This window comes from Astatotilapia calliptera, chromosome 14 (assembly GCF_900246225.1).
Source record: "Astatotilapia calliptera chromosome 14, fAstCal1.2, whole genome shotgun sequence".
Lineage (NCBI taxonomy): Eukaryota > Metazoa > Chordata > Actinopteri > Cichliformes > Cichlidae > Astatotilapia > Astatotilapia calliptera.
In genome coordinates, this window is record NC_039315.1 from 38002183 (window position 1) to 38074271 (window position 72089).

The 72089-nt window shown below is 41.0% G+C and overlaps 1 protein-coding gene and 3 long non-coding RNA genes across 6 annotated transcripts; 2 read left to right on the forward strand and 2 right to left on the reverse strand.

Moving 5' to 3' along the window:
- Positions 1-7539: 7539 nt before the first annotated feature.
- On the forward strand, positions 7540-9334 carry LOC113037040 (uncharacterized). The gene is made up of 2 exons (XM_026193764.1): positions 7540-8648; positions 8891-9334. The coding sequence occupies exons 1-2, from the start codon at positions 7632-7634 to the stop codon at positions 9017-9019; spliced, it is 1146 nt and encodes a 381-aa protein (XP_026049549.1). The 5' UTR covers positions 7540-7631; the 3' UTR covers positions 9020-9334.
- Positions 9335-39659: 30325 nt separating this feature from the next.
- On the reverse strand, positions 39660-40193 carry LOC113036825 (uncharacterized). The gene is made up of 2 exons (XR_003274506.1): positions 39887-40193; positions 39660-39797 (listed from the first exon to the last, which is right to left on the reverse strand). It is a non-coding gene; the product is annotated as an uncharacterized LOC113036825 (long non-coding RNA).
- Positions 40194-44754: 4561 nt separating this feature from the next.
- LOC113036826 (uncharacterized) lies at positions 44755-45134 on the reverse strand. The gene is made up of 2 exons (XR_003274507.1): positions 44982-45134; positions 44755-44892 (listed from the first exon to the last, which is right to left on the reverse strand). It is a non-coding gene; the product is annotated as an uncharacterized LOC113036826 (long non-coding RNA).
- A 4329-nt stretch (positions 45135-49463) lies between these two features.
- Positions 49464-51991, forward strand: LOC113036824 (uncharacterized). 3 transcript variants are annotated; one of them, XR_003274504.1, is made up of 4 exons: positions 49464-49737; positions 50200-50278; positions 50657-50752; positions 51515-51991. It is a non-coding gene; the product is annotated as an uncharacterized LOC113036824 (long non-coding RNA). The 3 variants fall into 3 exon arrangements; XR_003274503.1 differs by lacking the exon at positions 49464-49737 and having other exon boundaries at positions 50132-50278; XR_003274505.1 differs by lacking the exon at positions 49464-49737 and having other exon boundaries at positions 50132-50278; positions 50657-50747.
- Positions 51992-72089: the final 20098 nt, after the last annotated feature.

Genomic DNA, 72089 nt, shown 5'->3' on the forward strand with positions numbered 1-72089 from the left:
TTTCTTAAATCAGTTGAAGTCTTGATCAGTACCAACTGTGTCTTAGAAGCTACATCAAGACAACGGTCAACTATCTCAGATTTTCCAAATACTTTGACCTGACTCAAAGCCGATAGCAGAACTGCATCTGTGACATCGGGGTCCACATCACTCAAAACAACTGCATGTCCATAAGCTAACTGCTTCCTTTTGCACCAAGCTTCAATTTCAACGGCTTCCATTTTTCTTTTTTTCTTTTTTTCTTTTTTTTTAGCTCAAACAGTAAGAGATCTCACAATAAATGTAACCACACTTGACAATGAAAATAATTTCCTTAGCAATCTCAAAAAAAATTAGTTCCCTCTCTTTGGTGAATAACGGAAAACCAGGTCAGTCATAACAAAATTACATACAATCCCGGCTCGAGCCCCCAAAAATGTAACACTTTTACCACCGGCTCGTGTGACAAGACTCCCCCCTTATGCCCTCGGGTGCAGTCTTGACTCTACTTAAACATTCTGTGATAAAAGATACATCTCAAAAAATAAATATCAGTCTAGGGTTCATATGATTCTCGTGTCCACACAGACAAGCGGAGGCTAAGGAAATACACTTAACCGATTAAGGCTAATACATGTGAATACTCAAATGATAAGACACCATGCAATAAACCCAACACGGGATCTCAGGGTTAGAAAATGTATTAAACAATTGCAGGAAATTCACATCCAACCCTTTTTTCTTCATGAAAAAAAAACACATATACAAAACATACAATAAACCCCCGGGGGATAGATTTCAGTATTTTTTCCCTTAATCTGTCCAATGTTATTCTTTTCCCAGAGTGCACTCTTAGTTTATTTTTGTTGTTGGCGCGCTTTAGTTGGAGCTCTTAATAATAACAACAATACCTCCAAGTATCCGTGATGTCTCCACCTCCTCCGATGAATAACTCGCTCGTTGTGGTAGCAACCGTCTCCACTCGCGGCAGCGAGCAACGAATCTCCGGTTCCTTAGATAGCAGCGAATTATCCACGGTTAGCGACTCTCTCCCGAGACAACTCTCCAACTCCGTCTCTCCGCTCCGGCGGAATCTCCGTTAGCCAGGACCGTGGCGTTAGCCTAGCTCCAGCTAGCCAACGTAGCCAAATGTGCCTCGTGCTTAGTCAAGCACAAAAGATACGGGAAGCCCGGCTCAAACGCTCCGAATGATTACCGGGAAGCCCGCAGACGGGTGATATGTTGTTGCCGAACAACTTTGGTGACATAAGCAGTCCCGAAGTCCATGCTTCGTCTATGCCATTTTAGTAATCCTTCTTTTTCTCCTCTCTTCCTCCCGAGTCTCTTTCCCCCGGAAGTCATCTGCAAGTCATGACCTCTCGTGACGTAGCATACAAAACAAGTTACACTTCTTCTCTTTTAACAGACATTCACATTCCATAAAATTATGGTTTTTTAACGTAACTGATTTTTTCACACACTATTTATGCATTTTAATACAAACATTTATATCACATATTTATACCACTCTTAACCTCATCATGAACAATTATTTTCTCTTTAACTTATTCTCATGAAAACAAAATAAATACCACTGATATTTATCAGAGTATTACATTTTATTTTTGGGTCATAAGCAGAAAGCGCCTGCTAGCGCTGTCCTTAGACGTTAAACGTGACGAAACTATTGAGGAAAAAACGCCGCGTATATATTGTTTATCATGACTCTGGTCTTAGGTGGCCTATTAACACAATTTAAAAACTGGTATACACTCTAAAAAGTGTATTTCAGCAGTAGTTGAAGTTACGTAAAGTTCAGAGTCAGTTTCATTAAGATTTCTGCTTTAGTGGAGCCAGTCTAAATTTGTGGAGTATATCAACTTGTTATTACGTGTTGTTCCCTCAGTACACATGTAACCTGCTATTCTCATTAGAGTCAACCTGCATCAATTAGGTTTCTCGTGACGCAGTGCGTCTGATGTCATGACGTCTCCGCCTTCTCCAGAATTTTCTACCTGCGGTTGAGAACAACAATTTGAGAGGCACTTGGCTGCAGGCAGGACCTCGTGAACAATTTGGTCAATAAGGTAACGAAGATATTACTTTTTCCATAGTCCTTGAAGGTAAGTCAAATGTAGAACACATATATTAATATATTAGATATAAAAATATTCCAACTGTATTGTTAAGTTTGTTAAGTGTTTAGTAAACTGACCTGACCAAACCGCTATCATTCAGCCCTGCTAACATGCGAAATGTCAGACCTGTTGGTAGTTTGTGTTTGGACATGTAGGTTAAGTTAGTAGTTTGCCGGCGGTACTCTCTTGTTTTAATATCGTAACGCTAGCTTAAAGTTGTGTATTCATGCAGTGTGTCGGTGTTGGCTTACTGTTAGTTATTCACTAGCATTAGCACATTATAGCGGCAAGCTGGGCCGCGGTTCTCTTCAGACTACGTTACTTCGGGCGCGCGCATTTATACACGAGTGGTTGTTCGCAGTATGCCTGTCGGCGCGAATAGTTCATGCGGTCACGGCCACGGGTGATATAGGAGGTAAAGTTTACCTGTGGTGGCTCCAGGAAGCATGCATTTACTGCCGCTTGCATTGCTTTCAATGTACATGACGTTAAGAAGGCGAGGAGAAAGGGTGCGTGCAGCGCTCGTACACGCACGGATCAGCCGTGTGAGAGGGAGATGGTGTGCGGCAGAAAATCAAAATTAGAAATCATAGAAGAAAGTATTCCGCTATTGAACATTGAAAATACAGCCATCAGATTTCTTGTAGACCTAGCACACTTCTGGTCTGTGTCTGAATACATATACAAGTACATAGATGCAGATTGTAGGAGCCATAATTGAATGTATTGAATTTTGATGATCACTGGGTTTTTATTTGTTTGGTTGTTATGGGAGTCACGTGGGTGCTAGCGGTGACATAAATGGGCGTTGTCAGTCTGTCATTCGCTGGGTTTGATTTTGACAGAGAGGAGGGCTGGGTAGCCGTAGTTTTTGTTGACTAAAGATGTAGCGACTTCCGCAGTCGCTAGAGGCCGGGGATGAAGCCTGCCTATTTGCCTGACGCGCTGCACAACATGTTTCGCCTTGTTACATTAGGCTACGTTCACACTGCAGGTCTTAATGCTCAATTCCGATTTTTTGATCAAATCCGATTTTTTTGTCTGCTCGTTCACACTACAAATAAAATGCGACAGCAAACGCGCTCTAGTGTGAACGCTCAAAGCGGCCCGCATGCGCAAAAGAAGATGTCACACACAACGCGCTCTGTTTAGACCCAGAGCAACAGTATTGTTTGACTGATGGCCCTTAATATAAAGACTTCGGTCTTCACGTTTCCCAATTTTTGCTTTAAGTTATTTTGTTATTTACATAATAATGTAGATAACCTAATAATGATCCTTATTGCCGTTTAAGAGAGGAGCGGTGCTTCAAAGGATAGCTGTAGATTTCTGTCAGAATCTGCAGATTATACAGTACAAATAAAATGTTTACGTTGTCTTCCCAACAGTTTCACTGACATCCACACTGGATGGCCAGGAAGCGTTCGCGATGTCTTCTCGGGCGCTTCTCTGGCGCTGATAATTGGCTTCAGTCTTGTGTCGGTGACGTAAAAGGCGGATTTAATGCGACTTGACCGTTCAAACAGCAGTCGCTTTCTAAAACATCGGATATGTATCGGATTCAGTACCACATACGAAAGTGACCCAGATCGGATTTGAAAATATTGGATTTGCGCCGTTCACACTGTCATAGCATGATCAGATATGGGTCGCATAGGGTCAAAAAAATCGGATTTGATGCGCTTTCGCCTGCAGTGTGAACGTAGCCTTAGAGCCTGTGATGTTGTAAGAGTCTGAATCGGGATCCGATGACATTACTCTGTAAACTCTCAAAGCACTTTAATAAACAAGCAAACAATTCCACCTCTCGCATTATTGCGTAAAGTTGACAGCGCGTCAGGCAAATAGGCAGGCTTCATCCCCGGCCTCTAGCGACTGTGGAAGTCGCTACACAGATGAACACTGTAAACATGATGAAAGATCGACAGACTAACTCGAACATATCTTTAATCTTTAGGACTTTGGGTAGTGCTTCCTTTCCTTCCTGTCAACCTCTCCAGAGGGGTGTCTGCTGATGGCAGAAAGATTACATCACCTCTGGTTGGAACCCTGGACAGTGCCACAACCTTTGGCTTGGTGTCCAATGTGATGCCCCATCGCCACCTTCTGACCTAACTTCTTCTCAGCTCTTTGACTACTTCAAGAGGGGCATTCCTGTGTGGAGGCGTGCCAGGCAGCTCGTTTTACCTGTGAACTTGCGTACTTTCACTTCATCAACAACAAAGGTATGCAAGTTCAAAATAGTAATGTCTCATTTAAACTTAATTCAGTTTTACACTGAACAGGAATCGGCTTTACATATAAAACAATTGCAAAAAAAAAAAAGTACCTATGGGCATTTGGGTTTTGTTTTTAAACTTTTGTTTTGAACTTATCCCTTTAAAATCTATTTAGAGAGGGCTGGCTACATTTGATGAATACATTTTGTGTTTAAATGATTCGCTTTGTGTTGGGCAATGTGGCAAAAAGCTGAGATGAGATCTAGTCTCATATCACCATATTGATATATTGTAATATTGCCCAACTCTCCCTCTGTGTTTTCTCAAATTATTTATATACACCCAGTAAAGCGTGTCTCTTTGTTTCTCCAGTGCTATGCTTCATGTGGAGATGCAAGGACTGTGGGACAACATTAACAAAAAGATCTGAATTGCTCAAACACTACAAACTGATTCATAGGCATTACGGACGAGGCCACTCATATCCATGCACTTATTTAAATTGTGCATGTAGGTTCAAGACTTGGAACGCCCTACTGAGCCATCTATCAAGAAATCACCCTGCCCAACAAGCAGTCTCCAAAGCTGCATCCACATTCACTTGCCATATTTGTGGCCATAATCAACTCTCCACAGAAAGAGAATATTTTCAACATATCTATCAGCATCTTAAAAATAAGGAGACTGTAACATGTGTGTTCCAAAACTGTGAATATAAAGCCAATGTCTATGAGAACTTCAAAAGTCATAAATACAGAAAACACTCTGGTACAGTGAACACATTTAAGCCTGGAATAAGTTCTGTTGATGAATCTTGTGCCAGTGTTGCCAGTGATATTTCAGATGTGGAAATTATAGAGAGTGATGTAAATTTAAATTCTGCTTTTGACAATGGGTAAAACTTAGAGAAGGATATTGAGCTTAAAATTGCTTCAGTGCTCCTTAAGTTGGAACACATCTTTCTTGTTTCTAATGCAGCTGTAGATGAGCTTTTGCAGGAGTTAAACTATTTGATTGGTTCTGTTTCTGTGGCGATTACCCAAAAGACTATTAGCCAAGTATTACAAGACAACGGATGCCAATTTGACCAGTCAGTTGTTGAAAAGCTAGCCAGTGTACTCTGTGAGACAAACCCTGTAAAAAAAGCAATTGGAGATAAAGGTCCACTTTCCAGTCCTTGGAGACGAAAAGCATACTATAAGAGCCACTTTAAACTAGTGGAACCAGTGGAATATATACTTGACCGAAAAAATAACAAGTTATTCCAATATATTTCAATTTTAAAGTCTTTGCAGCATATTCTTGACTGCCAGACAATCTTGGATCAGGCTGTTAATTTGAATACTGTAGATAATCAGCCTCAAAAAACTTCTGTGCACTACAAAACTATCTTCGATGGTGACGTCTTCCATGAAAATGGACTGTTGTCCAAGCAGGAAAGCATTTCATTGATATTATACATTGATGAATTCGAAATATGTAATCCCCTTGGTACATCACGGAGGAAGCATAAAATTTGTGGATTGTACTGGGTTTTGGGTAATTTGCCACCAGGCTGTAATTCTGCTTTAACCTCAATCTATTTGGCTGCTTTAATCAAAAGTAATGATCTGAAGTGCTATGGGTATGAGAAAGCTAATCCTATGCTCTTCCCCCCTTCTGCTTCTCTTCTCTTTTTCTTCTTTCCTCTCCTTGTTGTCTCCTATATTCTCCTCACCTCCTCTCCTTCTCTCTTCTCTTCAATGTCTCCCATATTCTCGCCATCTCTCTTCTCCTCCCCTTTCCTCCTCTCTTTGCCTTCTCTCTTTTCTAGAGATGGCACGATACCACTTTTTTATGTCCGATACCGATACCGATATCATAAATTTGGATATCTGCCGATACCGATATGAATCCGATATAGTGTTTTTTAATCAACAAAACTGTTTTTTAAATATCTTGCTGCATTTTGTATAAGTTCATACTCAAGTTTAAAACAACAACTACACTAAAGCTATTCTGTTATACCTGTATGCAAAAAAAAATATTTCATAGTTCAGCAATACTGATCAATCTAATAAACTTAAACCTACACCATCCTCCCTATTCTGGTATTTTAAAGAGTACTTAGCGTAAATATTAAGCAACCTAACTAATAGGGTTCCAACTCCCAGCAACAACAAAAATAAATAAATAAAAAATAGGGAACCACCTCTCACGCTCCACCTCATGATGCTTAATCGACGTAATCAACCTTAATTTGATGCAGTGTGAAAAAAAAAGCACAGAAATCAATTATTTTTCAAGAAATATTAAATAGATTCAACATCTTTCTTCAACAAAATTGCAGACTGCACAGATGGTACCTTCCCAAAGTAAAAAGTACTATAGCTTACTAGGGTATATATATATTAGACTTAACAGTTACTATATACAGTAATTGACTTCTATTCATTTTACATCAAATTAAAACTTTGGGTGTCAGATAATTATTTATTAAAAGCTCGACATTTTAAATGAGAATAAGAAAGAAAAGTATGTCTTTGTGCCCCCTTTTCCCTGTTCATGCCCTATCGGCCCCCCTGGCTAAACTTTGCTAGATCCGCCCCTGCACAGTTACCAGCGTCAGCTACGTAGAAAAAGATCCTGTTGTAGAAAGTAATATTAAATAAATTCTAACAACAGCTGATCAAGCTTAAACGTGCTGCTGTTGTTCAGCCGCTGGTTTCCTCTTTCTGGTGCAAAGTGGGCCAAAAACAAACAAGAGAGACGGACTCGCGACAGAAAAGCCGATCAGCTGATCATTAAGCAGTTTCATGATTGAAGTAGCAGCAGGAGAGGCAGTCGCTCCATATATCGTTTGTTAAGCTTAACGCAGGAATGCTTTACAAACATTCAGAGATGGACTTACACACTTGCTTTACTTCTCTCGGGGATAACTTTGTCGGAGATGAAATGCCGGGTTGCTAGCGAAGCTCCACATGCTATCCAGACCACCGACAGGTCCCGCATGCCACAGCTGCTCTATCACGTGATGCATACTGCTCCGCTAACGTTCTGAGGTGAGTTACGGCGCGTTGCAAGTTTTGTGAGGTGCTTTCGTGATATTTAATGGATCGGATTACATTTTTTATTTTTCTCCGATATCCGATCCAGTAATTTAGGTCAGTATCGGACCGATACCGATACGTAATATCGGATCGGTCCATCTCTACTCTTTTCCTCTAGTTTGACATTAAATTCTCCTAATTGGAAATGTCAGTGGTTTACATGTTGATCCTCACTAACTGTGCTTGTGCTTTGTTCTCAGACCACCATGGCTGGTTCAACACCTGCAAGACTGAAGGTGATTTTAGGAGAGAACAACATTGAAAAGCTGACTCTTCCAAATGGCATCCCAGAGTTACTTGAAGACCTTCTCAGCACGATAAAGACTACCTTTGGGTTAAAAGGTAACTTCAGACTGCAATACATGGACCAAGACTTTGGCAATGACTTCTTCAATCTGAATTCTACCACCGAACTTCGGAATTTGGGGACAATCAAAGTGATCCACCAGCAAACAAATCCACCTTTGATCAGTGCCGATCAGTCCACTTCATCTCTGTCTCTTTCATTTGAGTCTGATGACGGTATTTCGGTGGCATCAAATGACACAATTATCCTCTCATCCCCTGAATCTATGTCATCTCGAACACAACAGTGGCCAGAAGATTTTGCAATTCCCCAATTTTCATATGACACAGAGCTACAGCTAGAGAGGGGGAATACTGAGTACCGTGTGAGCCAAAAAATGTTGACTTTAAGCACCCGAATGCTGTATGATATCCTGAAAAGAGTTGCAGAAGAAATTTACCGTTACAAGGCCTATCCAGAGGATGCACATTTCTGCGCAGCTGCAGAGGCCCTTATCAAAAAGCACCCATGTTTGAAAGAACCTGGATCATTCAATGGCTGCTACGGTTGGAAACAACGACTGAAGTACAAAATGGCAAACTACAGGACCCAGCTCAAATTACAGGGGTGTCCAGAGCTGTGTGTAAACTCACTGAAATCTAAAGCTACTACAGATGCTTTCCCTGCTAAAAAAGTGAAGAAGCCAAAACGTTCTGAAGCTAACTTTTATCCATCCTTTCCTACTGGTGAGACTCTGGACAGCATGGAAAAAGTGAGACTAGAACTTCTGACAGAGATCGGGATAAGGGACAATGAAAGGGTCATCGCAGACAAAATGGCTAACACGTTTGCCTACAGACGACATGAGGTGGTAAACCAAGAACCAAGCATTCAGGAACTGAAGGACAGATGGCCTGCACTCTTCACACAGAAAGAGGTAAGAATGGAACTGAAGTGATCGAAGTCTGTATGCTTCGGGATTTATTGCAGTTAACTTTCATGAATCGGTCATAACTTGATGTGGTTGAGATTTTATAACACTGAACTTAATGAAAGAATTTACATTTTGAATTCCCATATATGTTATACTTTTTGGGATATAGACATTTTGGCATACAATCAGTTTCAGCATTTTGTTCCATAATACAATATCTAGTGTCATTTGTGTTTTGTTTTTAGATAAATACAGAGTTCCAGAGGCTCATGGCTGTTCCTCTTGAGTGGAAGTTCATGGCCCAGTTAGACATGCACTCAAGTCAGCTGATCAAAGTCATACGTGCCAAAGGAGGGACTGCAGGAGCCACCTGAAGACATTGGCATTGTCATTGAGGGTGTGGAAGTGTTGCATGAACTAATTTCGGTTGCCTCAGCTTGTGCCCTGCTTCTAGGTTTGATCTATGCACTCAACCTAGCTTATCCAAAACCCTTTCGCTTCACTTTTGAAGTGCTCCAAAAAATCTTCATGCAGCTTGATCAGCAGCTTGATCAGCAAACTTCAAAGCTCCCAGTAATGGCACAGAACAATGACCAACAAATGGCCTTGTGCCATAATGCGAAGGAACAACTGTGTTTGGACATATAGCATGTAAAATATGTAGTCTCTTTTGGATGTTGGGCCTTTTTTATGCTGCAAGAGACCTCAAACCCCAATTTAATGTGCTTTTATACATACTTTGTATGGTATTATTATTATTATTATTATTTTTTCAGACATATTTGCCTTCGTTTCAAGGGAAAGGTTGCATTTCAGGTTTGATGTGCTCAGTTATACAACAAACTGTTGTGACATTCTAAAACTCTAAAGGAGTGTTTATATTTTTTCATCCCCATTGGTCAGCTACACTGTTCAGATATTTATTCATTGGCTATAGCTGAAGAGAAGTTTCTGTATACTCTTGGGGCACTTTTTCATAGTTGACACTATATGTGTTGAGATTGATATTTGTGTAATACTGTGTTGCACTTTACACTTTGATGACAACTTTGTGGTCCTACTAAGCGTTACTTGCATTTTGTGCATATGTGTTTTAAAAAGGACAAATGTGTAATGTGTTTGACCAAAAGCTGTGTTGGTTGCCATAAAGGTAATACTTTATTACATTTATACAATAAAGCATTTAACAAAAAAAACATTGGATTTTGAATTTTTGAAAAATATTTTCAGCCAACTTAAAATTTTGATTTAAGCTTTATTAAACAAACTAAAATTTCATTTTAGAGTCACTACAAAAAGCAATTTACACTAAACCACATTATTAGGTTAGCAAAGAGCAATATTTTACTTTTGGGTTATGCAAATTATTGGGTTGGAAAAACTGAAAATTTTAAGTTGAAATGTCTTAATTTTAAGTTGGATTAATGCAAAATGTTTATTTGACAACAATTAATTTATTAAGTACATCTAACTTAAATCAGTTGTGTTAATCTAATGTATTAACTTCATTTCAAAGAACTTAATTAAATTTGGTGTTACCATTTGAAATAATTCAATTAAGTTGGTTCAACTATTTTCTTTTTTCAGTGTATATCACCTTGTTGCTTTGTCATCTTAAAGTAGTTGTGTGATTGTCTTACCACGACTACTTTATTCTTCCTCAGTCAAACAGCAGCACTCATGCGCTTGTTTTGCCCCCTAGCTCCAGGTGTTGTGCCAAAAAGTGATCGTCGGGCAGAAAGCGATTGCTGCCCGCGGGAGTGCGCGCAGCTGCTTAAAGCTGTAGCGCCCAGATTACTTATGTGCGGTAAGCTGCTTCAACCATCTGTTTGTTGAAAAATACTAACGCGACCGTACCGCATTTTCTTGTTAGTAACGGTAACGGCGTTGTAACGATAGGAATAGTAATTCGTTAGATTACACGTTACTGAAAAAAGTACTTGTGGGCAGGATAAAGAGAATGTAAGAGATAGGCTGGCTGGCTGGCTGAACTGAACTGGAAACACACATGTGGGATTGACAGCAACAATGACAAGACAATGAACTGAGAGAAACTGAGGGTTTAAATAAAGTGGCTAATGCTGATGATTAGATACCAGTGAGTACAAATCAAATCCACCTCCATTGTCTCGATACCCAAAAACTCCAACCCATCTTGCCTCAATGATTACCGCCCAGTAGCACTCACCCCCATCATCACTAAGTGCTTAGAGCGACTGGTCCTAGCACACTTCAAATCCTGTCTCCCCCCCACCCTGGACCCCCACCAATTCGCATACCGCCGGAACAGGAGCACAGAGGATGCAGTCTCCATCGCAATGCACTCTGTCCTCTCACACCTGGACAACAACAACACCTACGCCAGAATGCTGTTTATAGACTTCAGTTCAGCATTCAATAGATCCACCCCTCACAACTCATCAGGAAACTGACAGACCTGGGTATCAGTTCCCTCATCTGCAAATGGTTACTGGACTTCCTGACCAACCGCCCCCAACATGTCCGGCTGGATAACCGCTGCTCATCTACCATCACAATGAACACCGGTGTACCACAAGGCTGTGTGATGAGCCCTTTCCTCTACTCCCTCTTCACCCACGACTGCAGACCTGCTGATGGTTCCAACACCATCATTAAGTTTGCAGATGACACCACGGTGATTGGCCTCATCAGTGACAACGATGAGGCCGCCTACAGGGAGGAGGTGGATCGTCTGGCTGAGTGGTGCGACAGAAACAACCTGCTGCTTAACACCGAGAAGACCAAGGAGCTCATCGTGGACTACAGGAGGAATGCTGACCCACATCCACCCATCCACATTAAGGGGACAGCTGTGGAGCGTGTGAGCAGCTTCAAGTTCCTGGGAGTCCACATCTCCGAGGATCTCACCTGGACGACCAACTGCTCCAAGCTGGTCAAGAAGGCTCACCAGCGTCTCTTCTTCTTGAGGACTCTGAGGAAGAACCACCTGTCCTCAGACACCCTGGTGAACTTCTATCGCTGCACCATCGAGAGCATCCTGACCAACTGTATAACAGTCTGGTACAGGAACTGCTCTGCCTCGGACCGGAAGGCGTTGCAGAGGGTCATGAAAACTGCCCAGCGCATTGCCGGAGCACCACTTCCTGCCATAAAAGACATCTACAGGAAGCGGTGTCTGAAAAGGGCTGGGAAAATCATCAAAGACCCCAGTCACCCATCACATGGACTCTTCACCCTCCTGCCCTCTGGGAGGCGCCACAGGAGCCTCCGGACTAAGACCACCAGGTACCGGAACAGCTTCTTCCCCACAGCTGTCAGACTCCTGAACTCTGCCTCCTGACATCTGACCCACGTTAAACTCATGGACTGAACATACACACACCCACAATGGACAACTGTACCCTCAAACACAATAATAACATGGACTGAACCACCACTCACAACCACTAGCACTTTATATAGCCTCTGTAGAAACTATCTACACCCTCACTTATCTTAACTGCACTACTGTATAACTCTGTGTAAATAATCATTCTGTACATTCGATAATCTTTAATCCTACAACTGTTTACAACTTGCATAGTTCCCATTTCTGTATAGCTGTATATCCCAGATTCTGTAAAGTTATTTATTTCATATTCTGTATAGTTTTTCATATTTATATCCTGTTCATATCCTGTACATAGCTTGTACTCACTACAGCCTGTACATACTTATAGTTATAGAATATTCACAACATACTTCATACCGTGTACATTATGACATACCATAATAGACCCATTTCTGTAATATACTCACATATCTATATTATTGCTAATATATATTGTAATATATCTATATCACTAAAGCACTTCTGGATGGATGCAAACTGCATTTCGTTGCCCTGTACCTGTGCATGTGCAATGACAATAAAGTTGAATTCTATTCTATTCTATTCTACACAGCTGAACTTAATCTAACTAACAATACGTAGGAAGTAGAATAGAACGTACTGCACAGAGACAGATGGGTGACATAATAAAACAGGAAATGTGAACATGTGGAAAATAAACAGAGAACTGGAACAAACTGAAAATACTGGGAATCAATCCAGGAACCCTAACAGTTTCCCACCGTGCAACAGTTTTAAGTATTATGTTGACAGACTTCAGCAAACACACTGAAAGTGACGTGTACTCTCTCAATGTGTTGGTGTTCATCATTTAACAAGATATTAAAATATCACAGATGATAAATGTCATAAAAATGGCACATTTAAGCACTAAACATGAACTGAAAAGATTTTTTTTGTTTTTGTTGTTGCAGGTTGAGCTTAATATTATGTATTACCATGTAATATTATATCAAAATAAGATGTGATGCAATATTTTACAGTGGATTGTAATTACAGCTATAATCTACTGAATAGTTTTCTAAAAGGAGCTATTTTGGTTAATGAGGATTTTAAGGTTAAGCTGTATTCTCATCTGAGAATTTTTATTGTATTGAGGAAATATTTCAGTGTTTCAGCTGCTCTTCATATTACTTGAATAAATGTGAATCAAGTTACTGAATTAGTCAAGTTAAACTAAGTATTTCTTATGATTTTTGCGTCTCAGCCCAATATTTATGTTTATCTCATCTTTTTTGTTTAATACAAAGTTCAGCCTCATTCACTGACTGAACGTTATGTAACGTTGCTGAGTAAGATATAAAGCCTACCTTCACGTTTACTTATTCAAGGCGCCAATAATTTACCCTTGTGGTTTTCCAGATGACAGAGAACAGTCCTGCTCAGCAATAAGCCTCATCTCATCTGCTGCTAGTCATCCTGCAATGAATGAGGTCTGCATCTGAGATCAATACTATCTGTGAGTAATCACTACCAGGCCGGACAGCCCCGCATGAGCTGCTCACCACCCTCGGTTTGTGTGTGTGGATATTCCTTTACGTAGCTCATATATGAAATTTGCCATTACTTGGACGCAGCATCCCTGAACATTTTTGTGTTTATTTGACAGATAAATTGTGTCCTGCTAGAGTTGCTACAGGCATTATTGTTTTTATTTTGCATAGCTAGCCTAATTTTCTCAATAAGTGACATGTGTGGAATGTGAAACATGATTACTAGAATATAAGACATCACTGAATATCTCAAATTGTTAGAACAATTCAAGAAGCAAAAAATACTGCAATATAACTGCAGTTAGAAGCAGTAAAAGACAAAGTAAATTCTCAAGTTTGATCAAATCAAAACAAAGAAAAACATTTGTTTGTTTTTATTACATAACAATTAAAACAACATTGACCAAAGAGTTTATTAATACCTAGATACTAATACTATAATTAATTGTCTAATTATTCCCCAGTGAATAATGCAGAATGTATAGCGTCTTGATGCATTCTCAATCATTCAGGTAAGTACGTAAATCTCCAAAAGTTGATTCTGTTCATCTGGACGTAGCGTTTTCAGTGGGAGAATGGGAATGGTACTTATGGCCAGTGATCAGTGGTCTTTGATCAGTAGGCCTTGCAGGAACTGACCGCCCAGCCCATTGTTCCCTCAGTGGGCTGGTTTCAGTCATTATGCAAATGTACTGTTTATAAAATTGTGTAAGCCTGCAGTCAGCCGAGACTGAAGAAGTCGCTTGGATGAGTGACGAAACGTTTCTCCCACTGAAAACGCTACATCCAGATGAACAGAATCAACTTTTGCAGAAATTATAGCCCTTAGTTGGTGTTCTTGGGTCTTTGACTGTTGAGAGAGAGATTCTGGATGTTGGAATTTCATTTATGCAGACAGAACTAAATGTCAACACCACATAGCCCAATTATGATTATGCTACATGCACGTCGAACACTGCTTGGTTGAAAAGTTGTCTTGAACAGAAAGGTGAACAACAGTGGAGCTCACCATGAAGATTAAAGGTAAATATATTTAAAAACAATTGCAGATTGGGAGGCACAAACAGTGGAAAGATTAGGTTTTTTTTAAACAATCAGTTTGCTCTGAGTATTTGAAATAATGAAACTTTTAACAGTCAAGTGATTTGCATATTGTGATCTGACTTCCTTCTGGGATAATTTTTGACACTGTCTTTTTGATAGTATAACATAGGTATAACATTCAGTATCCATGTAAACTATGCATAGCTAACATTGTCATAGTTGTAGGCTTAGTTCCCACTTGTGCTGCTGTTCCACAGAACATAAACCCATGCTGTACTGTATGAGGTGGAATCAAACAATGTTAGGATTTTCTGTGGCACTTGTTTCTGTTGTGGCCTCTGACTTGCCATTGGCTTCTGTTTCAAAAATGTCAGGGGAAGAAAAAAAAAAGCACAGTAAATGGAAACTGTCTGCGATCCATTTATCAGCCGCCGTGATGAAAGGAAATGGAATACCCTCCCCTATTGCTTCACTCTCTCCTCTCTGTTCTTAATATAATCACTTGGCCTCACAACTGTCTTTTTTCTTATTCTACCCTGTTTTTTATAAGCAAATTACTCTATCAGAACCCGTCGGCGTCTGTCCATCACAGTGAAGGAGTAGGTGGAATGTCACTCAGACAGCTGACTGACAAGGAGGCACGCACAGGGAAACACAAGATGAGGTGGAAGATGGACAGGATGAGGAAAGGGGATATAAGTGAAGGAGGAGGAGTTGAGGATTTAAAAAAATGGAAGGACACAGGACATAGAGGGCAAGAGCAGGAGATATAGAAAACAGGCTGAAATGAAAGGAGGGGGGAAAATGTGGGCCTCCTTTTTTGTGGTATGTCCCCTGGGTGTGGCAGTATCAAGTCAATCTGGGGCGCTAATTTGTGTCAGGGTTTGAATCCTATCTCCTTGAGAGGTGAGCAGAAGGTTGATAAAAACTGAAGTGGAATTGAAGTTGGATGCACAAGAGGATACGGGGCACAACAATGGTTTGGGGGAGGGGAGGAGGAGCAGTTTGCTCTCCCTTCTGATACTTTCCGTATCCACTGCAAATACCTCTGACCTTGGCCAAATGTGCCTGCCACTCATACTGTAACTTTGTCATTGGTTTTAAAGAACAATTTCAATTTGGATCGTTCATAGTTCTGCCAGTTTATTGTAGTCATTTTGATTTAATTTAATCAGAAATAAAAAAAAAAAGAAGAAGAAGAAATGAGCAAACATGTAGTTTGACATTCAGAACAATCATTTGACAGAAAATGAAGAAATATTCTGATCACTTTCATGGTTTTTCCCATCTGGAACCATACTCCTCATGCTTCTCATACTTCTTAAATGATGTATGCCAAGACATAATGCTGCTTTTCATTAAAAGTGGGAAGTCAGTGTACATAAACCTGTAAACTGTAAAACTTCTAATCTGTACTGCCTTTGTTGTGTATGTGTGACTCACTAAGTAAACCATACACAGAGCAGTGACCGGGCTCTATCCCTGAATGTTCTACAGCAGTTAAAAACAAGTATTGTGCTACATTTCTAGCAATTGATGAATGACATCGCACTGTGGGGAGGATTTGTCAAGATCATGTCAAATTACACACCTTTACAAAAGCCTTACTGCAAAAATCGCAATGTTAAAATGGCAAAAACCTGCAAGTTACCAGCTGTGATTAAAGATGTCAAGTTTTGCTTGACATGTTGTGGAATAAGTTGAAATGAGGACCAGAATGCAAACCCACTGACAGGTAGAGTAATTAACCAAAGACGAGCTATGTATTTGACTGGTTAAAAGTGAAAAATCAGCAAACTGTCACAAAAACACAAAGTAACAAAACCAGGTAGCTCATCAAACAGACAGATAAACAGTACAACACAACAAGACTCAACAGAAACACTGGGCTGTAGATACACACAAAGACACACTGGCAGCTAAAGCTGAAACTATTCAAGGACAAGTTGCTTTGAAATTTCAGTGCTTCTAGACTATACCCACATTTTTTTCCAAACGGTGAGTGACAGTGAGGTTTGCAGAGGAAGTAGATGGGTGAGTAATCGGTGGCACCCTTGGGCACTCCTGGTAGGTTGCCTCCTCAAGTGGCCGGTCTCCACTATTTTGTTTAGTTATTTTATCACGCTGTTATTGTTCTAGGGTAGCATCGTGGCAGCGAGCCTGGTCATTTTAATCATTGTTTGTTAATAAAGAGTTTTAATTAACCGTCTTGCAGGCTCAGCCCTGCTACCTTAAGAACTTTTCTGATTTTACAGTTCTATGCTTTTAGCAGTTTTTCTTAATACATTTTGATTTGTAAAACTGATCTGCCTCACCTCTGCTGTTAATAACGAGCCTGTGGGCTTTGGTAGCTTGTGTAATATCTACATTGGCTATAAAAATCTTTCCTGGGGTGTACCTCTCCCCCCAGGTGGCGTTGTCAACATCCCTTAGTCACCTTCCCTGGTTATTCCTCATTCGTGCCACCACAATCTGGTCAGCTATATCCACAGCTGAAACTAATCTGACTGACGATAGACAGACATTGACAGACATACGACAGACATTAAGGACAGCGACCAGTACCTGGAGACCCCACAGGCAAATGGGAACCATGAAGAGGATATTAGGAAAGCTGAGACCACCAAGCAAACCAAATGAGGAGATGGAAGTCACTGACGTCAAGACCAGGAAGCTCTTGACCATGCATGGAGGGCTTCATCCCAAGTCCAGCACTTTGACGCTGTACACCAAGTGGAAGGAAGGAGGCCAAGGACTACTGGCTAGGATGAGACAACAAACATCCACAAGTAAATCAGGAAGATAGCCACAACCGACTACGTGCTCAGTGAATACCTCAGCAAGAAGAAACCCAAGAAAGAGCAGGAACCATCAGGTAAGGACAGGCCCCAACATCGTATGTACCACCGGCAATCCTACTAGTGGCTGGACTGAAAAGACAGCACAGAGGCACTAATTGTGGCAGCACAGGAACAAGCTCTCAGGATAAGCTCTATAGATGCTGGGGTCTATCAATTCAGGAAAACCTCAGGTGCAGGCTGTGTAAAGATGCCCTTGAGACAATCTAGCACATAATAGCAGGGTGCAAGATGCTAGCAGGCATCATGGAACGGAGGTAATCGAAGTACTTGATATAGTGACCCCCAAGCTAGGCAAGTGGCTCCAGCAGATCCCAGGAACAATATCTGAGATCTCTGTCCAGAAGAGCACTGTCCTAGGAACAGCTAAGATACTGCCCAGGACCCTCTAGCTCCCTGGCCTCTGGTAGAGGACCCGAGCTTGAAGGATAGACTGACCACAAGGGCGAGAAGGGAATTTTTAAAAAATATATAACATTTTAAATAGTGTATCACAGTGTGGACTAGTTGAGATTAAGATATTTGTAAATGATTCACACAAATCATTTCCTGAAATGCTGTGAGGTTGTAGCAGAGAACATTAAAGTCCTCTTTAAGAAGAAGAGGGTGCTGTTGTTGAAAAGGGGATCCCGGAGACTCTGGTTTTCACATTTCCGTTTTATATCATTTTGGTTACACTCACTACTATTAACTTAGTATTTGTTTTTTGTACCTTTGTTTTCACTGTACAATAAGCTTCCCCAACCAATAAGTGCTCCCCAACCTTACCAGAAATAAAATCTTACAATACAATAGTACATATTTAGTCTCTCTTCTGTATCTTAGCTCACTGTGTCCTATTTTTTTTGTAGAAGTTGTTTAGTTTCCCTTCTCTTAATAAATTTTCTCAAAAATGTGGTTAGAATTTACATAATTGCTGCGATATGCTACTGAAAACTTAGAAAACTAAATCCCATTCTATTTCTCATACAAGATTTCAGACAGTTTTACTTAATTTTCATTTCTTGGTGCCTTTCACTTTAGGCATGTTGGTAAAGATATTTTTTTCCTGTTTTTTTGTTAGAGAACGTGGTGGTTGACATGGTCTAAATGGATCATATAATCTTAAAGAGCCATTTTTATGCCATAATGAGAAGAACAATTTTTAATCAACTGTGACATTCACAATCCCACTTTATCCAGCAAGGTATTTAGGTCTGTAATCCAGGTTAGGTATAAAACAATGTTTTGCATGACCTATGTAGTTAAAATTTAAAATAAGCAAAATACGATATAAACCAATGCAATTTTGTTTTTTTGCACTTAGCTCAAATGCTCACACGGCTTATACAGTTGATTGCATGTCTTTTGTTTTATTAGTAAAAAGCATTTGCAGTTTCAGTTACGCGCTTCCTGAAGAGTTGCATACCTGGTTCCACCTCCAAATCTACAAAAAAAAAAGCAGAAAATTAAGCACTTGAATTTGGAATCAGACATGCACAAAGGCTGTGAATAGGAATGAAAATGGGGAAGGGAGGTACTGTATGTAGGCTCTGAGGAAAGCAACAGCAATGGTACACAGCTGACCTGAATTATAAATAATAAAAAAAAAGATACCTGAGATGCTTTTTAAAAAATGAAATCAAGAGAGGAAGGTCAGAGGAGCGTGGGATAGCATACGTGTGGGAGAGAAACACATATACCATGCAACCCTTTAACTAAAGGTTAGACAAGCGCCGATCTGGATGTCAGGGGAGTGGTATCTGTGTCTTTTTATACAAATTATGTAATCTTAATACCTCTGTATTATTATAGTATTTCCTATTCCATGCATTTTGGTAGAGATGGGAATGTGTATGAAAATACCAGACAGTGTCATGTTTTTCTTTTTAATAGGGGCAGATTAAGAGATTTGCCATTTGACACCCAAGCTCACAACTGTCAAAACAGCAGGCAGGAGAAAACAACTGTTCCTTTTTTCTATGTGAAATAACCCTATGATGAAAATACGAATACAAATTTGTGAGTGAGAATGCTTATGAGTGACAAATGCTTTTTAGGGTTGTGTGAGTGTTTCTTTGTTTTTTATTATGTTAAAATGGCCATCAGTCAGAGTTGAAATACTGCATTTTTTAATTTGCCCTCTGTTCTTGTCGATTTTCAGATAGAATGGTCAGTGTCGTGACATAAAGTGATCTGCAGCTTTATACTGGGATGACAATCAGTTGTTCACCCTTGGTTGATTTACTCACAAGGATTTATTCACAAGGATCTTCTCTTGCTATAACCTTTGAACTTCTCTCTGGTAGAAATACCTTCGGCTGCCAGTGTCACAGCCAAGACTGCGAGTGCCAGCTTTGTCCGGGACATGATCCTCTCTCCTACCCAATGGCTGCACAACCATCACCCTAACCCCCTGTTTCACACCACCACCCCAACAAAGCCAGACAAGTGATCTCGATTTGTCCTCTGCAGTCCAGGGAAGAAGTTATCGATACAATCAGCCAAATGATGTCAAGGATTTGTCAGCAAAGCTTATGAATGACAAAAACAGTCTACCTCCCTTCACTCTCCTTCCTCCCCTCTCCCAACCTAAAACACCTCCATTGCAGGCCAAGAAGATTAAGAGCCAGGACACTTTATTGATTTCTTCCCCCTGCATCTTCACCCTCACCTTCTTAAATAGAAGCTCGGGCTACAAAGGCCACAGCAGCAGCTTTTGTGTGCTAAAATGTGGCTAAAAGCTTTCTGGAAGGTTGAGGGAAGGGATTGAATTGGATATTGCAACTAATGCTGCTTCCAGCAGATGGGTTTTACAGACAACTAAAGTTGTTTGGTGGGCAAGCTAACTGCTTGGTTGTTTCGGTGGCTGGCTGATGTCTCTGCATTCCCTCCTTCAGCTTGGGTTGTTTGTGCAAAAGATCAGTGGGATGGTGGGTAAATAGAATCAACTTTGTGCTGGTGACAAAAGAGGGTGTTGGAAAGGTTGTGGGCTGAGATGATGCTATTGAGATTCAGGCCTGACAGAAGGGTTTGATGCCAAAGATGGTATGTCTGGCTCTGAGTGGACGTGCTAAATGAAGGCTGATGCTAATCTGACTGGCAGACGGTGAAGAAATCGAGAACAAATAGGTAGAGGGAGGGGGAAGTGTGGCGCATGTGAATGCCAAAAGTGGACATGTAATGAAAGCATTCAACTAGAAGAGCAATGCTGTGCTTCACAAAGAGGAAAACTTTGCACAACACAAATAAATAAGATTATTTTGGGCATGTTTTATAGCATACTTTGATTTTAAATATCTCTGTATGCTACACAAAATAGATCAAATGGAGAACAGATCATTAAAAATCCACATTGCAAACTTTTTGTCAGATGGCTGAAATTGTTACAAGCTGCACTTCGAAATTTTGGCAACTTTACAAAATGAGAGTTACAGTGTGAAAAGAGGTACAGTTGGGCGTATTATCAGTAAAGAGAGTGAAGACTTGTCAATGGCACTGACTAAAAATCCTTCCATCCATACTGCTTCACATTGTGGGGAAAAGGAAAAAGACCCAACACTACTTGGGCTTCTCAATTTAAGGCAAGGGCTCATTCCCATCTCAAAGAGGAATAAGATGAAAGGTCACAAATTTATGACATGTAGAAAACAGGATGCATGCATCTTCACTTCACAGTTCTAGATTAATGAACCGTTGAAAAAAAAAACATTTTTTAAATTATATTTTTTTTATTTAAATGATTTGACTAAATATTATAACACAATTATCATAAAATCACGAAAAAGAAATACTTTATCTTTATTGTCATTTTGTCTCAAAATTCTCAATTCTCCCACATTTGGTTTTGTTATTATTGATCAGTAAACAGAAGATGATAAAAATAATACCAAAAAATAAAATAGTAGTTATTGGTATTGAAAAAACACACTTCACTAAAAACTTAAAATAACAGTGAAAATATATGTTAACGCCATAAAGACATGCTCCTGCCACCCATCTCTTCACCCGCCCCACCCCTAGGCTTGTCTTCTCTGCATTGCAGGAAAGCACACAAGGACTCCCATCTCCTGAGGTAAGCTCTTTGGCAAACATAGTGCTGATTAAAACAAACAGGCCGCTGAGCCCCGCACTGTTGGGGAGGACAGGGCAAACAGGGCTGGTGCATGAGGAGGCCTAGAGATGGCATGAACCAGACTCCTGCGCAAAGAGCAGGGCAAAGACAAAGCTGCCTGTCAGAGGTGTCTGCATTGAGAGAGCAGTGAGGATTCTGCTGGGATCATGACCACTTTTAAAAAAATTTTTAAGACTGTTATTTTCACAGTTCCCAACTTTACTCAGCTTTATTCTTCTGTCTATGCCCCAGTACAATGACAGTAAATGGAATCTTGCTTGTGGTGACTAGAGTATTAAAAAAAATCTATAGCAATGTCCACCTAGTTATAGCTTTCAACAACAACATTCTTTAAGAGAAATTGTCCTTGTAAAGATGGCATGCTGTTAAATCAAACTGGGACACTGGTTGTGAGGAAAACAAGCAAAAATAAGATTTAATTCTACAGCAATAAGTTGAAGTCAGACATTTAAGACACAGATATTTCTAAATCAGCCCCAGCAAAACTAAATTTGTGCAAATTAAACCAAAACTAAAATACTGAGAATATATTTTAAATTATAAGTGAACTGTGGTACTGCAGAAGCCCCATCTCTGTCCAACTAAACAACATGTCAGTTACAGTTATTCTCTCCTGAATTAGATTTGTTCAAATGTGATTTTTTTATGATTTGATTTAAATTTTTGCTTTTTTTTTCTTCAGGTAACCAATTAAGTCTTCATGTCGACTTTCCTGGTAATCCAAATGAGAGGGTATTATTATGGGAAAACATACAATAACTGTAGAATAAGGAAATTGCAAAGTTCTATTTTTTTCATTTGTAATATTTATATAAATGCTGTCTTATTACAAAAAGACATTACAAATACATACATACATAACTAAATATCATAGACCATTCTTATCCTTGAAAATAATTCCAATAATGACTGAACCAGCAAATTACCAAAATACATATTTGATATCCTGGTCTTTTTGGAAATACTAGGTGGTCCTTGAGTCAGAGTCATGCTTCCTTAGCTAAAATTTAGGAGATAAAAGTTAGGAGACAAAACAGTGTGGATAAAAATCAAATATTTTATCTTTTAGATTCAAGTAAAACAAATAAAAATAACCAGTCATACTTGAGTTACATGTGAAGGCCAGAAAGGGGTAAAAAATGAATCGCTTAATGATGGAATCACCAATGAAATGTTAAAACAATGCAGTTGTTGACCTCCTTCCTTCAGACAGCTGGACATATCTGCATGCCTGAGGGATGAACCTGAACTCCCTAGTGGTTACAAGAAGTCCTCTCTTGATGGCTGCCATTCCTCAGTGTACTCATTGGTTTTACTGTCGGCTTAAAAGAGCTTAAGTCCTGCCAAGACTAAGTAATGGATCTTCAGGCATTTATGAAGAATTTGAAATCTTGCCCCATGTTCTCATTCTGTCCTAATTCAATAAGGCTCATCTCCAAACGAGATTGGGACTATGGATTCTTCTCTCTCTTTCTCTCTCTCTGTCAGAGGGGAGGATCAGACAGTTGCTGGGGTTTCAGGACTAAATTGTCACCTCACTGCTCTAGCCTTTCCATATCCTTCCTGCGTGCAAACACCCTGGTAAGCATCAGATGCCGAAGCGGTCACCCAGAATCCCATGACTTCAGCTATGCAAAAGAGCAACTGAGCAGCTCTGGAAGAAAAAGTGCTGCTTCTCTCTCATCGGTGGCTATGATAACATGGGAAACGCACTGGGCCACTGGATTAAGCATGGAGATCGAGTGTATGAAGATCAGTGTAAAATACTAATACAACAAAATATGTGAGTAAATTAAATTCATAGAGCATAATGTTTAAATATGTTTTTCAGAAATGTTTTTCTTCTTTTCTCTGTTTTTAATTTAGTTTGGGTAAAGAGTAAAAGAGTGTATATATATATATATATATTGCCCAAACATGTCAGACAGATATACATTGACAATGATTTATTACAAAAGATAATGACAATATGTAAAATGTAAGAACTTATTTTTGCAGTGCTCATTGTTTTACAAGAATATTTGCAATCCTTTTGCAATATTTGCACGTGAGTTTAAATTATGATTACAGTCTTATTCTCGCTTTTTGAAATATCAGATGATGTGAAGGCTATTAGGCTGAAATGTCTTTGTCAACGACTGTAACCTTTGTGATAGTGACTCTCAGCAATAATCCCCACTATGAGAGACATCCAGAGGAATATCTACAAAATACCAGAAACCTCACTGACCTTTGCTGACACCTTCTATTGACCCTGGTGTGACTGTAGAGTCAAGTTCCCAGGCTTTCCAACTGAAGCCCAGGTTCATAACACACATTCTCTTATCCATTTCTGCCTTTCATCTCGCTCTCCTTTCCCCCATTAAATAGCCTTCGCCATCATATTTACAGAGGCTTACAGAACAGGACCAGGGCACATGGCTGCTGCTCCTTGGATACCCAGTCTGTCTGCCACTTATCTGAGGGATTACTGAGATGAGGGCCAGCTACCGCAGATTAGAGACAAAGGCCAAATTAAAACAGGGTCTATCAACAAACACCAGGACAAGATGACAGGGAGGTGATCCAATTACACTGATAACCCAACAATCCCTCGTGTGCTGCAGAATGCTGGTACAAAAAGAGGTAAACAGATATACTCACACAGTGGCACATGTCGATACAGATGTGTATGCATGCATGTGGACAAATTGGCTAGTGCCAATGAGTGGATAAACCGAGCTGCCACACAGATGTGGAAAATTGCAACAGGTTTTTCCATTATGCACTGAAATGTCCCTTACTGTAGAAAAAAGAGGGCGTAGAATGTGCAACATTCCCTTCAGGTTTTTAATATTGTGTTTAGACAACGGAGAGGAGGTTTTGCTGGAGTTGGATTTGTTAGAGTGTGACATATACTGGTGATAAGTTTGCATCTTTTTCAGTGAGAATGCACACTGAAGACCATAAATTATATGAACAGAAATTAAAAGGGGCACATTTGCAATTTAGTGACAGGTGGGCATGTGCTTATGATTAAAAGTGACAGTTTCCGACAATGACTAGTAACTTCCATTATAACCTTTTCAGTGTTGATAGATTACGTTAATTTTTTCTCATGTTTTCAAGTAAACCTGGCTTCAGAGTTGGACACTTATACGAGAAGCAGGACCCTCACATTTTCAGTAAGGAGGTAGGATTTTCAAGCTCAGGATCTCTACCAGAGGTCCTGCAAAGTAGCTTTGCTATTCCTAGGACTGTGGTCTTTTAGACAGAGACCTTGGATGTTATTCATGGATCTGCTGCAGCTGTTCAGTTTGGGGGTCACTGCCCAAAGTTCTCTGTTTACCATGGGGACCATTGCTGCCTTCACCCGCCTCACCTTCTCGAGCTCTGTACTTAGCATTTGGTATTTCCAAGCTTCTCGAGTTCCTTCTTCCTTCTTCCCAATGTTGCTGTTACTTGGTATAGCTACATCTAGCTACACTCTTCTGCTTGTCCACCAAGTCCCATAGGATCTTGGCTTGGTCTTTCTCAGCCACCCTGCAGGGTGTATCCCGTTTTGACCTCAGGACTTCCACTCCATACTCGGCACACATGTTCCTGTATACTACAGGTGTCGAACTCCAGGCCTCGAGTGCCAGTGTCCTGCAGGTTTTAGATGTGCCTTTGATCCAACACAGCTGATTTAAATGGCTAAACGACCTCCTCAACATGTCTTGAAGTTCTCCAGAGGCCTGGTAATGAACTAATCATTTGATTCAGGTGTGGTGATAGCTGGGCCCTCGAGGCCTGGAGTTCCCCACCCCTACTGTATACTATACCAGCCACTGGCTTTATCCAGCCATTGGTAGAGTTTCTCAACATTAGCCACTTCTTCTATCTGCTGGTGGTACATGCCATGTAGGAAACTATCCTTCCATGATGGTTCCCTTCCTTGCTCCTCCTCATATACCCATGTATCGTTGATGTTTTATCCTGGATAGTGATTATGATACTAACTAGTCCTCAGCCACCTGTCTTCTGCTTAGCATACAAAATCAAGGTGTTGGATATGGGGTGAAACCATCCCTGTATGGTAAGGAGCCTTCTTGTCTTAATGCCAGTGGCTTCTCCGCCTTTTGCCACCTGACTATTCCAGCATGGTATCTTGTTCTTCCCATTCAGCTGACTTCTCATGACTTGCCGTAGTCTCAGCAGGTATTTCATGGTTGCGGGTTTCCTAATGGCATCTTCATAGTTTAGATTTGCTTGTGGGAGTCCCTGGTATTTGTAGCTAGTCTTGTTAATCATCTCACTGAGGGGGTTCAGGCCTTTGCAGAACAGCAATGGGGACAAAGCATCTCCCTGGTATATCCCACACTGAATAGCAACTTGTGCAATTAGGTTGAAGCTGGCCTATAGTGTTTGCCACACCACCATTGAATGCCTGATGTAGTCTACTATGGTCCTTTTGATTTTCTACAGTTCTAGGCATTCCAGGATCCATGCGTGGGGCACTGAATCATCGGCTTTATTGTAATCAGTCCAGGCAGTGCACAGGTGTGTCAGTCTGGTCTGACAGTCTCAAGTGGCATCCCTGTCTACCTGTGGCTGGTGTTTTACCCCTGTTGTGTTCCTACCAATTCTTTGAGCCATGACTCAACACATGGCTCATGTGCCATGTGCCTGTTCATCTTAGCCGCTATAATGCCTGGCAGGAGCTTCCATGTTATGCTGATGAAGGTTATTGGTCGGTAGTTGGACAGGACTGGTTAGTTGCAGCTTGCAGCTTCTCTGCTCAGCTGCTGGACTATGGTTGCATTTGTGGCTCCATGGATCTATCTATACTGGCTGCACTGTGATTATGCTTTAATGCTTCTTTAATGCATTAAAGCATAATCACAGCCACAATTTGCAACACTTTGCAACCTGTTCTTCCAATGTGTGACTTCTCTATTGTGTGCCTTCCTTATGTTTGCAAATTATCCTCCTCTTTTTTAATAGCTTTTATGTTTGTATATATTTTTTAGATACATGTACCATGACAATAAAGGGCTATTCTATTCTATTCTATTCTATTCTATTCTATTCTATCTCGGCTATTAACATTAGCAAAGATAGTATTACTATACCAAAAAGAATGCAATACTTACAATAGACGTTTAGTTAGTGCCTCACCTATTTATATGTCAGAGGCAAAATCATAATTAAAACACAGTCACATTCGCAGAAACAGCTCTGCTATTCCTCACCTTAACATCACTACTCTACTGGGGCTCAATAAAACAGACCTGAACTTTGAAGTCACACTTAAGGGTGAAATGCACTTATACTCTGATTACAGACTATCATGATAACAGAGGTCAGCCTTTATAGGGAGCACAAGTTTCACTACGAGCTGATGTAAAATATTTTTGATGTAAAATTTTAATTCATAATGAATATTTCCTAAATTAAAATACAATATATGTCTTTAATTGTCTACAGTGTCACAAGATCTTGTGAAAACAAGAAAAACATTCCTACCATCTTATTTTTGACCACTTTAGTATCGTCAGTTTGTTTTTTACTTAAGCAGTTATTCAGATTTGATGGAATGGTTCTGGTGCCTCCCTAACAATTAGAACAATTAGTGAGCATAAATTCAAGATTGCAGATTTCAAGCTACCATGTTTAGGTCTAGATTTTGTTTAGATATTTGGCTATGCAAAGTGAAGGATTTGGGGCATGCAACCTATGCAGATATGCTCACGTTCAGTTTTCAAGAAAACAAAAGGAAAAGAAAAACAGGGCATTGAACAACAGTGAGAAAGATATAACCCCTCTGTGTCTCATTTCAACAGGCATTACGTCTTTAGTTTTACAGCATTGGTCTTCTAAAGGTTGGTTGTCATTTATTGGGGTCCAATTTTGACACCAATTGTGCACCGAGGTACCAGTGCCAAAGAGATCATCTGTAAGACAATGGGAACATTGTTTAAAACAATTCTGGGATAAGCATGTGTTGTTCTAAAGAAAAAAGCTAGACAATATCAAGGGTATGCTCTGAACAGGATGGCTTAATTAAGGCCACCACGTTTACTATAACCTGTTCTGTTCTTCATTAAACTTAAAATGGAATTGAAATATTTACTCAAACATCCAGGATTCTCTCACATGCAGTGTACATGGAGTTCTACACAACACTTGAATTTCACACAGACACACGCACACAAGGATACCAGGATCAACTAACTTGTTTGTTTTTCTTTTTGCACTGTTTTTTTTCATAGCTGCCAACAACACACACAACAACATCAAGGACCTTTTATTTGTCTGCAGAAGTTATCGGTTCAGGAATGTTGTTTGTGATACAGCTCTTACTTTAAGACTTTTTTCCCATAATGAGTTGGACCCCTGAGCTCCTGAAATAACCACTGAAATAACATCCTCAAGAAATCAAACAGTGGTTCTGCTTTGATGGAATTTCACCATTTCAGTGTACAATCACATGACTCTAGAGGATTCACTTTCAGTCACTGAAGGTATGTTAACAGCATACTGAAAGACTGACACACAAAGCTATATCTATCAGCACAAAAAAAGGGTTCATGGAGGCTAAAAAACAAATGAGATAAGATGACGCCAAGATCATCAATGATGATAGAATGGAAACTAAAAATAGTGTAAGGTGAGATAGTAGATAATACAGTGTCAAATAAGCAAATGACAGTAATTTATAACAAGGAACTTCTTAAAAATGAAAAAAAAAATTGCTTTTTTGTGCACTGTAATGGCAGTGTCATATATTTGACACAAGCTCTAATGGAAAAGCTACAATCCAGGAACTTGCGAGTGAGTGACAAGAAAGTATGAGCTCACTGTGGCCCTAACACTGCCCTCAGCGCCTGCAGCAGACAGCCGCTAACCTCAGACTCTCCTCTCGTCCAATCGTGCACGAGCTCATTACTGCCGCAGCCTCATTGTGTTAATTGAAGCCACGCTAACTACACCATTCCTCCTGCTCTATAAAAGCAGAAGACTCGTCACCCTCTTTGGCCGCTTCTCCCTCCAGCTACACAGGTAATTGAATTTCGGCAGGTCTCTCAGTAAGCTGGCTTGTTTTAATAACTTCACTAGATTATGTTTAATAAGTGTGCCTTAAACGCTTTTTTCGTCAGGCCAGGGAGGATGAGGAGGGTCAAATGTGATAATAGAAATGAGGAAAAGGGCCATTTTCCTGGCACTGCTCTAGGGATAGATGTAATCACTGCAGCCTATCACCTTGTCTGAGCAGTGTTAGGTTCAACTGTGGGCCATGGTGCCGAAGTTAAGGGAGATATGCTCCAATTCACAGATGATGTTACAGAAGGGGGACAAAAAGAACAAAATCATACTAATTCCACAAGCTTTCCTTTTCTGTACAAAATACATTTGTCATGTCTCCTGCTAGGAATTTTTATAAAAACACAAAAAACTAGGGCATTGTATGAGGAGGCTCTGAAATTAGAGCTAGAAGAAGAAGCAAGAAGCAGAGTAGCCAGAGTGCTCCAACTTTCCAACAAACTTTCATTAAAATCTTCTCTGTTTTTTTTTTTGTTTAGTTTTTTTTTTACATAATCTTCTTGACAGTCAAATAGTATCTCTTTAACACCTACTTCTCAGTTTCTTTACAGAGGAATTGGATAAAACATCACTTTTGTTCTTTTCTTGTGAAATTCAGAAAGATGTCAAAATGCCTTTCCTGGAATAGAGAACCTGTAGATCAAAATATTTTACAGAAATTAGAAGAAGAAGAAACAGGACACTGGAAACATTACTTTTATTCTGAGGGTGTCACAAATCTATCCAAATAATTAAATCAGAACCAACATCTTCATAATGTTCCAATTTTCCAGCTAACCTTCATAAAATCTGCCCTGGTTTTTTTTTGTTTTTACATAATCTTCTTGACAGTCAAAAAGTGTCTTTAACACCCACTAATTCTAACCAATTCTTGTTTCTTTGCTTTGCATTTAATAGTAGATAAAAGTAGTGAACTGACTGGAGCTTTTTTCACTCACTTTTCTGAGTGCAAGTCGTCCCACATGTGTCTTAAATGCATGTGCAGTGGAGCACCCCCAGAGACAGTGAGACAGTGAAATAATGTTAGTTAAGTTGATGTCAAACAGTTTCTGTTTCTGTAACTTGAAAAAATATCAGCTCCAGACAAAACCTTGGTGGATCATTTCAGTGGTATAAACTTAGTCATTCTGAGAGACAGGGCTCTAGAGTGCGACCAAATTGGTCGCAAATGCGACCAAATTTTTCAATGGTGTGACTAAAAAAAAATCTTAGGTCACACCGGTGCGACCAACTGTTCGAGTAACAAAAAAAAGAAAAAAAAATACTCTGAAAGTCTTCGTGTGGTCAACAGCAGACACACATTGTGCTCCTATCGTGGTCCAAACCAATCAGGGATAGTCAGGGGCGGGAGCTCTCTGATTGGTCGTGGTCTAGATATTCATGTAGTCCGCGTGTACGTTTGAAAGTGCAGGGCGGAGGGAGAGAGAGAGGTGAGTAGCTTGAATAAAGCGATATCGATTAGTTAAATCCTGAATTGACTTTTAAATATAAATGTATTTTGCCAGAAACGGCAGAATCTCAGGTCACAAAACCTTTTCAACAACCACCAAACAGTAAATGAGAGCAGGCACACGGACTCCACACAAAGACGTAAACGCAGAGCGGACCCGACGCATCAGAATCAGCTTTCTCTTTCTCGGCTTTAACATCCGACGGCCCGTAGACGGACACGCCGTCGGGGCTGAAAGCCGACAGCTCACCGATTCTGATGCGTCGGGTCCGCGCTGTGTTTACGTCTTTTTTGCGCTCGATTCTGAGCTGCAGGTTTTGTCTCTCTCCAACCAAAATTCACTGAACCATGCAGTAAACTACGCTTCACATTTGATAAACATCGTCATGAATTCCCTCTGACTTTTGCTGTTTTGCCTCCACCACGATAAAAATCACACTTCATGCACAGCTCTCTCTCTCGCTCTCTCTGTACTTCAAGAACAGTTTCCCATCTCAAATCTGTTTTCTGTATTATTCATTCGCTTATTACCCACCAATGTACCGTTGTTTACAGCGCTGTCGGCTGCTGTCTTTTTTTTTTCTTTTTTTTGTTTTACTTAATGACCTCAGAAAAGAAAGTCTAATTTCTGCTGTTCAATACTGAAGAAGACTTTTTAAAACTATGCAAAATTGCAGAATATTGCAGAATATTTTAAGGTTATCTGCTATAAAAAGCCAGACCAGGAGAATCTCCTTCATGTTTTTTCTGAGTTTTATCCTCAGTTACTTTCACACAAAGGCATCTGCTGTGATGTTTACAATTCTGATGAAGTCTCACAAGTGTCAGTACTGATAAATGATCAGAATTATAATATTTCTGACTGTCTGAGGCAAAATTGAATCGAATTGGGACTTTGTGAATCAGAATCGAATGGATTATAGAAATCAGTGATGATGCCCAGCCCTAGTCAGCAGCCTAGGCCTGACAGAAGTGGATGTAGCTGTGGGTAATAAGAAAAAATTAAAAGAAGGATTGATAACTTTTTTGTTAACTTAAGGCCTGATCCGTCTGAAATTCATAGCCAGCTCTGACACAGAGCCATCAATCTCTAAACGCTGAAAAAGCACCGTGTATCCGGAAAACACATTATATGTCATCATAAATGCACTGTCCAAGTGTCCCCTCTCCCCACTGCCTTTTAGCGGCAGGCAGCAGCAAACAGGTCGTCAGAGGAGGCCAGGATGATGATTAGGTTTAACATTGTCTACAATATTACCAAAGAGTGCCAAAGTACTTTAAGCACAAGCACAAGATTGTTAGTTAATCATTCACAAATCAATATTGTCTGTATGGACAGCAATTTTCCGCCCAAAAAAGTACACATGTAAAACTGCGGTGTTAAGCGATGTGGTTGAAAAATTTGGCTGCGCCTAAGAAAAAAAATTTAGGCACACTAGTGCAACCGTAGCAAAAGGTTAGTCTAGAGCCCTGAGAGATCAAAATTCATAACAGGTAATTCACATTCAAGTTAAACAGGAGAATATTTTTCAAGAATTTTTTTATGAAGAATTCAGAATTTGTTGAAATTTTTGAGAAGAGCATATTAATAGAAATTCGCTCAGAAACAAATATTTTTGATTTATCAAAATTCTCTCTCCGCTCACTTTCTTTAGTCTACCAGGAGTTTCTCTGGCTATGATTGTTTTGACTAGCTCTGTTCATTTTAAGATCATCTGAGAGTTCAGGAGTTTAAAGGTCAGACTGGGGTCAAGTCTTATCATTCTTGATGATGGTTTGGATTTACTGCCAGCCACGTGTTAGCTTCAGCAGCTTGGTGAGGCTAAGCTGTAGTGAAAGGCACGACAAAGAGACACACACAAATGTGTCAAAGGTTACACCACTGAGCAAATAAGAGATAAGGGAGCAAAAACATGAAGGTGTCCTGTGTCAAGTTGGTTCTAACTATAATGTGTCAAAAATGAGAGACTGATCAAAAATTGACATTTTTTTCCCCAAGACACAGTAATAAAGAGAAACATGTGAGCAGAGGGGCAAAGATAAAGACAGAAGTTTAGACAGTGAAACAGAACGGGAGAGACAAATTTGTACTTCAGGAACCAGATGTTGGTAAAGAGGCTGAGACAGGCTGCAGACAGAGATGCATGGGGAATGTAAGTAAGCTGATCAGCACTTGGAAAGGCCATTTGAGACACACCAGCAGCAACACCACTGTCACACGGAAGCATATTTACATAATATTGTGTGTTGTCAGTGGAGTGATGGCTAGTGCAGGTAGCTATCTGTAGGAGCAGGATATACATGTTAACCTGATTGAGTATGTGTGTGTGTGTTTGGTTGTGTGTCTATTCTGGCCATCTCCCGTCACCCTCACTGGACAGGTGGCATCCCCTAGCCCTGTGATTAGCATGTCAATGTCTTCACATGTTGATGGGAGCGCCACTGCAGGCATCTACAATTCATATATAAATGTAAATTCAAAACCCTCCCCCATCCCGTCACCTTCACACACCTGCACCATTTCAACTCTGACAGTTCAGGATTAATTTGGTTGCTTCCCATCTGTGGAGATGGTGGTAGAACGGGTACTGGGATTGCCTCGGACACCGCCAAACAATCATGACATGCGACAGGGATGGTGGAGCCAGGGGAGGAAATGACAGCCACAGAATGTCCCAATCAAGAAAACTTTGTATGAAAGCCATCTAAGAAACTTTTGACCCCTTATTTCGTCTTTCATATTCTAATGATGTGTTTCTGCAGATGAGTCCTCATCAGGACTCAGACAAAATGACAGGCTTCATCACATTCTAGGAGTGTCCGTGCTGTCAGTCCAAAAACAGTGATTTAGAAGGGTTTGGAAACACTTAAACTCCGTCCTGAAACTAGAAGGTTTCAACTGAAGTCTACAGCCTTAATTTTATTTTGCTTATATTTGATGTGTGTGTGTGTGTGTGTGTGTGTGTGTGTGTGTGTGCGCGTGCATGTGTGTCACACAGTCTAGATACTGTGTTCTGAAACACTGGAAATCCCCCCAGATTATGCATTTCATATCTATATATCTATTCACCTCAGTTCCACTGGAGTAAAGACAGAAATCTTAGACATAGATATATTCGTACAGACATCCTAGAGAATGAAATTAAAATTGCCTATATCACAGGTATTTATCCTCCAACATTTTTTAAATTACATTTTCACAAATATTAGTCTATTTATTGAATTTTCAGTGGGATCGTATCAACGATCCTTTGAGATGGCACTGCGCTAAATTAAAATCCAATAGATAATTCATAGTAAATTCTGTAAACTGTTAATTGGTCTTCAAGATGAAAAGGGCCATTAGTGTAAATTCTGTTTAGTAAAGACTTTAAGTAATCTGTGTAAAAAAGGACTAATAATATTTTGAGAATGAATGCATGAACTTTAACACCAAAGTTAAAATAATATTGGGTATTTCAAGAATTTCATTTATATGTGGTATTTCTCCTATTCTGCACTCCCATTGGCATCAGTGGCCACATTTAACATTGGACCAACCATTTTATCAGTAAGGTAAAGAACAGAATGACCATTTTTAATACATGGTTAGAAACCTGACTGAGCTAAATCAATGAAAAATGGTGAACTTGAAGGGCACATATCAAACACACCCTCTGCCAACTAACAATTTTATACAAAATCAAATATGTGAAAAACTACCTGCAAAGAGTTCAGATGCAAAACTGTCTAAATATCACTCCCATGAAAATCTGATAAATGACACAATGATATTAAGTTCAGTTCAATTCTTTTTGATTTAAATATAACACATAATCACAACAGTTGCCTCAAGTGAAAGCTTTCAGTAGAATATTCAAATGCTTTTGCTTGGAACTTCCAGTCATTTCTATATTTAGTCTCCTCCACTTTGCCACCATCAATAAGAACATAGATTCAGACCATGTGATATTCAAAAAAGTCCCCTTTACCACTTTTTTCAAACCTATGTAATAATAATGTGCTTTACCAGCTTACGTGACACGATAACAGTACAATTTGCTTATATCTATTTATTTTACCTACTTATTTCAACATTTTTAATAACTCATATATTGATTGCGTATTTATTTTGAGCACAGTGCATGGTAGAGTGCATTATTTTGTAATGTCTTGTGTTTTTTGATTATTCTGTTATTGTTTGGCAATTAAATGTCATTTGCTATAATTATATGTCGTCGTACTGTGCGGTTATTGCTGATCAGTGTGTTTAGTGTTCCATTTGAATTTTGCTTTCACAGTTTGTAATGTTTTCAGCTCCATCTTCAATAATTTTACAACCATTTCCTTTGTTCCTTTATAGTGTCCAAAGAAATGGATTTAGAAAATCCTGGCAAATTTGCGAAATTATTTTTGTTAAAACTTTTGGTTTTCCTTTGTTGATTTTCAAATATCTTTTATTTGTTATACATCACATTAATATTTCATATCGGAATTCAGAGATGCACATATTTTATTTTGTTACATTTCCCCCTCCTTCTATGATCGTACGCTACTCTTTAAAGAAAAATATTTGACTTTTATAATATAATCAAACAATTTAAAAGGCTGCCAACTGACAGTAAAATGTAATATAAAAAATACAGGTTGTGTGTGTGTGTGTGTGTGTGTGTGTGTGTGTGTGTGTGTGTGTGTGTGTGTGTGTGTTTGTGTGTGTTTGTGTGTGTGTGTGTGCCATTCCAATTAAAAAACATGGGCAGGGAAGAGGAATGTGTAGTTTTTTCCTCAGAGACTAAAGTCAATACAAACACTAAATGACACACTGATGCAAGCAAGAAGCTCCCTGCACGGATGAACATGCAGCTGACACACACACACACACACACACACACACACACACACACAAACAAACCCGTCAGCAAAACAAGTTAAAGCCACCCACAGACAGAATCTCTCAGACGAGATAGCAAAAATCCTGTTTCTGTTTTTTTGTTCATCTTTTCTTCTGCATCTTGTGACTGGCCTAATTGAGTTGTAAATCATCACAATTATAAGTTGATTCCATACTGTGATGTCAGAACATTTCTTCACAAAGCTGCAGAAAGGCATAATTACAGAGGGAATTAAAAAATGTGCCTGAATGTGCTGTTCCAAACAGGAACAACAAACATATTACATTCCCCCGAAGGCTATACCAACACTAACTGTACAGTACGCTGCATTCAATAATAATGCATTTAATTAGCTATTCCATTCTTCAGCAGCTTCTTTAAATGGGTTATGAAATGGGTTAATTAGAAAAGAATAAAAAAATACATCTGAAATTTTATTTTTTTTCTTCAAAGTGCACTGTTCAGAATATTGATGGGAGCAGATGGTATTAGCAAGCTGCATGCTGTGTGTCCATGTGCATGTGGCAGGGCTAGTTTCAATTCATGCTCGCTCCACACCTTTGATAGTCAAGTGGATTACACCTTGTGTTCAAACAGAAAAGGGAGGAAAGAAAGCGGCAGAACACAAAATGGAATTAGAAGGCTGCTTATAGGCCCTGATTCATTTATTGTTAACTCCTTCCAGTTCATTAAGCCTAATCCCTGTTAGGATGGTGATGTGGTGAGTAGCAGAGGGTTTGAATGGGTCCAGGCTGGCTGTGAGGCCAGTGAGGGTTGGGGAGGGTGGGCCGGGGTGGGGGGCTATGTGTGCTTATTGTGGACGTCTCAGTCCTAGTCCCCGCGGTGTGTTTGTGCATTGTGTGTGTATGAGATGGGGGAGGAAGAGGCAGTCAGCTGGACAAGGGAGTGAACCCTTTTCTCCTGCTGGGTGCCAGTGCTCTCTTGGGTAGGTGTTGAGTTCCACCCACCCACCCTGAGGGTTTTGTTTTAGCCCCCCACTGCTGAGTCCCTGTGACAAGCGTGAAGCAGTCCTTTCCCTTTGTGAATCAATCTGGCGGGGTTCTTCGCGCCTCGCCTGGCCAGACACACATGAACACACACAGACACACGCACACACACACACATACACACACAGGCAGGGTCACCAATGGCCATGTTAATACAGATGTACATGCCAATAAGGTCCCTTAATCAGTACACAAGAGGGCGAGATTGACTTTTAAAGAAGACATACGGCCGCTTTCTTTCAACCCCAGCGGAGCTGTTCACTCTGTGCAGCACTGACTCTTTTAATTTTCCCTGTATGGCTGACCAAGGCCACATTCTGCCTGAACAGAAGCAGAGTGAAAAAATAAATCTAGAATCTGTAAACACACTATTTCATTAATAAGACAATTTGTATCCACACTGGCAGTTAACGTGCTCTAAAACGTGCATTAAAAAATTACACAAACGTAGTGAACGACAACAACAACTAATAAAAGTTTAAAGAAAAAACACTGAATGTAACATCTAAAAAACTTTTATATGTTACAAAGAAACAACATCGACAAAAATATAAAAATTAAAATAGATTAAAAATGTCGACATCCTACGTACCTCCTTCAGCAGATTCATGTGACAACAGCTTTTAAGATTCAGGCTGTGCATTCATCATTATGACCAGTGAATCTCAAATCTCCAGGAGAAGCAACAACACAAGGTTTTGCCTGGGCGGTTCTTCTAAAGCACCATCTTTATTTTATTTTTTTATTTGCCACTTGCTTACTGACATGTGATGATTTCCAGGCTCTGAAGTGCTTTTCCCCTCTGATGTTTAATCAGATTCAGTGATCTTTGCTTGGATTCATTTGGTTTGGCCTGCTGAAAGTTCATGTTTTACACACCACTTTGCAAAATCCTGTTTGGAACAAAGAGATACATTTCCAAAACTCTTACAGGATATTTTACATATACAGTAATGTCCCAATGCATAAATTATATAACAGTTTTCCTGGAAATTTCAAAAATATATAAAGACTTAACTGGAGGCTCTACTTAGGGAAAAATATGGGCTCACGGTTCTTTTTCATACAATGAATAACATAGAGCAACAAGTACGACACACAGTTATTTATTTTTTATTTAATATATATATTCATTAAATATGACTCAAGTGAGTACATCAATTTAAAAAGAAATCACATTGCTTTTATACTTTTGTAATGTTGTGGTCTTTAATGAGAGCTTAATGGTATTTCTGGTGTTAAAATAGGTCAGTAAAATGAATTTATGTCTCACAGCTGTCGTAATATAATTGGCTTTTCATTATGCTGCCTGCACTGTTAACATGCACTTCATAAACAACCGTGCTGTTACTGGAAACTCTGTCATTTTTTTTCCTACTGGAAACATGAAAAATCAAACTCCTCCCTTCACCCTTCCCAGAGCTTTATATGACAAAGCTTTCCCTTCTATGTAATGTAGCTTATAAAGTACCCAAGAGCGTAGATTTGGTTTTGGCATTGGTGGGGACGGATGGTTCAACCACCGAACCTGCCCTGTTTCTTTTTTTCCCTTTTTGTCGTTGCTTCTTGATAAATAAAGGAGAAATATACTTGCCTACATATGCTATTCTACATGCTTTTAAACCATTTAAAATTACAATTCATAGTTTTATATGTGAATTATATAATGTTAAATTACTATTAAACAAATGAATGACTAAGTATTTTAGACTTTAGTTTACTTCAGCCATATTCCATATAACTCAGGTATCATACAAAAATAAAAATAGAGTGTGACAATAAAAGAATATGACTTTAAGGACTTAACAACATTACTTCAGTTACACCAACATCTCTGATACATCAGCACTAAGGGAACACTGAGTGACCTGGTGGGTTTTGTCCATAAAACTACTCGTCTAAGATTACCACAAAGTAAAAGATCTCTCAGCAAAATTATGCAACATTTTAGGCACTATTGCCCCGATCAACTCAGTGAGCTGGGATGTTTTATTCTAAACATGAACTACGGTTACAGCAACATGGACTACTGGTGTCCCACACAACAACTCAACGTCCACTACACTGTAAGACCGAATAGTAATAGGTTGATAAATGAAATGAATTCCAACTACTTAAAAACCTGTTATAAGTTCATACACCTTTATTTTTTTGAGTAGTTTGAACAAGTTTGTTTTTCAAGTTATTAGTACTTGAATATATTGATTAGTTTCTGGCATTGCCCTCAAATAATTTGAGTTTTAACACTGACGTCACTTACGTGCCTACGTACGTACCTACGTGCACCACCTGTTTCTTTATGAAGTGCTGGCAACCATCTTGGATTCCTCGCTTCGAGTGCGAATGCCCGCTCATTACTCCGAAAGAAACTTGTGGAACGTTAATATCCGAACAGAAATAAAAACATTTGTCAAGGGTTTTTTTGCGGCATTGCCTTTGACGCTGGATAAAGGAGGGCATGCTATGGTATGTTACGGACTTTTGAACTGGAACAGCTAACGCTCTGCACTTGGCTAGCTGCATTTACCGCCTTTGCAGCATCTTCAGGAGCGCTTTTGTGGTAAGTTTTATTTTTTCTGAAACTATAGTTCTCCGTTGTAATATGGGTTTTTTATCGTCATAAATGTACAACTCTAGCAGGCATTTAAGAATTACATGCATGCGTCGTTTTATCCATGTTGGCTTGGCCCCAAAGTGTTTTGCATGAATTATGCTAATAAGCTCATATTTAGTATAACACATTATTAGTCCCAGCAGAGGCTGGGACTAATAATGTGTTAATAACTTTTCTAATCTCTTACTATTTTAAAAGAAGTCTTTTGAAGGCGTTTCTGGATTTGCAGATTATAAACTGCCTTGTGGTTAAATTGTTGAATCAATATGCACTGCTGCGCTGCTTCACACTTAGCGCATACGTGGATATTGACTTTGGCTAACCCATTTGCTAACTGGTGGAACTTAAAACTTACGTTTAGTTCTCTGGAGTTGTACATATTAAAACTGGGGCAGCAAAATTGTAGGCACAGGACATACTTACAAAAGCAGTGATTAATCATTACATAATTAGGCGGTAGAACTTGGTTTACATTGCAAATAGTTATGTATACCAAGTTGAAATGTAGAATCTTCTGAACTGTAAAATTGTTGTGCCTGGTCTATTTTAGGTTAGCTTAAGGGTGAATCCATCAATAATATATTTACCAAACAGTTATTTTTTCGTTTTATTTTATTCTGATGCCCAGTGTTCATTAGTGAAAGACTTAGTTTTTTATCTGTCAGGGGCTGGGTCTGTGACACAGCATTTTGAGTTTATTTTGTATTTTTGCTTTCTTATGTTATATTGAAATGAGGTGAAGTTCTTGTATTGTTGTTATTATTAGTTAAGGTTTAGTTGAGTTCTGGGCTGGTTATGTTTCATCTGTGTCTCCTTGGTTGTGTGTCTTTTCTGTTCTCTGTGTCTTCTGTGTTTTACTGTTATGTCCATGCCAGGGCAGAAGTAAATTTTCAGGGGTGAAGATGCTGTTTACCATGGCCAGCTAAGACTACAGATTGTAGATGAAGTCGAGAAAAGTGAAAAGAATCCTGATTACAAAGCTGATGCACACAACTTTGGCCTTGCAATGCAAAGAGATCATCAATGATGACCTACCAGTAGGTCAGATCCTGGATTGCTGGCCTACTCTGAAATCCCAGTGTCACGGGCGAGAATGTGGTGGACTCAAGAGCAGACTCAATTTGCTTCGAACTGTGTATAATTTATTGAAAAGAACAAAACGTGAACAGAACTGGGTTTAACAGAAACCATACGCAGAAACTAAGGGAAATCCGTGGGCGGAGAGACCGGCGTAGAGCACGGGGAGAACTCTAACGGGAACTTCTGTAAACACAGGAGAGAGATGTTACTGAATGGAAAAAAACGAGTAAGGGACAGAGGTACGGAGTGCCAGTGGATAGTCTTGGGCTTACTTGGAGACCCTAGTTATTAGGCGGGAAAAGGGCTGCCGTGGGAGTATTCCAGAGAGGGTCAAGAGTGTGGAGAGTCCGGTCCAGATTCCAAGGAGGTGGAGAATACGGACTGAAGGGCAGGCTGAGGAGAAGTGGAGTATATAATCCTTGGGTTCAGAGCAGACGGAAGAACAGAATGGAGACCAAACCAGCACTACTGATGAGTGCGACGGGTGGTGAATCTGAAGAATACAGGAAACAAAAACACATTAACCCATGGTCCAGATATACAGAGTCAGAGCTCAGAGGAGGGCGAGTTTACCACAGATGGTAGCAGGATGAACTGGCGAGGAGTGGCAGGCCGTGCCGGCTTAAAAACCCTCTAGGTGGAGCCCCGGAGATTGACAACAGGTGATGAGCTGGCCAACTCCACCCCCAGGGACGAATGACAGGAACCTGGACCACGCCCGACCAGACACTCCCACAGCATATGACAGTACCTCCCCCTCAAGGGCCGCCACTCGGCGACCCCCCAGCCCGGGCCCTGCGAGGGGAGGAACGAAATGCAGCAATCAGGGACGGGTCCAGAATGAGCGACCGGGGAACCCAAGAACGCTCCTCAGGCCCATACCCCTCCCAGTCCACTAGGTACTGGACACCACGACCACGGCGGCGCACGTCAACGATCCGCCGGACCGAATAGGCCGGATGACCGTCCACGAGCCGGGCGGGAGGCGGGGGAACAGATTGCGGACACAGAGGACTGCTACGGACCGGCTTGACCTGAGAGACGTGAAACGTCAGGTGGACGCGCCAGGAGGCCGGGAGCCTGAGACGGACCGCCGAGGGGCCGACAACAGCAGTGATCTCATAGGGGCCAACATAGCGGGGAGCCAACTTTCGAGAAAGCAACCGCAAGGGAATGTCCTTAGCACAAAGCCACACCCGTTGTCCAGGCCGATACGCCGGAGCGACAGAGCTGCGACGATCCGCATAGTCCCGTTGCCGGTCGACAGTCGCAAGGAGAGCCCGTCGGACCCTCTGCCACATCCGCCGGCAGCGTCGAAGGTGATGCTGGACCGAAGGAACAGCCAAATCCGTCTCATCCTCCGGGAACAACGGTGGCTGATACCCCAGCGAGGCCTCAAAGGGGGACAAACCCGTCGCTGAAGACGTGAGAGAATTATGGGCGTACTCCACCCAAGGCAACTGAGACGACCAGGCAGCCGGGTTCAGCGACGAGACGCAGCGAAGAGCGGATTCCAACTCCTGGTTCAAACGCTCAGTCTGGCCATTGGTCTGCGGATGGAAACCAGAACTCAAGTTGGCCTTGGCACCCAGGGCTGTACAGAAGGCCCTCCATACTCGGGAGACAAACTGAGGCCCCCTGTCAGACACAATCTCCGAGGGTATGCCATGAAGACGGAACACATGGTCTGTAAGGATCTGGGTGGTCTCCGCAGCCATCGGCAGCTTGTCCAGGGCCACGAAATGAGCCGCCTTGGAAAACCGATCAACTATGGACAGAACCACCGTCTTCCCCGAAGAGGCTGGGAGGCCGGTAACAAAATCCAAGGCGATATGAGACCAAGGCCTATGCGGGGTACTCAGCGGTCGGAGTAAGCCAGACGGGGGCCGATTAGAGGTCTTGCTACGGGCACAAACGGAACAGGCAGCCACATAAGCCTTCACATCCTTGTCCATAGAACGCCACCAGAAATACCTCTTCAACAGAGCCGTGGTCCTACTCACTCCCGGGTGGCAAGTAAACCGGGCTGTATGGATCCAATGGATAACAGCCGACCGGGCGGCAGAGGGTACAAAACGCCGACCGGGCGGGCCAGTTCCCGGATCAGCGTCGTCCCGCAGTCCTTGGCGTATAGCCTCCTCCACATCCCAGGTGAGGGAGCCAATCCTGCAGGTGGAAGGGAGAATGAGCTCCGGGTCCCGGGAGTCCGAGTCCGAGGAGTACTGGCGAGACAGAGCATCAGGTTTAAGATTCTTGGAACCCGGGCGATAGGAAATGTCAAAGTTAAATCGGGCGAAGAAAAGGGACCACCGAGCCTGGCGGGAGTTCAGTCTCTTAACCGTTCTGAGATAAGTCAGATTCTTGTGATCTGTCCAGATGATGAATGGATGTTCCGTCCCCTCCAGCCAGTGGCGCCACTCCTCCAAAGCCAACTTAATGGCCAGGAGCTCCCTATCCCCAACGTCATAGTTCTGTTCGGCAGGAGATAGGCGTCGAGAAAAATAGGCGCAGGGCTGGAGCTTGCCATGAGGACCAAAACGCTGAGACAGCACAGCCCCCACCCCCACGCTTGAAGCATCAACCTCCACCACAAACTGCCTACTCGTGTCAGGATGGACTAAAACAGGAGCCGAAGTGAAAAGCCGTTTGAGCGTGGCGAAGGCCGAGTGAGCCTCGGGGGACCAAACGAAGGGGACCCGGGAGGAAGTAAGGCGAGTGAGAGGCGCAGCCACCCGACTGTAGTCCCTGACAAAACGCCTATAGAAATTCGCGAAGCCAAGGAACTGCTGCAGCTGTCTACGCGAACCAGGAACGGGCCACTCCACTACTGCCTTAACCTTTACAGGGTCCGTCTTCACCTGCCCTTCCGCCAGTAGGTAGCCCAGAAACGAGATAGACGAGACATGAAAGTCACACTTCTCGGCCTTCACATAAAGGCGGTTCTCCAACAGTCGCTGCAGCACACTCCGGACATGCACACGATGCTCTTCAAGGGACCGAGAAAAAATCAAAATGTCGTCCAGATAAACAAACACAAAAACATTAAAAAAATCCCGGAGCACGTCATTCACCAGTGCCTGGAAGACTGCAGGGGCATTGGTGAGGCCAAACGGCATCACCAGGTATTCAAAATGCCCCAGAGGAGTGTTAAAAGCAGTCTTCCACTCGTCGCCCTCCCTTATGCGGACAAGGTGGTACGCGTTCCTCAAGTCCAACTTAGAGAAGACAGTGGCCCCATGGAGGGGGTCGAAAGCTGAACTGATCAAAGGCAGGGGATACCTGTTCCTAATCGTGATCGCATTAAGGCCCCTGTAATCAATGCACGGCCGGAGCGACGCATCCTTTTTAGAAACAAAAAAGAAACCAGCGGCCACCGGTGAGGAGAAGGACGAATGAGACCGGCCGCCAGCGAATCCCGGACGTACGTCTCCATAGTCCCCCTCTCCAAACGGGACAGATTATAGAGACGGCTGGAGGGCAGAGGGGCACCGGGGAGGAGATCAATAGTACAATCATAGGGCCGATGAGGAGGCAGCGACAGAGCCCTGTCCTTACTGAACACTTCTTGTAGATCATGATATTCAGGAGGGACAGAGGTAAGGTCAGGGGGGGAGACAACCACTGGAGGAGAAACAAAAGCCCCCGAGGGCAGTGCTGACTTTAAACAGTTGGCGAGACAAAACAAACTCCAACTCGCTACTCTCTTCCCTGCCCAGTCAATGTGTGGATTGTGCTTCTGCAACCACGGAAAACCAAGGATCACTGGCACGTCAAGGGAAGAGGTGGTAAAGAGAGTTATGTCTTCCTGATGATTACCTGACGTGACTAACTTGACAGGCGCGGTCCGGTGAGTGATCATCGCGAACACCTCATTATTCAAAGCGGCGGCCGGGATCGGAGGCTCGAGCTGAATGAGGGGCAAATTCAACGATTTAGCCACCGCAGCATCTATCAAATTCTGCTCCGACCCGGAGTCAACGAGAGCACAAAGAGAATGAGCCCTAGTACCGGACATCAACGAAACCGAAAGCAAAAGACGGGGTTTATCACTCTTAAAAACACTGCCCACCCGTAACCCCGGACTTACCGGCGGGCCACGCCTTTTGGCCGGACCGGGCAAACAGCGATGCGATGGCCGCTTCCTCCGCAGTAGAAGCACTCTCCGGCTCGGAAACGCCGCTCCCGCTCCTCAGGAGTGAGCCGACCGCGGCCAATCTGCATAGGCTCAGGGGAAGGAGAGCGAGGACGGACGGATGATGTCACCGGAAGCGACGGGGGTAACGCCGAAACGGCCGTGGGTCGAAACAGTGACGGAGAGGGTCTGGACCGCCTCTCAGCGTCTCTCTCCCTCAGTCGACTATCGATCCTGAGAGCAAGAGAGACAAGCGCTTCAAACGTGGCCGGCTCGTCGTGCACAGCCAGCTGATCCTTCAGTTGTTCGGAAAGGGACGCTAGGAAAATACCCCGCAGCGCAGCGTCTGGCCAACCCGCTTCAACAGCAGCGGTGCGGAACTCGATCGCGTATTCCGCAACGCTGCATTTTCCCTGGCGGAGTCCCAACAGCCTCTTAGCTGCAGTACCCTCAGAGATCGGGTGAGCGAACGTAGCCTTGAATTCCTTGAGGAAGTCCTCATAGGAACACAAGGCAATCGGATGAGAAAACAAAAACGCCTCAGCCCACGCAAGCGCCTTACCCCTAAGCAACCCAACAAAATGGGAAATCTTGGCAGCATCATTAGGAAACGCATGCGGCGTGCGACTGACGAACAACGACCACTGAAACAGGAACCCCCCCACACAGCCCCAGCTCTCCGTGAAAAGGCTCCGGTGGAGGGGAAGAGATGCCCCGATAAGCCGATTCACGACGTGCAAAGGCGGGTGCAGACAACGGTTCCGGCTGACTAGGGAAAATGGGTGGATTTGACTCCCTGATTTCTGAAAACCGGGTAAGTAACTCCTCCTGTTTATCACTGATAGCATTACACTGATCCATTAAGGACGTCAAGGTCTGTTCATGCCGTCCTAACACCGCGCCCTGTTCATTAATGGCGGCGCGAATTGGGTCCGCTGAGTCCATAAGTGGCCAGTTCGTTCTGTCACGGGCGAGAATGCGGTGGACTCAAGAGCAGACTCAATTTGCTTCGAACTGTGTATAATTTATTGAAAAGAACAAAACGTGAACAGAACTGGGTTTAACAGAAACCATACGCAGAAACTAAGGGAAATCCGTGGGCGGAGAGACCGGCGTAGAGCACGGGGAGAACTCTAACGGGAACTTCTGTAAACACAGGAGAGAGATGTTACTGAATGGAAAAAAACGAGTAAGGGACAGAGGTACGGAGTGCCAGTGGATAGTCTTGGGCTTACTTGGAGACCCTAGTTATTAGGCGGGAAAAGGGCTGCCGTGGGAGTATTCCAGAGAGGGTCAAGAGTGTGGAGAGTCCGGTCCAGATTCCAAGGAGGTGGAGAATACGGACTGAAGGGCAGGCTGAGGAGAAGTGGAGTATATAATCCTCGGGTTCAGAGCAGACGGAAGAACAGAATAAGATAAGATAAGATAACCTTTATTAGTCCCACACGTGGGAAATTTGTTTTGTCACAGCAGGAAGTGGACAGTGCAAAAGTTATGAGGCAAAAATTAGAATACAATAAGAATAAATACAGTACACAACTGTACAGAATAAAATAAAATACTATATACAGTAGAATAAAATAAAATAAATATACAATAAGATAAAAATAGAATACAAATACAAATACTATATACAACTGAGTAAAAATACAACGATGACAGAAAGGATTATTGCACTTAGTATTATTGCATATGTATGGATGTGTGTACTTGATCAGTTAAAGTCTTTATTATGGAGTCTGACAGCAGTGGGGAGGAAAGACCTGCGAAATCTCTCCGTCCCACACCGTGGGTGCCGCAGTCTCCCACTGAAGGAGCTGCTCAGTGCTGTCACAGTCTGCTGCATGGGGTGGGAGATGTTGTCCATCAGGGATGACAGCTTAGCCGCCGTTCTCCTGTCACTCATCACCTCCACTGGGTCCAGAGGGCATCCTAGAACAGAGCTGGCCCTTCGGATCACCCTGTTCAGTCTCTTCCTGTCCCCAGCAGAGATGCTGCCGCCCCAGCAGACCACGCCATAAAAGATAGCAGAAGCCACAACAGAGTCATAGAATTTCTTCAGGAGTGGGCCCTCCACTCCAAACGACCTGAGTCTCCGCAGCAGGTACAGCCTGCTCTGCCCTTTCCTGTAGAGGGCGTCTGAGTTATGAGTCCAGTCCAGTCTATTGTTCAGATGAACACCAAGGTACTTGTAGCTGTCCACAGCCTCAATGTCCATACCTTGGATGTTCAGTGGTTGCAGTGGAGAATGCTTGTGCCTGCGGAAGTCTACCACCAGCTCCTTGGTTTTACTGGCGTTGATCTGGAGGTAGTTCAGCTGGCACCAGTCCACAAAGTCTTGGGTCAGACCTCTGTACTCCTTGTCGTCCCCATCAGTGATGAGGCCGACTATTGCAGAGTCATCAGAGAACTTCTGTAGGAAGCACTGGGTGGAATTGTGGGAGAAGTCTGCAGTGTAGATGGTGAAGAGGAACGGAGCCAGAACCGTTCCCTGTGGGGCCCCAGTACTGCAGACGACCCTGTCCGACACACAGCCCTGAGTCCTCACATACTGTGGTCGGTCGGTGAGGTAGTCCAGGATCCAGGTAGTGAGGTGATGGTCCACTCCAGAGTTCACCAGCTTGTCCTTTAGAACCGAGGGAAGAATGGTGTTGAAGGCACTGGAGAAATCAAAGAACATGATTCTCACAGTGCTTCCAGCGGTCTCCAGGTGAGCGAGGGAACGATGTAGGAGGTGAATGACGGCATCATCCGCTCCATTGCCAGGCTGGTAGGCAAACTGAAGTGGGTCCAGTGATGAGCTTATTAGGCGCCGAAGCTGAGCCAGGACCAACCGCTCCAGGGTCTTCATCAGGTGGGATGTCAGAGCCACCGGCCTGTAGCTGTTGAGGTCCTTGGGGCGTGAAGTCTTTGGCACTGGTACAACACAGGAGGTTTTCCAGAGCTGTGGGACTCTTCCCAACGTCAGGCTCAGGTTGAAGAGGTGTGGAGACCAAACCAGCACTACTGATGAGTGCGACGGGTGGTGAATCTGAAGAATACAGGAAACAAAAACACATTAACCCATGGTCCAGATATACAGAGTCAGAGCTCAGAGGAGGGCGAGTTTACCACAGATGGTAGCAGGATGAACTGGCGAGGAGTGGCAGGCCGTGCCGGCTTAAAAACCCTCTAGGTGGAGCCCCGGAGATTGACAACAGGTGATGAGCTGGCCAACTCCACCCCCAGGGACGAATGACAGGAACCTGGACCACGCCCGACCAGACACTCCCACAGTATATGACACCCAGTCCCAGGTAAGAATGTATATAGATGTATCTAACAAGATGTATTTTATATCAACTCCTGTTATCTGGCCTGTCTGAACAAATTATGCCTTTGGAGTGTAAGGATTTTGATGTATTTTGCAAAGATTTATAGACTAATTGAAACTTGTAAACACAAATGTATCCTGTGTGTTCAGATCTGTGCAGAATTCCACAGGATTACAAACCTTCACCTGAAAAACCACTTTTATGCTGTGCTGGATCAACATGCTCCCCGGCTCCAGAGCTTATTCAGAAAGAAAGCTGTTTGCACAGGGAACGTGTCTGATGTCCTGTCTCAGCTCTTCAGAAGCTATAATCTCCAGGTTAGTGGGTTTTTGTCTTGTTTTTTGAGCTTTAATTAATTTGATCAATTTTTCAATTTTAATTACCATTCTTGACTAGGTTAGCCAATAATTTAAAATAAAAATTTTCTTGTGATGTAGGAACAAGCTGATATCCATGCCCAAAGTGCTGGTGTGCTTCATGCCCTCTCTGCCTATTTGTACGAAGACACCTGTACCTTCATCAAAACATGGGATGTAAGTTTTGGACAAAGTTGTGAACAATATCTTAGTAGCATCCTTGTTTAGATTTCTCAAAACATTATGACACTTTGACAGTTTGAGAAGCATCTCCATGCTTGGATCTGTCTACAACAGTGTCCATGTCACATAATGGAAACACTACATGTTTTTAATGTGTGTAGACCTTCTATAATGTTCCTAGCCCAACCATACATCACTGTACAAATGAAAAAAATATATAACTCCTATTGACTTTCTGTTGTTATTGCTACGAAGAGGTATGACTTTGCTTTACTAAAAGTACTATTTTTGTCAGTTTGTTTTCTCAAATCTTTGGTGTGTTGTGGCTTTTTTGTTGTTCAAACAATTGATTTCTGAGCTAGTAATAATCCAGAAATGTGACTTGTATAGATGAAACTAAGAGAAATTCAACTTTAATTTATATATTTTATCTTATTCTTTCCCAGTTAAATTTACCCTTCATTCTAATTTGTGTTGTACAGTTATTTCATTTTTAACCTTAATTTATATTTTATTCCTTCCTAGTAAAATTTACCCTTTTTAATTTTTCATATTTATTTCCCTTTTTAATTTTTCATATTTATTTCCTATCTTATTCATAGCCTTTTCCTTTTTTTGTTTTCTTTAGGTCACGAGCAGTTGTCCAAGCATTTCACTGCATATCGTACTGTGTATGACTGTGTACGTGACAAATAAAATTTGAATTTGAATGCACTAACATGAAGTAATTTTGTTTTCTGTAGATGATGCATTCTGATAGACCAGATATTAGTGAAGTGCCACTTGGACGAGTCCTGATCAGAGCCAATTCCAGCGATGCAACATTCTTCTGCCCTGAGAAGACTGCAGTTTTGGTCGAGGGTAACATGATCATTGTTTTCACCACCCTGGCTGATGCATTTCTAGTGATATTTGGACTGACCTACGCCCTGCACCTAAGCTACCCAAAATGTTTGGCCAACATTTTTGACTTCATTCAGAACGTTTTGATGGGTCTGGAGGGTGGGAAGTTGAAGCCCAAAGTGCTGAGTCTTAAAAATGATCTTTTGGCAGCAGAATAATGTCCAGGGTTCTTACACAGCCCTCAAGTGCCTGTTAAAGCAAGTAATTCAGTTTATCATGTTTCCAAGTCTGGATAAGTTTTTTTTTTTTTTTTTTTTTTTTTTTTTTAAAGAGAGAATAGAATAAAGAAATCTTTGCAGACTCTGTTTCATACTTCATTATCTAAAAGCCACATCCAAAGTAAAAGGGGTGATTTTTATTTTATTAATTTATTTTTTCCCCCATCATCACTTGTGTTTTTAGTTGATTTTGATTGTGTTTTTAGTTAGATAACTGTAAATCTATAGAGAAAATGAAGGACAATCTCACTACATTTCTGGCTTCTAGGTGGGATCTTGAATGTCACGTAAGGAACGTTCCTCCTGAACTATTCATAACTGACATAAGGCACTAAGGAGGTTTATAACACTTTGTTTTATGTCTCTAAAGAAGTATTTTTCTATTTAATGTTTTATTGCTTTGTTGTTGAGACTGTGATTGCACTCTACAAATGTGCATTTTGCATAACCACAGTATTGACATATTAAAAAGGTTAACAATTATATTTCAGTGTATTAGCTGCACTATACTATAACTTTCATTCGGTTTTCCCACCTAATAATGCAGGATTTTCTTTTCCTTTTGTTTGTTTTTTAATAAAAAGGCCATACTCATGTGTTAATCAAATTTGAATACTCTTGAAACATGTTGTGAAATTCTTTATTTCTAATATTGTAACCTTGTGCCAAAATTTCCGACATTATTCCCTATAAAATGTGCACTGTAAACCCCAACAGTCTACCTGACTTATAAAGTTTGTGGATATAACAATTAAAATTCCTCACAAAGTTGAAACAACTTAAAACTTTTCTGTTCGGTTAACGATTCAAACAGTTATAATTGTACATGGCTTAGAAGTTAAGAGTAAATACTGCTTTCTTAATTATGATTTTTGAGTAAATGTTTTTTTCCGAGCTCCGCATGTGGACGTCATGACGTCATGACGTCTTCTCTCTAACCTGAACGACGTTGACAGAAAATTCTGTTCAATATGGCTGCCCTTCTCGAGCGACTGGAGAACACATTTGGAGAAACTTGTAAGTAAAACTGAACCTTCGTTATGTTTATTTTTTCCGTAAAAAAGCAAGTATATTAATATGTTGCAGCCAATAACTTGTTTTCGAATGCGCTGTTGTGTTAAAAAGCACAGACCCAGGTAGTGAATAGTTGTTCGCGGTTGTTCGCGCTCTTTTTCAAACATAGATTATGTCGTCAGTTTTACAGTTTTAACCGATTAAAACACAGTTTTACGAAGAATCACACATAAAGAAAGGGTCTTAGTGATATTTTAACGACCCCTTGCCAACGCAAGAAAGTTGGCGTTTTTACAACAGCAGCCTCATTGTTCGGCAGGTTTTTTTTTTTTCTTCTCATTAGCATCATTCAAAAGTGACTTAGCTAGCAGTGGCAACTTCTATTTAAAACAATTGAAATATAGCAAGGTGTTGTATATTTAGTGTGCTGATAAGGTTTTCAATATTTTTATTTTTTCTTCCAAGGCTGAAGGCCAAAGACAAAAAGACAGAAGAAAAAAAAATTCAGACTGCAATTAATTTCAGGTGGAGACAGTAAACACAGGTGAGTTGAAAGATCTATTGAAGAAACCATTCATTAAGTCCCTTAAGGTGAAGATTTCATATATTGATAATGATAAAATTAACACAAATTAAAAGTTTCACTGATAAACACACAATTTTTCCTTGCTTTGAACCCCATGTTCTATATAGATCACAGCTCTGATCTGGAGAACACTATTTTAAAATACTGTGTAGGGTTTTTGTCAAATGATTAAGAAACATACTCTCTGTCACAAGAGACAGAAAGGTTGTATCTTAAAAGAAAAGTCTCCAAAATTTAGTAGAGTCTGATGTCATGCAGTTTCATAAACATGTATTCTCCCCAAAGAATGACACCTGAAAACTTTGCGTTAAATGAACTTTTCTTTTCCCTTTTTAGGAGGCGCCTGATATCAACGTGAAACGCACTGCAGTACTTCGTGCCCTTCCTGTATACCTGCGGGAGGAGGACCCAGAATTCTTTTAGACATGTAATGTAAGTGTATTTTTGCATTACTTAAATTCTGCCAGTAAGATAAAATGCTATGGATTTTTTTAAATACAATTTAATACCCTAGCAGCTACCAAATTGTACAAACAAAATACCCTCTCTGTAGAAAACCCACACACACACAGGTCAGGAGCAGGGCACAGGCGTATCACAGCACTATGGCTATGCTGCAGGTGGCCCAAAAACCAGGCTGAAGTCAAGATTTAGTTTCTTTTTGAGATAAAGTCATGAAATAAAAAATTACTTTTTTTTTTAGAAAAATAATAAAAATACAAATTATGTAATGCAAGAAGCTAACACGTTAATGTACATTTTTCAAAAAAAGTAGAGTACCCTAACTCGTTACAAAGTAACCCACTACACTGCTGAATGTTTTGCTAGATTACAGGTCATGCTTGTCACATTCTCTCAAACCAACCTTACTTATTTAATTGGGGCGATCGTGGCTCAAGAGTTGGGAGTTCGCCTTGTAATCAGAAGGTTGCCGGTTCGAGCCCTGGCTCCGACAGTCTCGGTCGTTGTGTCCTTGGGCAAGACACTTCACCCGTTGCCTACTGGTGGTGGTCAGAGGGCCCGCTGGTGCCAGTGTCCGGCAGCCTCGCCTCTGTCAGTGCGCCCCAGGGTGGCTGTGGCTACAATGTAGCTGCCATCACCAGTGTGTGAATGGGTGTGAATGTCTGGATGACTGAATGTGTAAAGCGCTATACAAATACAGGCCATTTACCATTGATACTGTGTCTATTCCAGGCGGACGCATTGGATGAGTCGACCCTCATTGACACTCCAGTTGCCCTTCTCACAGTGGTTACCGACGGCGCTTCCCAGTCCAGTCCATTTTACTTCCTCAAGCATGGCTGTTTTGGTGAAAGGCGACTAGGTGATGCGTGATATTCCCAGATTTGCAAATGCATTTGCTTTATTGTTTGGCTTGATCTATGCTCTGCATTTAGACTACCCCAGGAAGCTGGTTCACACATTTGCCTTAGTCCAAAATATCTTCATGGGGCTTGATGACGGCAAACCCCTGAAACCCCTGCCTACATGCTCTTAAGGAATATAAGGCAATGTTTGTTAGGACACGCACTCTGTTACTGAGCACTTTGTTTGAAGCACTTTAAGCACTTTAAGTTTACTACAGGCTTTGGGTGGATTTAACTCCATCAGTTTACCTAATTTTCCTATACTTGACTGCCTTATCTGGTTATTTGGAAGCTGATCATCTTTGTACCCATTTTAAAAAATTGTTTTTCATTTCTATTTAAAAAAAAGTGATTAGTATTTGACTTTTTGTTTTGCATTTTTGTGTATTTTGAGAAAGATGCAATTAGGACTGATGTCGTCCTTTGTGAGTTTATAAAAAGATAAATGTTCTACACAGAATTTATAATGCTCACTTTATGGTGCCGATGTCCATGTTAGTTGTTTTATAAAAACATTTGTGATGTTTTTAAATTTTCATGAAAAAATGTTAAATAAACAAAATGTAAAGTAACTGAATTTCTGTACTTTTTTTTTTTTAGTAGTCTACACTCACAACATATCTTTTAATTAATAATCAGATAATTTGAGTTTAGGTTGTAATATAATTGCATTGTGTTGCATCAAAATAATAAACTACAAGAAACACAAAAATATTGAAATTAAAGTATACAGTCTTTGAGTAAAGCTCAATTAATAAAATATAAAATATAATTTAAAATTTTTAGGTTAACAATAAATACAAATTTTGAGTACCCCGTACTTAGAAGATATGAGTTTTTGTACTTAAATCTTTTGAGGTAATCAGTTTCCACAAAAGTTTTAAGTTCAGTCAACTTGTTCGGGTTTACAGTGTGGTGGATTTATGTCTTTGGGCTTTTTGTTAGAAAGGCTATGTGTTAAAGTAACTCAATAAATTTGTAACTTGAATTTATATTTTCTGTCTTATGTTTTTACAAGTGTAATTATTTTGGGCACTTTTTTTTTTTATATCAAATTCAAAACACAGTAGATTTGGATATTACAAGCATTTGTATTTTAAATTTTTGAGTTGTATTAGCTTAAAATGGTTAACATTTTGAAACTAAAAATTAATTCCTTAAAGTTACTTGAGCTAGATTTGTACTTGAAACTCAAAATATCAAGTAGAGAGTACTAAACCAAAAATGTGGATATAACATAAAAACATTTGTCAATGGTACTTAAAAATATTTATCTAAAGCTAATAAATAAAGTGTGTTTATTTAACTTTTATTTTTAAGTTTTAGTTACTTAAAATATTTTATGTAATCAGTTTCACCAAAAGTTTTGAGTAAAATTAACTTATTGGGTTTTACAGTGTATGTGAAGCAGCCAAACACATGCCTTCTCCTCTCGTTAACTGAGATAAACTGCTGGCATATTGGTTTTACATCTATACTGTCCAGTATGTCCTGGTGGACATACAGCAGCATTGTTTAATCTCATTTGAGTCATTGTTGACCGTAGCCATGTTTTTAGTCTTCTGAGAGCACTGAAGCTTCTTTCATCCTCAGTACCTGCATTTTATCCTGAGATTAAAATTATTATTCTGTGCTTAATTTCCCCCAGGGATCAATAAAGTATCCTGATTCTGATTCTGATTCTCACCTTTGGCCCTGGCTCTTCCCCTCTGACTGCACTAGGACATATTGCCACCTGATAAAATAACACATTGATTTGTGCCATATAAAAAGTGAGAAATGTCAATTCAGATTCTTTGTCAAATGTACACTAAAGAATCAATTTACATCAGCAGCCTAACAACTGTCGTGATAATAAATACTATAGCACCAAACCATCAGTCAGTCACCTGTGACCTCGCCTCTTCACCTCTGAGCTACAACATGGCAGAGCTGCCTCTGTCACCTGATGAATAACAGTGAGACATTCCACATACATGCAGTCACACATGTGCTTCAAATACAGTCATGAACCAACAAGTCATCATCCAATTTCACCTGTGATCTTGTGTCACCATTACTCTCTGTGTTGGTTCTTCTGACACCTGACAAATAGGACATACAGTGGGGCAAAAAAGTATTTAGTCAGCCACCGATTGTGCAAGTTCCCCCACTTAAAATGATGACAGAGGTCAGTAATTTGCACCAGAGGTACACTTCAACTGTGAGAGACAGAATGTGAAAAAAAAATCCATGAATCCACATGGTAGGATTTGTAAAGAATCTTACAGGTTTCTTTGAAAAATACTTTTTTATAGCCAGGTTCTTCCTTTTTGCTGCCGTCCTCCTCTCCTCCTTGCATGTCCTTGCAGCGCAGGCTTGCCGCTGCTAAAACTAAACAGAGCTCCCTGAAAGGCACAGCTAATCACATTGGCCATATTAGTCACATGATGTAGGAGAGAATGTAATTTAACTCTTTCTGCTCCGCTGGGTGAATGAGACATTGACAGATCGTTTTTTTTTTTCTTTCTATCGGGTTTGTTTTTCTTTACTCGAAGAGATCAAATTATTGGTGGGAACAATTCAATAATCGCTGGATATTGGTGGGGACATGTCCCTTCCGTCCATACCAAATCTACGCCCTTGATAGTACCTCTGTGACCTAATATTAATTCTGTTCATTTCAATTTCATTTATTTACTTATATATATCTCCTTAAGGTGCTTTATATTGTCAGGTAGAGATGTACAATAATACAGAGAAAACTCAAACGATCACCCTACCCCATCTGAGCAAGCACTTGGCGATAGCGGGAAGGAAAAACTCCCTTTTAACAGGAGGAAACCTCCGGCAGAACTGGGCTCATGGAGGGACAGCCATCTGCTATACAATGCATTAATACAATTAGGACAGTGAAAACAGGAAACACTAAAGCAAAAACACAGTTAAAAAAAATTCTAAATAGCTTGAATAGCAATATTTGCAACGACCACCTTTATTCTTCAACATAGTCTGAAATCTTTTGGTGAAGTTTTCTTGTAATTTCTTCAAATAGTCCTCAAGAACAGCTCTCTATGCTAAGGTTCAATAGTGTCCCATTGTGTTTTTCTACAAAGGGACGCTTTTCCTGCATTAGAGGTGTCTTTGGAATGAAAAATGGAGTCTTTGCCAATCAGACACATTCCAGATGGTACTGCATGGAGGGTCAAATCTGGCTGTACTTTTCTGCATTCACAACTGCATCAAATCTGACAAGAACCTCAGCACCACTGGCTGAAGTGGCCCAGACAAAGCCTACACTGCTTTTACAGGTGGCTGTAGACACTCCCTGTTGTACCTCTCTACTGACCTTCTTTGTTCTATGACCACTTACATTTATTTGAACCAAAAAATTTCAAATATGGAATTGTTAAGGAAGACGTCTAGATCATTTTGCTTAAGACCATTTTAAAAATGACAAGAACCTCTGGCTCCTTGGAAGCAAAATATAAAGAACTTAAGGGTTGCTCAAGACAAAACAAAATATAGAGTATCCATCCATCCATCCATCCATTTGCTTCCGCTTATCCTTTTCAGGGTCGCGGGGGGCGCTGGAGCCTATCCCAGCTGTCAAAATATAGAGTACTTTTCGTTAATTAGCTTCGGACAGGCAAACATTGTACGATGCATAGAGTTGGGGCAGTGCACATATGGGTCAGACATCTGAGGAAAAGGATATACAAGTTCTGTAATCAAAAGTCAAATGCTAATGTATTGCTTTGTTACACAGGATGCAATTTGAATGGACACTGTCTGGGGAAAAAAGTGTCCTGAGAGAAACCAATCAAGCCTAGAACTATGGTAACACATGGATTTAAATGCCTCTGAATCACAATGAATCACATTGGACAATAGGGCCACAATGACCCCTAGATTAGCGTCTATTACTCAGATACATTAGTGCCTTGCGACTGTATTAAGAGTCCTCGTTTAACATCGTTCAAGGGGTGGACCAGAAATCCCCAAGTTTCTAAATTGGAATTTCATTCCCTCAGGTACTTTGGCTCATATGAGAAAAGTTGGAATGCATTTGATCTGTCCTAATTTCAATTAATTAGCGACAATGGTTGCTCAGGGAGTCCCACAGGGCAGAGGAAAAAATGGGCTGAAGGGAAGCAAGCATCAGAAAAGTGAAGGGAGAAGTGGCATCAATAAACTGTTAGAGACTCATTAGCAGGCTAAATGGCTCTCCCAAAGTCACGACACTTTAACACGGGACCTGGCACTAATTACTGGCCACAGTATCCATTACAGGCCCCTCCTCTGCTTCCCTCCCTACATTCCTCTTTCTTTTTATTCCACCCATCTCAACCACAGTGGAATTGGCCTGTAAATGATTGCTCTACAGAGCAAGATTAGAGGGCCATTGTAGTAGGATAGTCAGTGAGTGAGAATGTGGGCAGCTAACATGAGGGAGTGAATGCGTAAGTTATTGTCCGTGTTGATTAAAGCTTTCTAGGATGCAAAGAATGAAAAATTACCTCCTTCGGCTGACCTCTACAACTCTGGCTTGGCCCCTGTGCTCCACCATGACAACAACTATGATAATCAGTGCTCAAATACACTCACTAGCCATTAAGTCAACTTTCTGCTTTAAGAAATAAGCAGTTTAAAATGAGAGGTAACCTTTAAATAGGTTATATACAGAAGGTCATCATACAGTAATCCAAAAGTCCAAAAAGGGAAACATAAACAGCAAAATCCAAGCTTAACACAGAACAAGGAGCAAATGAGGGCAGGTTAATAGGAGGGTAAAAAGAACAAAGGAAATAGGCCGTAAATACACACCAGGGAATTATGGGATGTGAGCATAGTTGGGGTACAAGGCTTGGATGAATATAGTTAACAGAAGTGTCAGCTAACTACTTAGCAAAAATGCAAAGAATGCAGAACAAGACACAGGTGACAAATGTCTACCAAAATAAAACAGGAAGTGATATATAATAACTGAAAGAAAGAGATGCTGAAACAAGGCCTGTACAGAATGAATTAAAGCATGGGTGGAACACTGAATGAACAGCTTAAAGTCTACAATCATAAACTTTCTACTTTTCATGTGAAAAGAAGATATAAGCTGATGGTGACGATTCAATTCAATTCATTTTTATATAAATATTTATCTCCAAAGTACAACAATAGCCATTTTAATGCATTTTATTTTATTGTAAGTTGAAGACCCTGCAGTAATAGAGAAAAATACACTACACAACAATCAGACGAGCCTCAATGAGCAAGCACTTGGTGACAGTGGGAAGGAAAACTGTCTTTTAACAGGAAGAAACCTTCAGCAGAACCATGGTTAGGGAGGAATATCCATTTTCTGGGAGTAAGGAACAATACACAAGACATTTAAAAGCACTGTAATTTGTGAGACTCTTATACAACATGTACACTGGTAATATGCCTCTGCCCTGTTTTGTGTAGCCCTTGACAACGTATAGGTAACTTTTAAAGGTTTTCATAGAAACACCACAGGTACATTATAAGCATCAACATGGCTATGGTGCAAATTCATCTTTTCACAACATCCCTTGACATACAGTGTCACATATAACATCATGAGTTCACAGAGAGAAAGAAAAACAAGTGTAAATGCAGATGACACCTGAATAGATAAATCTGTCTAAAGCTCATGAAGCATGCGTGCTGAATGCTAACCTGTGTGCAGGTAGCTTAAAAGGTAGAACTGCTAACATCACCTTAGTCATTAGTCACTCTGCTCAAAATCACAAGAGAGAAGAGTTGACTTAATGGCTAATAAAGAGTTGTCAAATATAAGACCCAGGGGACAGATACATTTTTATAATTTCAGGACAATGAGCTAGCAGGACTTTTTCCATAATTTTTTACAAGTGTGGTACTGAGTTTCAGTTTGGTATACTTGCATTATAGGTGCAGTGTGCACTGTTGCGCCTGCTGCTGATTGTGAATTATCTTTTCTTCTTCTTCAACAATTAGTTATTGTTGTTTTTGCAATAATAACAATGTTTTTGCTGTCACTGCATTCATAGTGCTTTGTAAAAAATAAACACTAGCTGGACTTGTAAAGTGCAGTTTACTGATCATTACATTAGGATTTTCTGCAAGGTCCTCCTTAAATATATAGAGTTAGTATTAGATGCAGTACCCTCTTTGGCTCTCGGAGGAGGCGGACGCATCTTTCCCCTCTCCCTCCCTTATCTTCCCTGCTGCTGCTTCTATGTGTTTGTCTAGTCTCGTCTAACTCTAACCCTCAAAGAGTTTCCCAGTCTTGTTCTCTAAAACCTAAAGAATTATGGATTTGATCAACTGGTCCCATAATGGAATTGACACCCTGCTAGGCTTGGGAGAGCCCGATTGTCCTGCGGAGACGTTTGCTGCCGGATACTCGATGGTCAGTTGCGTCATGTGTCTGGCGACACTCTCGATGGAGGACAATGAACAACATCTACCAATTTGGAACCATGATAACAGAGTTCGGGCTGATTGGAGCTGGCTTGGACCTGGTTTATCGAAGAACAGGAAGCGGCTACAGCCGTTCAAAATCCCATAAGGCTGGCCGACATGATAGATGATTGGCTGCGAGTACTCAGACTGTGTTTTGAATGCAATATGGATAAGATCTTGGAGAAGCTCATGGCTCTGCAATATGGATAACCTCTTGGAGAAGAACAACAGGAATTGAGAGAACTGGTGTCCAGTGATGGACATTAGACCAACTGTAAAAATTGGATGCAGTTGTTCGCACTAAACCCAAACATTCACGATCTTCACTCATGCGGCCCCCCTGCTGCCAGCTGAAGGCCTGCCAAGGTTGAAGCTGACTGGAACAACAAATTCTTCCCATGATAACAGGATTGTTGACGGAACTCTTTGTCCCTCCTTCAAGGCCACCTGGGTCCACTGGAGACTGTTGACTGACGCTTAACCGGGCGTGGTGACACTTTCTCTCAGCTGAACATAGGATACACACACATGCACACGCACGAAACACGCACACTGATACTCCCTCACTATCACCCTCCCTACCCCGGATCCAATGCCTCCTCCCACGCTTACCTCCCATCCGATGTGGACCAACTGGAGGCGCAATCGAAGATTGCAGCAGTCCCAGATCAGCTGTACACACTGGAACACTCTCCCATGTTGCTTGTCTGTGTTTTATTGTGCTATGGTGTGTTGATATCTGTGCATTTCTGTAATATCCTTTTTGTGTTACACATTTTGATGTTTTTTTTCCTCGCTACCTAGCCTGACCTGTCTCCCCAATGTGATGTTTGTGTATTGTATGTACGGTTGGCAAGGTCTCTCATCTCGGTTGTGGGCAACTGCAACTGACAAATAAAGGCTATCTCATCATCATCATCATCATCATCATCATCAAAATTACAAACAGACGAGGCAGGAGGGTTTAGAAGGGGCAGAGGATGCAGTGACCAAATCATTAGGCTCCATAATATAATTGAGTTAAATCAAGCATGACACAGTAGGTACTCTGAGCACTTAAAATGCTCTTTAGACTTAAAGTTATTTCCATCATTCACAAAAATCTTAATAAAATTCTTTTTTAAAGTGTTATTAAATTCTTTTTTATAGTAATACAGATGATCACAGTAGAGGTAATTTGGGGTTCAGTATCTTGCCCAAAGCCAAGGAGATTCAGGGAGTGGTAGGCTCTCACTACCCACTCTACCTCCTGATGGTAGATGGTGAGCTGATGTGAAACCAAAATGAACTTTTATGAATAAAGTAGTTTGATGTGCTGGAATCAGGGGAGCACGCCGTATGAATGACACTGGATGTAAGCTGAATGGACTGAAGCTTACAAATTCCTGCTTCATTATTTATCACCCATGCAGATATGATGTACAGATTTATCCCTAAAGAGGGCTGGACCCCCTAATGGATAAACCCCATCCTGTCTCATTAGGAACTAAATGGCATGTCAAAATGGTATGAAAGTGAATTCCAAGGTTTGTGATATAAAAATGGCTAGATTGAAACATGTTTAATATTACTACAGGCAAAATCAGTACACAAGTGTCACGTCCAAAATCTAACACCATTATCGAATCAGCTGGCATAAAGCAAAGAATTTCTGGACTAAAAAGCATGACCTAGAGACCAAAAATATTTTTTAAAATTATTATTATTATTATTGATTTTGTTAATAATGATCATAATACTAATATTATAAAAGTTAACATAATAGTCAAAATCAGAAATCAAGGACAGATGGGCATGCAACTGTAGAGTTTGTCTGAAGCAGCTGCTGCTCACAATTTGCTGTGGCGTGAGAAGGCAGGCCAAGACGATCCAGGAAGCAGGAGTGACAGAAAGTGGGCAAGCAGGTGCACAGAAGTTAGGCAATGAATGACTTTCTGTCCTCTGCAGTGGATGACCAGCTTGACAGCAACACATAAATGTTTGTCCAAAGGTGGTAGCGTTTCCTTGTTTCAATGACATAAAGGTTGTGAGGTGGAGGTGAGACAAAACAAGAGAATTCCCTAGTAGTGATGTGTCGGTCGCGAACGAAGTGGCTCTTAGAGCCGGATCTTTGATGTGAACGACGCGAGCCGGATCCTTATCGCGAGCCGTGTTTTTTTCTTTCTTTCTCTCACCCTCTCTCTCTCTCGCACTTTTTTCTACGGTGTTATTTTTGTGCCACTATTCTGAGTGCACGTAAAAAAGGTTTGCAGGTGTAAGTGTTGCAATTTGAGGAGAAATTCATTTTGAGCGAAGAAAAGCTGAATTTGAGTGAACAAAATTCATTGCTGCGTGCAAAAAATCTATTTCAGTGTTTGCTATTATCCACACACACACACACACACACACAATAGCAGCCCCCTCACTCAGTTTTTGCAGTTGCACTTGCTCGCAATGTGTTGCTCGCACTCTCAACATTTCTGCCCGTGCGCGCTCAACTCTTTCAAATCGAGCAGATATTTGAAGTTTACACAGCACCATTCTCTCATGAAAATAATAAAGTTTACTTTGTGACCCAGACAGAGTAATGTTTCAAACTCCGCCAATTTATGTTCCTCCGCCACTGCCTCGTTTGAGTTTTGAACGAAATGGATTCTGGGATATTGCATTTCGTCATCTCGAGCTGATTGGAGACCAGAACAGCCAATCAGATATTTTTGCATCCAAGTCTGTGATTGGCTGGTTTTGTGGCACAACTATAATGGTGTAGAGAGAGAGTTGAGCACGCACGGGCAGAAATGTTGAGAGTGCGAGCAACACATTGCGCCATATTTTTCCGCTTCACTCCGCACGCGAGCCTTGTGCTTTGCGCTGGGAAGAGGGGGGAGGGGCTGTAGTTACACTCGCAGTAGCACAGGAACAGAGCGGGAGGGAGAGAGAGAGAAAGAGAGCCAGGGACAACAACATCACATTAGAAAGGTATAGTAATCATCCACAACTACTTTCAGTTGCGGATGATAAAGGATTCAGAAAGTTTATTCATGCAGGCCCATATGACAGAGAATGTGCATCTTCTTTTTGTTTTCATATTTTAATTTATATTTAATTGTGTTGTGGTTTGCAGTGTTTTGTGTTGTTTCACTTTAAATATGTATAAAAGGAAAAAGCTGAAAATTTAAATAGTTAAAAGTTGAACTGTGAATAGTTGGTTTTTGTATTATATGATTTATTCATTACATTTTATGTGGAGTGAATAAATAAAAGTATATTTACGGTGGCCCCTAGAGACAAAGCACGTACAAACTTCAAAACACGTAATAACTCAAAACACATACAAAACACAACGGAAGTGCTCCAGGATGCTAGGGGGCTGTGTTGAGCTTTTGTTACCCAGTAGCTACACAAGCCAGCAAGTACCAACGACCGGATTTGGTGTGTGGTAGTAACAGGTAAATGAACATATTTTTAAATTATTTGAATATATACTGAACAAAAATATAAACGCAACACTTTTGTTTTTGCTCCCATTCCCCATGGGATGGACGTAGAGACCTAAAATTCATTCCAGATACACAATATAACCATCCCTCCCAAACAGTGGTCACAAATCAGTCCAAATGTGTGGTAGTGGGCACATCTGCTATATTGAGATAATCCATCCCACCTCACAGGTGTGCCACATCAGGATGCTGATCTGACATCATGAGTAGTGCACAGGTGTACCTCAGACTGCCCACAACAAAAGGCCACCCTGGAATGTGCAGTTTTTTGCTCTATTGGGGGTCTGGGGACCCAGAACCGGTCAGTATCTGGTGTGACCACCATTTGCCTCATGCAGTGCAACACATCGTCGCATGGAGTCTATCAGATTGTCAATTGTGGCCTGTGGAATGTTGGTCCACTCCACTTCAATGGCTGTGCGAGGTTGTTGGATATTCGTGGGAACTGGTACACGCTGTCGTATACGCCGGTCAAGCGTATACGACAGCGTGCTCAATGGGTGACATGTCCGGTGAGTATGCTGGCCATGCAAGAACTGGGACATTCTCAGCTGCCATCTGCCCTGAACAATGTGAACCATGATTCATCCGTGAAGCGCACACCTCTCCAACGTGCCAGACGCCATCGAATGTGAGCATTTGCCCACACAAGTCTGTTACGGCGACGAGCTGGAGTCAGGTCAAGACCCCGATGAGGACGACGGGCATGCAGTTGAGCGTCCCTGAGACGGTTTCTGACAGTTTGTGCAGAAATTGTTTGGTTGTGCAAACCAATTGTTCCAGCAGCTGTCTGGGTGGCTGGTCTCAGACGATCTTGGAGGTGAACCTGCTGGATGTGGAGGTCCTGGGCTGGTGTGGTTACACGAGGTCTGCGGTTGTGAGGCCGGTTGGATGTGCTGCCATATTCTCTGAAACGCCTGTGGAGACGGCTTATGGTTGAGAAATGAACATTCAATGCACGGGCGACAGATCTGGTTGACATTCCTGCTGTCAGCATGCCAATTGCTTGCTTGTGGCATCTGTGAGACAAAACTGCACATTCCAGGGTGGCCTTTTGTTGTGCGCAGTCTGAGGTACACCTGTGCACTACTCATGATGTCAGATCAGCATCCTGATGTGGCACACCTGTGAGGTGGGATGGATTATCTCAATATAGCAGATGTGCCCACTACCACACATTTGGACTGATTTGTGACCACTGTTTGGAAGGGATGGTTATATTGTGTATCTGGAATGAATTTTAGGTCTCTACGTCCATCCCATGGGGAATGGGAGCAAAAACAAAAGTGTTGCGTTTATATTTTTGTTCAGTGTATATGAGTGCTTGTGTATAAATACACAAACAATACACATATGCTTTCAATTGTGTAATTTAAGTGATCTAGGTAGCTCTGTTTTGGAAGTTCAGTTAATGCTAGAAATGTGTTTTGGAGTTTGTACGTGCTTTGTCTCTACCGCATGTATTTATATATTAACATATATAAATAAAACCACTTTTTTTACATTAGTAATTCATTTTGTGCATAATTTTATATTATTGTTAATAATAAATTAATTAAAGCAACAAAACAACCTGAAGATCCGGTTCGGAGCTGAAAGAGCCAGCTCTTTTCAGTGAGCCGAGCCGAAAGAGCCGGTTCTCTAAAAAGAGCCGGAAATCCCATCACTATTCCCTAGGAGACAGGCAAGAACAACAATAACAGGAGACTAGCAGAAACTGGGGCACAAAGCAAACGTTCAGAGAGCCCGAGTACCAAAACAAGAGTAACAACAATCTGGCAGACATGGTGGAGGAAGATAGTCCTTATAAACAGTGCAGTAATGAGTAGATAAGATGCAGGTGTAATGCCTGAACCTGGCACCCAAGGAAGGGCTCCACCCACAGGCAAGCCAAGAGATGATGAACCTGCCCTTCTCTACACCTAAAAGACAAGAGTAAGCAGGAGGATGAGAGGGAGAGAGAAAGAAAATAGGACCAAGACACAAACTCTACTGGAAGTAAAGCTTACATGAGAAAGTGCTGATGACAGTGGATGAAAAGGAAAGATGAGATAAGTCAGGGAAGAAAAGGCTTTAAAATCAGACTATATCTACAGTAAGAGGAGTTGCACAGAAGAGGTGGTGGTAGGAGGGGGAAACTGATCTCATCTTGTGTCCTCTGAATGGGGTCCTAATTGGAAGGGCTGTGTGAATAGGCAGCTGGCCGAGGAGTGCCTGCACAAAAGAACACACAGTGAGATGGTGCTAGAGATGAGGCCTTCTCTTTTCACCACCTCTACCCCAAAAGTTAAAAAAAAAGAAACTGAAGAGAGAATGAGAGAAAGAAGGGAAAGGATGCGTGTGTGTGCGTAGCATTTGTGTGTATGCGTTGGGAGAGGGGGGTATGTTGGTCATGTAACAACTCAGAGGAGTGGAAATCGACAAAATGTAGAGAGAGCAGAAAAGAGATAGAGAGCAGATGAGAAAGAGACGGTAATCATAGAAGATTATCTTCTTGTGATGGAGGCAGAGCTGCAAGGATAAGTAGGCTATCCAGAGGAGGACGATCCCAGAACCAGTCAATAAAGACCCATGTCTGGAGCCCTGTTATGGGTGGATGGGCTGGGGTGAGGTGGGGTTTGAGTGGCAGTTAGGGCAGTAAGGGATCAAAAAGTGGTCGTTATGATGTAGGCTGTAGTAGCTCTTGGAAGTGGCCTGTATGCTCTGATTATGCTGCATGTGTTCAAGTTCCCACAAAACTACAAAAGGGAATGGTGTTAGACACTGAACGCGCTGCAGTTGTTCATTTTGTGTGTTTCTACATGTGAAAGATAGTCATCATAAAAAATGACAGCATAGGTTGTTTGCTCAGACAGTTTGACTGTGGTTCCTAAAAAGTGACGTTTTGTGGTTGTACATTCAGTTGTACAGTTTTTAAAAAAATCTTTTAAGGCCGTACCCCAAACACAAATTCAGACAAATAAAATGTTGAAGAGTAAATAAAAAATATGTATTTGGACACAAGCTAATTTTTATACAGATAAAAGAAATAATAAAGCATGAGTGCTAACCAGTAAGATTTAGAGCGTTTTGCCAACCTTTTGGAGGCACGGCACATATTTCACATTAGAAAACTCATGCGGCACACCACCAAACAAAAATGTCACTGATAATTTTTTCCCAATTTTTTGCTAGGGCCTTCATCTGGGTCAGAATTTTCTCCAGGACTCAGGTCTGATTGATTACTTTTTCTTTTTAAATATTTATCTATTGCTATTATGTAATTGCTCAGAGTACTAATCGGGTGAAACCAGATAATCTTCCACGGCACACCTGATCATTTCTCACGGCACGCCTATGTGCTGGGGTTGAGAAACACTGCTTTATAGGTCCTGATACCTAAAAGCTATTTAGATGTTTGTGTTGCCTTGATATTGACTGTGTGCACATGGAAGGGCTCCTTTCAGGACATTTACAATGAAGATGCCAATATTAGCACAGGTGATACTTGGCTTGTGTTGTCACAGGTAGCTGTTGGTAGCTTTGGTTCCATTGAGCTGTCCCACCATATATATATATATATATATATATATATATTTTTTTTTTTTTTTTTTTTTTTTTTTCTCTAGAGTAAAATGACCATGCCAGATAAATATTTAGCATCTCCATAAATTATTTTCTGTATGCTCATACTATATGTCAGCTTGTCTCTTCGTTGCTGTTTAAACTATGCAGCGGGAGTAATGCTGTATTTTGCCTGGCTTTTTTCCGCCACTGAAACATCATGCATGTATCATTTGTGGGAAAATGATGCATTTTGGATGAGCCAGGTTAGAAGCAAATGGCATCCGATATGACCTCCATTTTATAGAACAGGAATCACAGGAATAAAAACTCCAGGAGGTGAGGCGGTAAACAGCTGCAACATTCACTTGTGTACACGCACAAATGTTTGAGCTGCACGTATCCTTTGACACACATGTGCATTTGAAGATGCATCCAAAACTGACGATAGAAACAAATAGAATGAAATGCATAAATACTGAAATTTCATTGTACTGTTGCTCCGTTTAAAATTAAGGTCTGAGAACTTCATCAGCCAATATAATTTAAAAACAAATAGATTGTCTGTTGGTGTTTCCACATCACACATCTAGGCCTTTAAACTGGAGCTTTACAGTATGGGTTATGAAAGTTGCTAAAATACGGTTTTTCCTTTTACTGTGTTACTCTCTTCTGGTGGTCATGAAGATGTGATAAACGCCAGCAAATAAACCATCTGCTTCCCTCACAATCTGTCAATTGGAAGAATCCCTCCTTATCCATCACAGTGGTGCTATACTCTCACTGGGAACCATCGAGCAGCTGTACGCCTCATCTGTGCACTTGCTGCTGGTATAGGCAGCATGGCGGGATACCTGCACATACAACCCACCAGATGTTTATGACTCCACGTTGTGTGTGTGTGCTTGACAATATGTGTGATTTCTGCTTTTGATTTGATGTGTCATTGTGTGTGTATCTCTTTAAATGTGTAAATATGTGTGTGGATGGTGTGTGTTTCTGGACGATGCCAGACGCCCCTCCACATCTCCTGCCATCTGGGTAATTGATCGTTTGCTATCATAAAAAGAATAAAGGGAAAGGGAATGTATCATAATAGGCCTTTTCTTAAACGCCCTGTTTTTTTTAATTTTATTTATTTTTTGTTTCCAAGTCTGTTTTATTTGTTTGGGGAGCTGCCAGTTGACATGGTTATGAAAAGGGTATGATGAGTCGAGATTATGCATCATTTTGTAAAGCTTGAGGGTGATCAATGACCTGAGGCTTTTCGTTGTTTAGTGTAATGTAGTTCAAGAACTCTGTTTGAACACAGTACAGAGTTTGACGAGTCTGTTTTACTGTTTTGTATTTAAACCTGTCAGTTTTCCCGTGTCTAAATTTTAATTCAGACAAAAAAGAAGACACATTTTTTGTGTTCAATTACAAATTGTGGCATTATTTAATAATACTGCATACTATTTTATATACTAAATACTACTATACATTATTTTTGTTTACACACACACGCACACATGTATATGTATACTATTTTAAGCTATTTAATAGTTATTTTATTGTTCAGAGATATTTAACAACTCAGCATCACTTTATTTGGCATTATTTAATGTTTATTACATATGACATGTGGATTCTATTTATTTGTGTTTCAGTGGTCAACAAATGATGCAACATGGGAAAATTGAAATGACCAAAATGTTGCTTTTTCAAAATGAGCTCCATAAATTCTGTGTTACTTTTATTTGGTTATTTGGTATCATTTTCATTATTACAGTGCATGAGCAATAGGGCAGTGTTGAAACTGACAGGCAGGAGGGGTGAAAAAGAAAGAGAAAGAAAGAAAAGGTGAAAGGATCACAAACAGAAAAGCACAGTGGATCTCTGACTGCTGCATCTGCAAGAAAACAAACAAACAACCTATAAGAAAAAAACAGAAAACAAAACCGTGTGTGTGTGTGTGTGTGTGTGTGTGTATGTGTGTGTGTGTGCTGGACAGCAGTGCTCATCTGCAACTCCCCCCAAGACCCTCAATTTCTAATGTGAAGATAAAATTGAGGGGCAGAGAGTGAAAGGGGCCACTTCAGCAGCCCCACCCACCAGCCTCTGGGTGACACCTGTCCCCCCAAGGCCCTGTTTGTTTTCTTTTGCTGTGTTGGCTAAAAATTTCTAAACTTTACATTTAAATTTAGGCTTAACTCTAGATTAACATAAAAAAAACACTGATTTTGATTTCGTTTTCTTACAATTTGTAAGTAAAAATGTCAACTGTTTACTTACTTACTTACCACTTGTGTGGTTTAGTAAAAATGCAAATACATTAATACTCACTTGTATCATTTTCATAAATGATTAAACTTCTAATTAAAACTCCACTAGGTTTATGACTGTTGATGGGAGACAATTGGCTCAGCATTATTGTCAAAAATAGAAGCAACACAGGGACCAATTTTGTTGGCTGACTGGCCGGGCTGCACCCCGGTTTGTGTGGCTGTCCTGAGTGGGTGTTTTCCGTCATAGCTGAGAAGACTACTAGTTGAGCATTTAGGGTAAAATAGCGTGCTGATTGCAGTTTGTGTATCAGATATCTCAGAAAGTGAAGTTAAAATAAAAAGCTCTGAATATTTGAAAGTCTTTGGTTGGTTTCTTTATAAAGGCTGTTTTTCTGAACAGTTAGGATTCTGGATTTTTCCTGTGCTGTCTGTCCTGGTCCCTGGTCATTTGTCCCAGTATTTCTTGTCTTCTAGTGTTTGTTTCCATATTCCATGCTGATTCCTGTTTTTTTTTTTTTTTTAATGTTTAGAATAATTTCATGTCTTATTCCTAGCATTTCTAGAGGGGTTTTTTTTTATGTTTCATGGGTTAAACTTTGTATTTAACTGTATTTCCACCTGTCCCTTGTCTTGTGTCCCTTGTGGTTAGTTAAGTTCTACCACTCTTTGTGCCCCCTTCCTACGGTGTCACCTCCCTTGTATTTAGTCTATTTATGTGTATGCTGCCGTTCCATTTAGTTATTTCTGTTCCTGTTCCTTTTGTCTCTTCCCTATGTTGCATTTCGTTGCGTCACCTTGTGAAGTGTCTGCATTTTTACTCTGTTGTTAGTTTTAAGCCAGCACATTTTCATCTCGGTCTTTGTAACCTGCTGCTTCCTGTTTTAGTTTGGTGAGCTTTTGTCCTTTCTGTGTTTTATGGAGTTGTGGGTCCTTGTCTCATTAGTTACTATTCAGTTCAGCAGTGTTCCCACGTGTCTCCACTTCCACTAATCACCTACCTGTGTCTCCAAAAGTTGATTCTGTTCATCTGGACGTAGCGTTTTGTGGGAGAGTCATTATGCAAATGTACTGTTTGTAAGATTTGGGGAAACCTGCAGTCAGCTGAGACTGAAGAAGTCACTCGGATGAGTGACGAAACGTTTCTCCCACAAAACGCTACGTCCAGATGAACAGAATCAGCTGTGAATGCATCAAGACACCTACCAGTGTATTTGTCTCAGTCTCCCTTTGTCCTTTGTCACAGCATCTGCTCACTTCCCCTGTGTTTCTTGTTTCAATGTTAGTATTTTGATTTTCAGTAGCTGTGTTTTAATTTCTTTCCATACTTGTGCTTCACCTATATATTTTGCTCTTCAGCCTAAATAAACCGCTCCCCTTTTGTTTTTCACAATCCTGTCCTTTGTGTCCTCATTTTTGATTTCACTCACCTCTCCACTGCATGACAGTATGGTGTGACCACAGCACAACTGCCCTCTCCAGGTCCTTTTCTACAAGTGGCCACGGAAGAAACATAGCACTCGCCAACCTCTATGCCACAGCCCAGCTCTCCAGTCACCTTTCCTGGTAGTAAGACTGATTCTCCATCGAATGTTTTCCTTGAGCCTGCTAAACCTGTTCCTAGGAACTGCTGCAAGCTGATGATTCTGTTACAACGTTTTATAATTAGTTTCATAATTTTAAGAACCATAAGAAAATTATGAGACTGTTTTTTGTAACTGTAGACCCCCGATATGATGTTGGTCCTAATATCAGTGAGTTATTTAGTGTAAGTGACAATTTCTCTGTTCTCAAGTTTCTGGAAGAAAAACTGTATTCAGGGTGCCTCACAATAATAATGTCTCTGAAGCAGTTCATCCTAAAACTACACCCTCTGTTCAAAAGCCAGCCAACACAACTATTCTGAGCCTCCTGTCAGTGACTGTGGTGTTTCTGTGCCAAACAACCCAATTTCTATGCACTGTGATGTTAGACTGGCCAGGTTTGTGTTTGATAACTGTGTATCTGTCCCAGCCTGTGAGAAAATTAAGGACAATTTCTTTACGGTTGATAAATTTCCTCATGATAGGAGTCAGTTTTGTGTTTCAGAGCTGGTGATGAATACTAAAAGGCTAATGTGTAATCCAGCTAGCGTTAAAATTTTGTCACCTGTTTCCGTCATGCCTGAGGGATTTTTTTTTTTTGATGCATTCAAAATGTAGACTAGGTTTCAAAGTTTAGTGCATTTATTTAAACTGACAGCTTTGGAAATGAATAACAAGTGGAACACCAAGTTGTCAGTGGTTGGCTCCAAGCAATCTGATCCACAACTTTCTAGTCTCCGCCCCTCTCTGAGCCTGGTTCTGCTGGAGGTTTCTTCCTGTTAAAAGGGAGTTTTTCCTTCCCACTGTTGCCAAAGTGCTTGCTCATAGGGGGTCATATGATTGTTGGGTTTTTCTCTGTATCTATGAAGCGCCTTGAGTTGACTTTTGTTGTGATTTGGCGCTATATAAATAAAATTGACTTGAATTGAAAAGGCACCGCTTAAACAGATCCCTAAACCTCATTCTCACTAAGTCGCTAACTCTTAGGTTTACTCACACCCCAGGTCCAGATATCCTATGCAAGAAGGGAGCAGATGGTAAGTTTTGGTTTCTCTTAGAACAAGCAGATAGAGGACTGGGGAGAGCAGGTTTAATTTGAGAGACATGAAACATGTTGTGGATCTCCATGATGCAATGTAGCTTTAACCAGACAGAGACAGGATTTATAAGAAAGACTAATATAAGGATTTCAAAGGGACTAATATAACTGGAGTTAAGTTTTTTTTGGATTCTGACCTGAGTGAGCAACCCGTTCTCACTCCCAAAGCGTAACATTTTACGCTAGGTGACAAATCGTCACCATATTACGTTTTCGGCTACCCACCACGTTCCTAAATGACGACCTCGGAAAAAGAGGAAATATGAGAACCGTCTGGACTGAACCTACACATGTTCGCTCTTTTTCTTCAAATCGCTTAGAAACACACTATTTAACATCATTAAAGTCCTGGTTAAGGTCAGGAATAACAACATAGTATATGCTGTGCAGTGCAGCAAAGAGTGCTCAGACCTCTACATTGGAGAAACCAAACAGCCACTTCATAAATGCGTGGAACCACATAGAAGAGCCACCTCGATGGACCAGACTTTAGACATCAGCATCTAAAGGACAAATGTCACTCTTTTGAGGATGCCAATGTCCACATTTTGGACAGAGAAGGCAGATGGTTTGAAAGAAGTCCAGACTCTTTTCTTCCCAAACTCCTTAGACCTGGGTGTAAAACCCAAGACCACATGTACCGCAGATAGAACACATGGCTGACATCCAGAAATCCCACCATTGGCTGGACAAAGTTGAGCTGAAAGATAGCACAGAGGCACTAATCATGGCAGCACAGGAATAAGCCCAAAACACTGCGCAGAGATGCCCCTGAGACAATCCAGCACATAACAGCAGGGAGCAAGAGGCTCCCAGGCAGGCCATACATGGTGGTATGTTGTATATTGTCAGCCTGTTCTCACTCCTGAGGGTAATATAGTGACGATTTGTCAAGTCCCGAGGCGTTCCTGAGGAACGCAAAAGGTGACCTCACACGTTCTTATGCTATTCGCCGGATCATGGATGAAATCCAATAGAATGATGCTCCTGCGGTAATACACGTTCTAGCCATGTATACCAGCCATAACCTTAACCTTATTCCTAACCTTAACCAGAACTTTAATGATGTTAGACAGTGTTTTCCAAAGTGATTTTAGGAAAACGAATGTATATGATTCATTCCAAACGGTTTTCATGTTTCCCTATTTTTCCGATCTCATAATGTAGGGACGTGTTGGGTGCCTGGAAGTGTAATATACCGACGACTTGCCACCTAGCCTAAAATGTTAAGCTTTGGGAGTGAGAACATGTTGATATTGTACAGTGGGTACAATATACAGGAACATCTGTGCTAGGTATGGCCTGGAAGTCCTGAGGTCAAAATGGGACACACCCCCATCACAAACTGGTGATGGCGAACTAGCCGGACATCCTAGTGGTGGACAAGCAGAGAAAATGGCCGTAGAAATAGCTGGGTTTGACCTTTTCAGTTTCATAGATCTGTTATCCTGTGTCTTTGGTCATTTTAAACTTATTTTATCTATTGTGCACCAATCAATTTGTGGTTTTTACATTTAGTATTTGCGGCACACATATTACTTGATATGTCATTTTTATAATCACTTTACAATCCAGCCACATAAAAGTCAGATCATGGTATTTATAATCTCTGTGTCAGCTGTAAACATCCCAGGCAATCTCATCTTAATGTAAAGTTTTAAGTTAAACAGATTTCTGTTTAAGAAAGTGCACACATACACAGAAAAAGGCACATATAGAATGAGGGACATTTTCTCAACAGCCTGTGATTAGCCAGTTACCAGGCTCTTTAAATGAGTCAGTCTGCTCCTGACAGCCTGCACTCTGCACATGCAGTCATGGCAGAGCAATGCTAAAATTAGTCTATTTCATTCCAAAGTTTCAGGGAGAATTAAGGCAGGGCCAGTCTGTCTGTATGCTCCTGGTTTTGCTGATCTGGCAAAGAACTGAAGTCCACCTCAACTCAGATTATAAAAGGCATAATATAATCCTGTTTGAGACCTACATTCAT

Excerpts from the sequence above, each read along its gene's own strand:
- LOC113037040 (XM_026193764.1), top strand. The coding sequence starts at position 7,632 with ATGGCTGGTTCAACACCTGCAAGACTGAAGGTGATTTTAGGAGAGAAC. Across the intron at positions 8,649-8,890 it reads CACTCTTCACACAGAAAGAG|ATAAATACAGAGTTCCAGAG; the intron begins GTAAGAATGGAA and ends TTTTGTTTTTAG.